This window comes from Ascaphus truei, chromosome 1 (genome assembly GCF_040206685.1).
Source record: "Ascaphus truei isolate aAscTru1 chromosome 1, aAscTru1.hap1, whole genome shotgun sequence".
Taxonomy (NCBI): domain Eukaryota; kingdom Metazoa; phylum Chordata; class Amphibia; order Anura; family Ascaphidae; genus Ascaphus; species Ascaphus truei.
In genome coordinates, this window is record NC_134483.1 from 522,578,558 (window position 1) to 522,650,646 (window position 72,089).

The window sequence follows — 72,089 nt, forward strand, 5'->3', positions numbered from 1 at the left end:
ACTGGCGACACGAGACTCCGCTCCGCCGCGACACAGGTGAGTGATGCTGTAGTGGTCCACCGGTAGGCGCGTCACCACTGTTGTCGGGGTCGCCTGCTCCTCGTCCGAGGAGTCGAACTCCGATACAGGGAGTGGCACTCCCGCAGGGGACCGCTGGTGAGGTTCTCGGCTCTCACCTCGCGTACAGATCCCTTTCTCCTCCGGCTCCGTTTTGATCATAAGGAGCGACCCCCAAGCTCCAGGATCCACTGGTTCTTTCCAGGCCGCATGCGGGGCTTCAGCCGTCAGCATGGCTGTGTCCGCTCCCGCCTCCACGGTCTGTCTGGGCACAAACGATTGCACTGCCCATAAGTAATGTATGCCGCATTGAGTGCACCTGGACGTGGTACTGACAGGACCACCCGGCAGCCAGCACTGCATGCTCAGGCATTTGACAGTCTCTTACCCGCCTTGAGCACCAGGAAGCCTCCTGGAGCCGAATAGGGGTGGGCGGAGATGTCCATATCTTCCTCACTTTTGCAGGCCATATTAATCACAGGAGACACTTTTTGCAGTGGTCTTCCCTGTTTGTCAGCTCCTCGCAACTGAAGGGCAGGGGCTGGTTTGTTAACTCTCCCTCCTCTAGCTCCATCCTCATTTGACAAAGCTGGAAACCACTCCCCCTGGTTGATATTAGGGGAGGGTCCCATAAGTTCACAGGGTGACCCAGCACTGGGGCTGTGCCTGTCACTGTCCATGGGGGCGCGGCCGCAGCTTTCGCGCCATACCTCCCAGCAGGGTGGGGTTTTCCTTTTGGCCCCAATCCCGGCCAACTATCAGCAATTTTAGCATTTGCAGCATTTTCTGCACTCGGCCCACGCGGTCTCCCAGGGAAGCGGGAGCCGCCATCTTTGTTCGCCTGGCCACTCACAATAGCAACTGAGGTAGATTTTTGTATAGCACTCGCCGTCTGGCGATTAGATTCTCCATCTCCATTACACCCCACCACAATGTCCTCCATACTGTCCTCCAGGGTATCACCCCGTGGTCCTAGGCAGGACCAAAACGGTGCGGCCACAGCCTTGGCGCCACTCCACAGCATGCTGGCAAAAGTCCCTCCTGCCACTTGCTCTTCTGTGGAACGCACACCACGTGCGCTCCCTCCATCTGCCTCCGTCTGCCATCTTGGACCTTCCGCGCCGCGCGGATCCTCCATTCTTGCGGTCGCCATCTTTATCTTGTTACTGTATATGCTGTTATTGCACATGGAGCTCCTCTCTGCGGGGCAGCTGCCATACCGATGCAATAAAGAATGCCACGATGCACCACCTTGTGTACCTAATGAAGGTCTAACTCGTGTTGCACTACCTCAGGCTAGGCTCACTCTCTCTGTGTATGCTGTGTCTCTCCTTCCCCCAGTCTGTGCTCCCTACGGTAAGTGGTCTGGAATGGCTAGAGTACTCTGGCTCCTCCATGCAGTACTGGGGCGTCTACCTACTGTTGGCTAGCCTAGCGCAGACCCTCTCCAGGATTCCTGACCACGTTAACATGCTATCCCTTTAGGTATCCTATCAACTAGCGCTGCCTCAAGGCGACTAGGACAGCTATAGCCCTGTCCCCAGACCCACTTAACTCCTCTCAGGCCCCTAGGTCGTCCCTGCGAGCTGACAAATCCATCAGTCCCCTGACTACCCCTAGGCTCTGTCCCAACACAGCACTGACTGGCAGCATACACTCTCCTTGTTCCCAGTGTGCCTAGAAAAAGCCTGTCCTGTTGACAGGTATCTCAGCAGCGCCTCCAAATGTAACGGATTTTCTGGACCCTCCTGACCCACCCAATCTCACATTGGCCCATGTGGTCTAACCGGTCCCCATTACATGGTAGTGTCTGGTGGTGCACCTGTTGGCAACAGGACTCCTGAGTCTCCCGCATGATGGTGTTTGGGGAAATGTCAATCCAGACAGGCAGCTGAGGTAGTGTGCATGCAAGTCCTACCTACATACAGTGCAGCGCCTCCACCTCATCAGGATCCCTGCGTCCGCATGGAGATGGTTCTGATGAGGTCCTCCTCTGTGGCGCCTTCCTCTGCGGAGTAACTTCACACTCACACATGAGGGTTCTTGTGAATAAGGGCATCTTTATTGATGGTTCAGGCAGACTGCCCCTCACAGCGGTCAGCTCAGCCGCTCATCTTCTTACAGCACCTCTTTCAGAAGATCTGCCCTCCCAATGGAGTTGGATCACCTCTCCCCTCAGGAGATCACCACCTGTGCCAGGTCCCTGGACACAGTGTAGGCTCTCTCTGAGCCTATCAGCTTTACTGCTTGCTATAGAACCACTGTGATCACACACTTGAACTTGAACAACTAACTTTGGGCAGTGCTGTGTCTTATATAACTTAGGGAATAGCCACACCTCTTCTGTCACTAACAATGGACTCAGAGTATGTTACCACTCCCCTTGAATACATATGACACCTCACCAGGGTGTGAGGGCAAACCTCCATGATTGATGCTGGCAATCCTGTGTACTTACCAGGCTTACTGCCAGCATGGGAAAGAACTGTATGCCATTTTACAACATGGCTACATTGTATATGAGTAAAAACTGTGAACTTAACCTTGAACATGCCGCCATTGGCTCGTAAAACTTGAATAAACAATGGAGCAGATACATCAAGCGACAGTACCAGATTCGTTGTTAACTTTAATTCAAGTTGTCACGAACACACTTTGCATGTGTACGTGTGTGTGTCTGTGTAAGGGGTTAACAACAACTCGCTGCCCATTTGCCTCACTCGCCTCCCTGCAGGCCACTAAGAAGGAGCACTTGCAACCCCAAAACGGTCACACAACACCCCAATGCGTTGTCACCACCGGGATTCATTTAAAAACTTGCCCCTCGGGTCGCCTGTCTACCAGAAAAATATACAGATTAAACAGAAAGACCAATTTTGCAAAACGTGTCTGAGAATTAGGGCAATCTCTTCAAAAGTTACTAGGTTCAATTAGAGCTCAAAGACAAAACTCAGAAAATGTTTGACTTCGTGTTACAAAAGCATACAGTGCTTGTCACTGAAAAATATCACAAAGGTACATACAGTGTAGGAGCACACAGCTTCTACAATAAAAGGGTGTAAAATATTACAAATTACTGGTGAAAGTCTTCTAATAAGCCCTTCAAGGGGTCAAGAAGAGAAAATATGAGTTCCACGCACAGGCTGTGCATCCCTAAGCAGATCTGATTTGTACGTTTCAGATCAGATACTTTGGGGCTTATGCAGAGAGGATCGTGATGTACTGGGAAAACGGCAATAAAATAGCCAAAGAATTGGCATAAATTATGGCCGTATGCTGAAAGCGCCTTTACCTTGTTTTAGCAGATGTTAGTCAAATTTCCAAGTTTTTCTGGCGACCTGGAACACGCCATATTATAGGGCAGAATGGCGCGTTCCAGCGCTTCGGTCCTTCTGGAATCGCACGCTATAATAGTATGGCGAGTTCCAGGTTCTCGCCACGTGTTTGGCGACTTTTACTCTGCTGAAAACTTTTCTGCCGGTTTTTAAAAAACGCGCCATTTTCTCCCGAGTTAAAGGTTTTCTGGCGAGTTTTTGGGCCAGAAGATGGCGCAATTCCCTTTTAGATCCTCTCTGCATAAGCCCCTAAATCAAAAACATTTAGTTGGTGAAAAAGGTACCAGATGTCTGACAAGTCTGGTGAAGGTGGCCTATCTCCTATTTGTCACCCTCTCCCCCGAGGGACGACTTTACAACAAGCAGAGAAGACAGCATCCCAGATTCTTTAGAATTATTTCATTTCTAATTAAAGCAGAAAGTATAAAATATTCCATAACTCTCCCCATAATCGCCAGATTAATGGCACCCACATCCTTGCAGACGTGGGATGGTGACAAATGCCAACGTATCACGGGTGATGATCCTCTCCTGATTTTTTTAAAGACATAGGAATGTATGTATAAACGCAGAGAAAAGTGTTTTTGACCACACTGCTCTGTTTTATGGAGCAGAGATGTGCCGTTGATGCCAAAGTTTAGACTAACGCCACTTCAGAAAGGGAAATAGAATGGTGCGCTTTATAAAGAGCGGTCTGTCGCGTGAAATGCGTGGATCTTCTGCTGTGATGTGCCATTAAATAGTTTTGTACTGATTTGAAAGAGTCCGGTCTGCATGTTTTCCCTAAGGCTAAGGCCCCGGTATCTCCACTGTAACGCGCGCCCGCGATATTGGCGGCGCGTTCAGCCAATTCCCCGGTCTGCAGCTCACTGCAGGAAGAGAGACCGGGGCGGGGGAGTGACGGGGGCGCGGCCATGACGTCACCCGGCAGGTTCGCCCTCATTGGCTGAACCGCCGGGGGGCGTGCCTAATCGCTCGACGCGAGTCCTGCTCTCAATTCTCTTGAGAGCAGGAGCAACTCTCGCCCCAGCGCTGCGGCCCCCCCTCGCAGCGGGCCCGGCGCCATTGAGGGGAGGGCTCTCGTCCGTGCAGCGTCCGCTGTAGGCAGCGGGGGCAAGGCCTAAGGCAGCTGCACCGCCTCACCAATCCGTTCGTTTACTAAGGTGTTAATACTGTGTAACGGGTATTACCCCCCCCCCCCAATCGCAGATCTAGTGTGGGTGCGGAGAACATACGGTGTTACCCGGTGTGGTGCTTTACCTGTTGGCTCGCAGGAGGGCTGAGCTTCCGCCACGGGGAACCTGGGGCAATTATATTAAGAGTAACACGGTACTCGGTGCAGCGCCTCCACTTGCGATGGTTCCTAGCAGAGCAGGAATTCTTGCCTCGCAGGACACATACAATACTCACACACCTTAAGTATGATAACCAATACTGTTTACTTAAGGAAACATAACACTCCATAAACATGCACAGAATGACGGGTGTCCCTCTGGGGAGGAGACACTAACTAATGCGTCTCACAGGACGCTTCCCCAACACAGGATGATCCCACCCCATGTCCATAGGATCCACACCCAATGTCCCGCACTCTTGTAGAGAGATAGGATATGGGTGACTGCGCAGTCACTATTAAACTAAGGGCCCGTTGGTGCACTTGTTGACATAAAGTACCTGCCCGAGCAATCCTGTGCTTGGATCAGCAACTGGCTTCACAAAGGATCCGGCGGCCGAAGAACACCGGAACCACCTCCAGGACGATCCCACCCGGAGGACTGCGGCAGCCGCAACGATGAACTGCGCCCACCTCGCTGCACGGAGGCGCAGCGCCCGCTGAGTCCCTAACTGACTCTTATAATTACAGGGATAATACTGTAATATAGGCCGTCCCTACAGCACAGCAACCTTGATGGCTTAGGGGGAAACTCCTAGGGGCCTACAGGGGTTAATAGCCTGCCCCACTCCCCTAACTCTTCCCAGTCCTGACTAACTAAGAACTAGCACTCGCAGCCACGCACCTGCGGAGTGCGTACAGCAAACTTGCTGCACGCTAACACTATGCCTTCTTGTCAGGCCTCACAGCACTGCCAGCCGTGACCCTGACAAGACAGCACTCACACGCACTAAAGGGAGCGTCCCTATCTTGGGCCGTCCCTCAGCACTTACCCACTAACCTGGTGGGGAGTTGGGGCCTTACTTGGGATGTGGGGGACCTTACTCGATGCAGGAGCTGCACTTGCTCCCTGCACCCTTCCTTCCCCTTCAGCTCCCCAGCTCCAACTAACTAGCATGGGCTCAGCGCGCGAAATGTATCCACTTGCCTGCAGGGTGATCTTAAGCCCTATTGGCTCCCTGGTATCACGTGGGGCATACAGAGGCTCATGGGACTCGTAGTCCCTGCTCAGAGCCTTCCCTGGTAGGCTAGGGTTTCATGGGCTTTCTTGGCTCTGTCCTGCGCATGCGTGACCTATCTGGGACTGCTGTGACTCTCTCACTGCTATCCTCCCCCTCGCGCTACTTCTCCCTGGCTCTGGGGTAACTTCTGCGCATGCGCGAGCCACTAAGAACTGACGGCACACTCGCCGCCCGGCTTTGGGAGCGCCGGGAGCCCTGTGACCCGCACGCGTCCCCGGCAACCCCCGAGCCGGGGCCTGACCGCCGGAACTCCAGGGACGCCGAGTGCTCCCTGCACTGGCCCCCACCCTCGCGTTATGCCGGCGGGTCCGCCACTGCCTCCGGCGGCACCCGCAACCGCACGGCACCTCGGGAGGGGGATCTCCGGAGCATGGAGGGCACCGGGGCTACAACTGTATGTACTGCAATGTACATAAATATATGTTATCATCTACTGTAGGTTGGTTTTGCTTATCTTGCCTATGTATATAATGGCTAGTATATTGGCCATTTATACTGCTGCGGCACAGTTTATTCGAGCATTTGCCCGTTCTGTGCCGCAGCAGTAGCCTGGCGCGCGCCCGAGTGTGACGGGCGCGCGCCGAAGCAGCGGAAGAGCGCCCTCCGATCGGGGCGCTCTCCCTACCGCTGCCGGGTCCGCCGGGTCCCCCGGAACCCCCTGCCGCTGTCCCGCGATCGCGGGACACCAGGGCTCCCTCGGGGAGCCCCTGGACACGCGTGCAGGGGGCGCACGCTCCCGATGACGCGTGACCGCGCGTCTATGACGCGCGGCACGCCGAGGGGCGGCCACTAGCAAGCCGGGAGATTTCCCGGCTTGCGGTACCGACCACACTTCAATAAAGTGTGTCGGTAGTGTATACATAGGAAAGACAGGGCTAACTCCAGCCTGGAGTAGGTGATAAATTATTTGCGGTATTTCTGCCAGTTATCCCGGTTCAATAAATATCTGAACTTGATGTATGGCAGTTTTTACCTAAAAATGCGGTATTATCCCTCTTTCCCTCTCAGGTCCGATGCTTTTAACAGGTCCGAAAAAAAGTGCTTTCTTTTTGGCCGTGCAACTTTAATGTATTGAATGATGAAAATAAGGCACTTTTTGGGGCGCTAATACCTCACTTTTCGGTTACTGCAGCTTGATGTATACGGCCCAGATACTCTAAACAAATATCAATGAAACCTTTGAATCACTGCAGATTGTTTCAAAATTAAGGTGCGATTTCTTACCTGCACATTAAACACTCTGGTATTTTTCATTGTGATTTTTGAAATCAGTATTTTTATTCTAAATTCTGAAGGATTTTAGACATATTTTGAAGTATGAAACACTGTGGGGCTTATGCAGAGAGGTACTGCTTAAATTCGCCACAGGATTGGAATTTATAGTTGTGGTATGCAGGGAACTCCGGTAGCGCGGTGTGCAGGAAATGGCTAATTAGTTAATTAATTCTGAGCCGCGCGGTATTAGCCCATAATACAGCAAACTTTTGTTGGCGGGCAAAATTTCCATTAAACGCGCCATTTAGTAGCTCCGATTGGCGCGTTCATGCGCATCGGAGCTACTGGAATCTTGCGTTTTTCGCAGTGGCGAGATCACGCTTCTCGCCACACGTCTGGCGAATTTGAATAGCCCCGCCAAATTCTCGCCACTATCTCTTTCAATGCAGACATTTTTGGCGCAAACCTGACGATTTTGACCTTAACGTGCCTCTCTGCATAAGCCCCTGTAAGCGCTATATAAAAAAAATATTATTATTATTATTAGTTGTACTCTGGGGTTGTAAGTTAAAAAGTATAAGTAGTATGTACGCCCCCCTACTTTGAACCCTCATGAGAAAATACAGTGATTCTAGACCTGTTATAGTAAACGTATCTGCTATTGAAAAGACTGCATGGAAAAGTAATTGTGACCTGATCAGCAGAGACTAAAGGCTCACTGTCTCTTTAATGTATTCCCCTCCCATAACAGTCACAGCTCTCCCCGCCCATAAAAGTGATGTCACTGTGCCCCACTGCATTACTGGGAAGGGACCATGCAGCACAGAGTATAGACACATTGGGGGAAGTTGCAGAGACAGTCACAGTGAGTATGAATGGTTTGTTTGCTAGTGCAGTTGTTGGGTTTCGTTACTGATATACAGATGTAGCAGGTGGTATTGCCCTTGTTAATGTCTTTTGTTAATGCTACAGTGATATTTAACTCCAATGCAGTGGCTCAATTGAAAACAATGGCCATACATCTTTAAAACGCCTGTATTTCTGTGTTATTTTCTGCGGTAATAATGTCTGCTACATCTGTGAATTGTGTTTAAGCAAATAAAACCATTTTTTTTAATATATAAATTTGAACCTGCAGTGCTTCTCGCTCTTTTATAAGGACAATTAATTTGTAAGCACAGTTTAATGGTATCCCTATCATCTGATTCCCAGGTGCACCCTGCTGCACAAATCCATTAGTACACAGTGATGCACATATTGCAAACACAACAAACTGACTCATGCTGTTCTAGTGATGAACACAGATTTGTTAATGCAAAATCATGTGTACAAATATACACACAGATGCACATAAGCTTGCTGTTATACTACTACAATTGTAAGGCTGTATTTTGCTTTTATATGTATAACTATTTAATTATGCCCTGTGTTTCTGAAGAGGGCAGTAATGCATTGCAGAGCAATAACCTACACACTTAATTGTGTATGTGCATATCTTCAGTATATATCTATTGTTTATAGTTGCAACTCTTTTTTGGTAGTATGTCAGTTTAAATCCTATTTACTAAAGGAGCCTGCAACATATGACCATATACATTCTTTACAGTTTACAATGTCTCCACGTATCTTTTTATATAGTGCCATTAATTTACATAGTGCTTGTCAGTAGTAATACATGTGACATATCTAGATCTATCTTAATGTTAATAAGTGCTTCAGGCAAAACTAACATTTAGGAAAAGGAGTCTGTTCCCTGGAGAGCCTACAAATTTAATTGGTAAGGAGGCAGAAAGTACAGAGACACTAGGGTGTTCTGGTAAGTGTCTCTGCAAGGGGCCAGGGTTGATGTATGATGTGTATAGTATTGGCCATGGAGCTACCCATAGGTAGCTCTGTTAAGGAGCTGGATTTTAAGATTGGTCTTAAAGGTGGATAGAGAGGGTGCTAGTATGATATATTGAGGGGAGGCATTCCAGGGTTGTGAAGTTTAAGGCGGGGGAGGGCTTTAGATACAAAAGGGGTAGAAAGAAGCCATCCTTGAGCAGAACACGTCTGGATGGTGTATAGCAAGAAATTAGAGCTGAGGGGCAGAAGAGTCAAATGTGACCCAAGGCAGCATGCTTGTGATACTGGGTATATGGTAGTGCTTACAACAGTAATGTAGAAGGAGGTAGTAGAACCAGGTTTGGGAAGAAATGAGGAGCTCTGTTTTTGACATGGTAAGTTTGATTTGGTGGAGGGCCATCCAGGATGATATAGCAGAGAGGAGCATTCAGTATAGTAAGTGTAAGGTTGGGTTGAAAAGTAAATGTCATCAGCATAGAGGTAATATTTGAACCCAAGAGATGTTATAAGGTCACCTAGAGGGAGTGTAAAGAGAAGAGGTCCCCTGTGGTACCCCCACAGTGATTTGGAGGAGGTGTTGATAAAGTAGACACTGAAAGTACGATGGGAGAGTTAAGAGGAGATACAGAATAGAACTTTGTTACAGATACCAAGAGTATGGAGAAGAGGGTGGTCCACGGTATCAAAGGCTGCAGAAAGGTCGAGCAATATGAGTAGTGTAGTGACCTTTTTGTCAGCATAGAGGTCATTAGTTATTTTACTGAGGACTTTTTCAGTGGAGTGAGCAGTGCAGAAGCCACATTGTAAAGCATCTAGATGTGAGAATACAAGGTGTTCATGGAGTTTAGAGGCAAAATGCAAGAGGGAGACAGGGCAATACTTTTAGTGACGGGTAGAATAAAGCTTGCTGTTTTTGAGTAGTGGTATAACTGTTGACTTTTTTTTTTTTTTTTAAGGAGGAGTTAAAAGTGCCAGAGTAGAAGGAGGAGTTGAAAATGTAAGTGTAGAGTAGCAGCAAGAGGTTTTAGGCGATGGGAGGGAATTGGGTCAAGAGGGCAAGTGGTACAGGGAGAAGAGATCAGCAGCAACACGTCCTCTGGCAGCTGAAAAAAAAGTCGGCAGGCAGGAGCAGAGTTAGGAATATGTGTTGGATGGGAGGAGGAAACAGAGCAGATAACTTAATGTATGGCTTCCCTTTTTTATTTTTTTTTCTTGACTATAGTCCTCAAAGTCGTGAGATGGAGGAATAAAAATGGGTAGCAGATGGTGGACTGAGTAGAGTCAGACAGGGAAAAGTCGGCGTCGGTTAGATTTGTGCATGTTGATTAGTGAAGAAAAGTAGTTTTGTTTGGCTTGGCAGAGGGCAGTGTTGAAACGGGATAGGATAAATTTGTAGTGAAGGAAGTCTGCAAGAGTGTAAGATTTCTTCCAGGGGCATTCAGATGAGTGGAGGAACGTTGTATGTGTAGCCCTGATTGGTTTTGGGCTATAGGTCTGCCCTCCTCCTGGCATAATTCCTAGTAAGGGTAGGTTTGCCAGTAGTAATCATGGGTTTCCCCCACTCATTGCAGTGCAGTTATTCAAAGAAGGTAGTGTCATCAGGCCTTGTCTGATCATAGGCACAGGGGTGGTGCTTACTGGATCTGTACTTTATGCATTGTACTTCCTGATTTAGTGCACTCTGCCTCTACCGTGAGAGGGGCTGGTTTACCCTAATCAAGCTGTCGGGGCTCTGGCAGTTTGGGGCCCTCCCTTAGGGGAGTGGTGGGAAACCGTTACCTCTTATCCCACCAGGGGATAAGGGAAAAGCAAGGACTGCTCCTGTTGCCCTTTGGCTGGTAGTGAGTCCAGGGACATCCTGAGGGTGGACACCCTACAAGCTACAAGTTCACTGGCTGCTGAATACAGAGCCCACTTTTTTATTATACCTCCTGCCTGAGAGTGAAGTCTATTGGGAGGAGGGGGAACGAGATTCTTCTGCAGAGACTTCTCCCCATACACTGGGGGCTGTACGAGATGGAGGCGCTGCACCTGCGAGGACTATTCGGGCAAGACTCGAGAAGCCTGTCCTGTCCTTCCCCTATACCACCATGCGGGAGACCCAGGGCCCCCTGTTACCAGCATGTTTGCACCACACTATACCATGGGGGGGGGGGGACTGGACAGAGCCTCAAAGGAGGGAGGAATAGCAAGGGTTCGGTAACGGGAAATCAACTCCACACATGCCATCAGGGCATGTCGTGTGGGAGAGGCCAGCTTCCAGTGCAGTGTCAGACTGAGTGAGCCAAGTCTCAGTTATAGCAAAAAGGAGCAAAAGAAGTGCACAGAGATGAATTTATTGGAAAGGGAGCGAGCATTCCAAAGAGCACAGGAGAGAGGGTGATGGGTATGAAGTTAGGGGGGTTGCCACCAAAAGGAGTAAAAGTTGTTTGTGGGAGGTGAGGATGAGCCCATGTAGAAATAAGGCAGGGACCAGGATTGGTGGAGATCCCCAGAAGCATGGAAAGAAAATGTATTGGGAGGATTTATAAGGGTGTTTTAGTGCAGTGGGTATAGTTGAGTATTGTCAGAGGGTCCAGATAGGAGTGGAATTCATGTTAACTGAGGTGAAGGAAGGAGAGATGGAGATAAATGAATAGTTAGATGAATAACGAGGCTGGTAGAAAGAAACCTGTTTTGAAAAGACGTGAGGTCAGAGCATATAGAGATAGATGTATGTAGTATGTGAGGCATGGCAGTGATAGTCTAGTGTTGAGGTGAGCGAGGACTGGGCAGTGAGTTGAGATGAAGTTGTGAGATGCGATATATGAATGGAGGTGCTCCTAGAGTGAAGAGCTGAATCTTGAGTATTGAAAGAAAATGTCGTCCTTTCCGAAGCAGTTCATATTAAGTCTTCAGGGCCAACAGGTGTTGTCACGAGGGAGCAGAATGTTTAACACCGAAACCACCGGAATCACTATCACCAGACAAGACACAATAGTTGAATAAACTAAAATTTATTTTGGCAAGCCAGCAGACACACAAAATACAATAAAAATGAAACACTCTCCAACTGGGGGCAAGAATCTAGCCTCAACTAGGAGCAGGGACCTGCTTCAATAGGCTTGCCTTGAACGTCGTCTTACCCGGCTTCTCTGTGCTATTCGAGCAATAGCACTTTTGAAAATCCCACCAGCTGTGTCTCCAACTCCCAAACTCTTCTAGTTTTGATTGTCCACTCTTCTTGCATAGTCCTCAGTCTGCTATACTTTTCATGGAGCAGGAGCCGACAGCCAATCAGAACCTGGATCGTGAGGCTGCGGACAAGTGCTCGTTTGGCTGCGCCAATCAGAGGAGCAGGCTGGTTTAGGTACTCTGGACTGCCCCTTGAGGAGGGAGCTGCTGGCGAGCAGGAAATTCAAACTAGCCAATGGGAATCACGCCTACAGGGCTGAGTCCCGGCAATGGTTCCCTTGGCCAGCCCCATACCACCTCCTGGGTAGACCCCTCAGTTTCTAGCCCTTCCCCGCTCACCATTATCCTGGTACTTGGCCACTCCCAGCCTTTGTCATGACCTGGCATTTATCTGCCACTTTTTTTTTTTCTTCCCCCCCTCTTCCAGACATCATACAGTGATTAGCTCTTTTCTGGAAGGGCTTACACAACATTACATCCAGACCAAAATGAGCCTCACAGCGGCGGCCATTACACAGGGTATTGGGGCAGCCAATCATTGTGAGGCTGGCTACCCCTACCCTCACAGGTGTTGTCTTCTAGTTCCACGTATATTAAACTCCACAGTGCATGCCACTTAAAGGGCCACTTTAATGATAGTCTTCTTTACATGTAGACTCCGGCCCCCTTGCAGTGAGGGGTTGCATTACTGCATTTTGAGGACCTGTCTATATTTTAGCCTCAATAATACGTTCTAGTCCCTGTATGCTGGTGTTGCAGGCTCTGTAATAAATGTACCTTCTGTGCTGTGTTGTAGGCCACTTCAGCACTGGTAAGGAGGATGTGGAAAGTCATGCTCCAGAATGACTTGGTGCATCGGTGGTGCGCAAACTGGGTGGCATGAATTTTTCAGGGGGGGGGGGGGTCCCGGGCTCTTCCTCACAACATTTAAATTAAATGCCGGTGGAGTGCGTGATGTCTCAAGTAACTTACTGTACCTTGTCTTGATGGCTTCTGGTGATGCTTTGTGAAATGATGCCGCAGGTTCACCTGATGTCAGAAAACGCCGGCGGGGGGGAGGGGGTGCAGACAAAGTTTGCGCACCCTGACTTGGAGAACCAAAAGGACCCCCCCCTACTTAATTTCAAGAGTAGTAAAGCAAAATTTGGGGACCACCCTTTCCCCCCCCCCCCCCCACCCCTCTGTATTTTTAAGTCCTATTTATTAACTCCAGGAATGTGTATCCCAGGGAAACGCTTCTTATCATATGCATTAAATATGCATGTTCAAACCATTTTGGTCATCTGATTCTCTGTGCAAATCCATGTGGTACGCTAATTATGTATGCAATTCAAAGAGCCTTACAAATGTAAGAGTTCACGTGTTATTGAAGCAGTTGATACTGCATTTTGCATGGTAATACTTGCCCAGGGGGGCCTCCTCCAGCAGGAAAGCGAGACGGTGGATTTGAGCATTCCTCAGTGTTGGATCTCTTTCCTTGCTTACCATCAAAATACTTAACCTATTTTACTTGGTCTGAGCATTTATTTTTTTCCTTCTCTGCATTAGATTGCATTCCTATTTCAGAAAGAATGTACAATTGATGGTAACTGGCTCTGTTTTTTATACGGCTAATATGAGAAACTAGCCTGCTCACATGTAGGGAGTTATCAGTATAATGGCAAGCAATTCTGTGCAGAGGCACAGGATTTGAGAAAGGGGAACAGACACGGTAGTGATTGGTTCATCTCAACCCCATAGCTGCCGGGAGCCCTGTGTATGGACGAGGTAAGATACTGTAATTGTTTCTTGGAGCAGTAAGATTCTGCTTCACAAGCCTCCTCTGTGAAATATCTTCTCTTTAAAAGCTATCTGAACTACAATAGCGGTGATACTATTATCCCTGGTAATGGAACCATGCCTGCTGCAGACGTTCCTCTGACTTGCATTGTGTTAGGGGGAAGTTCTATTCAAGGTACAGTCCTTCTTTTACATGATAACATTCTTTACATGCAATGATCAAGGAATCTGTGACTTATTGCGCCAACGCTTTTTAAGATCTTTAAATAACGAGAATTTATGATCTTTAACCAATTCAGTGCCAGTGTTGTCCAAGACACTGTTGCAAGCCTCTCAGGAACTGAAGAGGTTAGAAAACAGCAGCTGAGTACTTGTCGTCTAACAACTTGCCTGAATAAACAGTACAGACTTAACGTGTGTGGGTGGTGTGTGTGGTCACTCGGTACATGCATGTCGTAACAAATAAGAGTTCGTATCAGGCAGAGTATAAAGTGTGGTAGGAGAGGTACTGTAGATAAGCACACGCACCATATTATAACCATCAGGTATCTTTATAGCCGATGATGGTAGTTTATTTCTAGTTGCGAAAGATGACGCTGATATTAACACTTTAATTCTGTAATGTTAATGTGCTTAAGTAGAACACAGGAATGTGAAAACAGTAGAGGGGGCGGCTGTGTACAGAGGTGGGGGGCTCTTCACTGTCAGGATAGGTGAGAGGGAGTACAATGGACCAACTTTAGGACCGGAAATACAGTTGTCAGTGTCCCAGGACTGAATGTATTGGTGATTAGGATGTGTGGCCTGTATGCCTCATGTGATTTTGAATCACGTAGTAATGAATAGTGTGTACGTTTGTTTACATGCGTTTCCTTGTAACAGTCTTTTCATGCCGCTGTACTAGGTGTGTTGCCATACAGATTGCAATTGGCTGCTAATGGCAAGAGTATCTCTCATACTTACAATGCGTAAGACCTTTAGTAAAAACATTTCTTTCTTTTGAACAGGTCTAGCTACTTTGCGTCAGATCCCTTTTTTGGACACTGTATGATCCAGCGTAGGCTGCTCACCACCATCCGCAGAATGACGGAAGAGGCAAAGAGACTTGCAGGCTATGCAGCTGTGGATAACCATGTGAAGGTGAAGAGGTCTCACGTTATGTACTCGGGGTGTTGCCCTAGATTGTAATGTAACCGTACTTGTTTGTGTATGTTCAGGGCTATTGGGTTTTGGCAGGTTTTTATTTAGCTACACGATCATGGAAAGCATACATGCCCAGATGGGGTTCTACTTTTCAAAAAATACCCAGTATTGTCTAGAATGTTGTGTCTTTATATTGCATTAATGTGCTGCCAGACGGGGCTGGAATGCTGTGAAGGGATTCCATTTGGTTCATTGTGTTGCAGCCTTTAGTCGGCATCGGACAAGGCAAAATTGGGAAAATATCGTACATTACCATTTCTTTTGCGCAAGTCTGCTTTGTCACCTCCTAGGGACTTCCTATGATCATATATATATATATAATTATTATTATTATTATTATTATTATTATTATTATTATTATTATTATTATTATTATTATTATTATTATTATTATTATTATTATTATTATTATTATTATTATTATTCCACAGGGTGAGTGCATGCTCCAGAAATCTGTAATTGGAAAAAGGTGTGGTGCGCTGTAAGACAGCTGGGTATCTACCACCGCTAAATAACCTGGGTAGTCAGAACAAGTGATGTTCAAAACATGAAAAATGCAGCAAGTAAAAAAGATGGCTCAAGACATCAAAGGGCAAGATTAAAGAAAAACTACTAGCGCAAAGGACATGTTTGAATAAAGGATTTATAATATCAGTAGGATAAAGAGAGCACAAATAAGTGCCATATATAAAATACACTTTATAGTACTATAGAGAAAATTGAACAGTGGAGGTGTAGAGGAGCACAGCAGCGTTTCTTGGCAGCATACCAGCTAGTGGATCGCCAAAATAAGGGTAACTCCAAGCAGGGATTAAGTATTAAAAGAGTACTTTAATGGTCAGTGCAAAACAAAACAAAGTTTTTACACCTTGAGAAAGTCCTTTACGGACGAAACGCGTAGGTGCGCTCCTACCATTGTTTTGTTTTGTTTTGCACTGACCATTAAAGTACTCTTTTAATACTTAATCCCTGCTTGGAGTTACCCTTATTTTGGCGATCCACTAGCTGGTATGCTGCCAAGAAACGCTGCTGTGCTCCTCTACACCTCCACTGTTTATGCTTACCCTGAGAGGACTGCACGCAAGAACGGATCCACGCATCAAGGACACCACCAAGGGAGGTAAAGGGCTTATGCCCATTATTATTTTACCCTCCAATACTGGACTAACTGAGTTGTTTCCCCAGGGTGTTGTATACCATCAATAAGAGACCTATTTTGGGGTACCCGCGTGGGAACCACCAGGCCTCTGGTTTCACACCCTGGGAGGTTATGAACTATACCTTATGTCCCTAAACCTGGATCCAACTATGGTATAAAGGATTATCAATACAATTATGAGCTATCTATGGTGATGCACCATAAACACCACTTACCTATAGAGAAAATTGAACAATAGAGTTTTTAAAATTGGAACGATACAAGATTAACAGAGGCTCCTTATGCTGCAAATGTAACCGTTAGAGGGCAACAGTGTAGCCGTCCCCATTGAGGAAGGTAGAGGCAACGCTGATGGGGAAGGCACCCGCTCTCAGATCACGTTCCAGAGATGGGAGATTGAGTCAGCTCGCTTGAGTAAGTATCCACTCCATGTCTGGTTCCACGTGATGCCGGAGAGGTAATGCACCCGCTCCCGGTCTGTTTTCAGCAGTCACGTGATTTCACGGTGAAAAGTTCAAAAACTCACACTGGAGCTGCAAGTTGCAGGCATAGAATATAACACCACTCCACCTTGTCCTCCAAGTGGTTAATGAAAAATAACACCAAAAGGAGTGTTGCCAAAAGTGTGTTTTTTTTTTTTTTTTTGAAGTGAAACTTCTTTAGTGGCACCTAGTTCTGATAGGGCAAAACTGGAGAGATGGAGACGAACTGTGAAACGGAAGTGACGTCACGGCTCCCCCCCCCTGCTTCCCCCACACGACTGCTGTCACATATCGCTGCCGGCGCCACTCCTAACGGCCGCCGTTCCCCCCACACGTTCGCTGCCATGCCGCGCATGCGCACTACTAATGGCGATGCTTACGGACTTCTGTGCATGCGCAGCAGCGGCACCGTTCCCCCAACATGTCTGCTGCCATGCCGCGCATGCGCAGTAGTCATGGGAACGCAGAGGAAAGCCACGCATGCGCAGAAGCGGCTGGCAGCGGCGCCGTTCCCTGCCCGCAGACATGCCGATGGACAGGAAGATAGGAGGTATGGGGAGAAGGGGGGCGGGAGGACCGATTTTTAAGTGTGAGTGATGAGATCGGACCTGGCAACGATGTCCACATTAAAGGACACCAAAGGAAGAATAGGCTGGGGAGAGGGACATCACATTGAAAACATCGAGTGAGATTAACTGTGTTAGGGGGGATTGACAGCGAGACAGATACGGGCAACAGAAAAAAGGTGAACAGGAGACAGAGTTGGGAAGATAGATATGTATGGTAACAGACTGCGAGAGATGGATGGCTATAAATAAGGACCTGGTCGATAGCTGTCTCTTCTCACACGCTTCCCTCGGTCTCTAGTTGAAGTGAAAGGGACGTTGCATGCACAAACAAGCGAGAGGAACATGTGGAAATTGTGAGCTACAGAGGTCTCCCCGCATAGTCCTAGTGATTCTGTGTGTGCAGCGAGTAGCAGGACAGGGCAGAAGTGGATGTGCATTCCCTGCCCTTGCAGCCAGCCGTTCAGTGCCTGTGTGTGTGTATGAATAAGGTACTGTCTGTGTCAAATGCTGCTGATGCTGCTTCTGATGGTGACATATAGCTGCATGCAGCTCCTGGTGTCCTGTGCTCTCTGCTAATATGCACTGAAGGAACCATCCAGACTGGCATGAGCCTTCAGCAGAACAATGAAAGACTGTCAAAACAGAACACACTGAAAAGCTGACTCACACTAAACACTGGAAATCTCAGTGCTAGTAAATACTCAGGGTTAAGGAAATAGCAAGGTATCTGTATGACAAATCTCAACCCAAATGAAATATAACATTATTCTGTGTACTGGAAATATCTGATCTATACAAAGTCAGCAATATATCCGATTGTAAAATGCAGTGGTCACAGTACTAATACAACCTCAGTGGTGCTGTGCTTGAGTGCAGGAGCGAGCACAGTTATTTGAGCAAAGGACACTATAATAATGGTACTAATTTTACAAACATGGTGTATTCATGCAGAATATAAAGGGTGAGACTATTTGTAAAACACATCTTTCACCTGCACGCACCGTCACCTGCACACGAGTAATTCACACTTAGTGCAAATAGCTAATACAGGGAATGTGTGCCGAGCACGCACAGTCAAATTTATTTGTGTTTTGTCAAGGAATTGTATTTTGATTTTTAATTAAAACATCACCAACACAAATACAATTTCTGTGACAAAAGTCAAAGAAGTTTCACTTGCTATGCGCGTGCACAGCACACACAGCTTTTTTTTTTTTTTTAAACTTTTCTCCCATCTCTGGAACGTGAGCTGCCTAAAGCGATCTGTGAGCGGATGCCTTCCCCATCAGCTTTGCCTCTACCTTCCTCAATGGGGACGGCTACGTTGTTGAACCTCTAACGGTTACATTTGCAGCATAAGGAGCCTCTGGTAATCTTGTATCGTTCCAATTTTAAACTCTATTGTTACATTTTCTCTCTAGTACTAAAGTGTATTTTATTTATATATATATATATATCACTTATTTGTGCTTTCTTTATCCTATTATCCTTTATCATTGAAACATGTCCTTTGTGCTAGTATTTCTTTAATACAGAAATCTGTGTTAAATGACCAACAAATTACTTTGTAAAGAGCATTTCATTTTTGCTTAACTAGACCAACACGTGCAGAGAGTGAACATGCTGCATGGGGTGGGACCTGCAGGGAGTGAACATGCTGCATGGGGTGGGACCTGCAGGGAGTGAACATGCTGCATGGGGTGGGACCTGCAGGGAGTGAACATGCTGCATGGGGTGGGACCTGCGCTCCAGTTTTATGTTTTCCAAACGCAAACTAATGAGCTTTGGTTTTCTGTGCAGGATAATCAGGCGCTTGGCATTGGAAGTGGCTCCACAATAGTCCATGCTGTGAATCGTCTAGGTAGGATTTTTTTTGTGTGATGTCTAATTGTAAGAATTTGTGTACAAAATGCAAGGTAGTTTTTTTTTCCCCCCATTACAAAGATCTTGACAATCTAAAGTCGGATGCTGTGCGGGCAAACAGGAATTTGTTAAAATGTTGAGTAGAATTTAACAAAGTAAAGAACGAAAAATAGATGTAGGAGAAGGATAAGTGTTGGAACAAGTTTTGTCATACTCTAAACCTGGAGGGTGGCAGGGTCCAGGGAAATGGGAAGTAGTTCTTCATGGGGAGGGATTTGTGGAACAGCCTCTCATAGAGTAAAGCTAAAAATGCTTGGGATAGATGAGACTATCCTACGGATGTATCAGGCATTATTCTTCCTGTAACACATGTTCAGGAGTAGTGACCATTAAAACGTGCGTTGAGAAGATGACGCACAAAGTTTAATGTGTTGAGCGCCGTAGCGTTGACACAATGCGTCATGTTCACTGAAGCCGTAATCCTGCTACATCTGAAAGTCGGGGGTCAAAATGGGTCTGAAACTAGGTGTTAGATTTGGCAGATTAGGTGGCACAAGAGGTTCTTATGTGCTTGTGTGTTTAACCCTTTTACTCCCTTTCACTTCACCTTTTCACTCCTGACTTTATTATATTGCCTTTCCATTAGAACTTTTTCTTGTCATTGGACTTCACAATATTAAGAGACTGTTTATTCAGTACATGCATTTTGCTCTGTTGCCAAACACTTGTGTTGACAATCCTCTCTTCCTGTATTAGAACATACTTCTCTTTTAATTAGTTCCACTTGTTTCTTTCCCTTGTGCCACAACACCCAGCATTCATCTCCCTGCTTGTCTATCTCGCTGTTCTGGAATCGGGAGGACGTAATGTCCCGCGGTGTTACAGAATTCCCCTCTCCCATCGCTGTAAAGTGGCAAGGGGGGTGGGGGTGTTACTCATTTTAATTTTGTATTTGGGGAAACTATTTCGGGTTCTGCAGGTGGTATTGGAGCGATGTGCAAAACACTAGTCACGGTGGGATTTGTTTGCAGAAAGGTTTAAAAAGAAAATGCCAACTTTTTATATAAGGGAACAATTGCAGCACTGAGATTTCGCAATACACTTGCGAAAGTTGCTGTTTGTTAAACTGCCAGTGAAATCTGCTAAATTGTGGGTGACATTTGATCCCCAGGCAATGTATTGGTTTTTTTTGTGAGGTTTGCTATTTATTCAACTTTTTTCTAAAATCACAAATTTTCTAAATTCACTGGTGTACAAATGTATTGCAGTAAACAGGAGCACAAGCACTGGTGCAACATGGGTAAACCAATCACAGATCGCAAAGAAGATCCTGTGTACCATCGACTCTTATGGGTCTAATAAATATATTATATAAAATGACATTGTTTTAAAGCAAGATTTCCTTAATGTGAAAGGGCTTGAATACAGCCATCCTAACGTATCTAATGGACCTCATAGCCTTATGTGAAATTAGTGTTTTATTTTTTTTCTTTCTCCATCCTACAGCTGAAAGAGTGAAACAGGACAATTTGAATGTTGTGTGTGTTCCCACATCCTTTCAGGTAAAAAAAAAAAAACCAATTCATCATTCTTTGTGGAAAATTAACTAACCTTCAATACAACTTATCGCATAGGCATCCCGTGTTTACTGCCATTCCAGTCCATGTGATAACTTGTATTGAAGCCTAATGAGTCTCGATGGTCCATGTTTAACTCTTTAGCTGCCAGCTTCACCACATCTGTCATTTAATGCTGCTTAAACTGCTGCAATTATTTTATCATTTCTAAATTCCATTCAACATGCTGCATAAAGCCTGTGCACGATCATTGATTCTTTTCATATTCGTTCAAAAGAACCAAAAAGGTTGTTAAAGTGCATATTTTGGCAAAAATAACAAGGCAGACAGCTTTGCCAAGGCAAACCGAGAGACAGGTCCAGCACGCACTAAAAGTCTTTACCTCAGAACCTGAACTTCCTATAGGAAGGAATGCTAGAGGTGGGAATGGTTTTCTTTTTGCCCATAAAATCATACCATACAGGAGTGAGACCCCTATTTTAATAGTCTCAATTATTACATATATCTTCCCTCCAAATAACATATGGAGGGATGGCTGTGCGAAAAAAGAGCACACCTTAAATACCACACAAATTATTTCAATAAGACCTATATGGACGAGCCTAAAGCACCAAGTGATGAAGTGGGTACTGGTGTCTGGCCCAGCAGGATCAGAACCCACAACCTCTGCTCTTTAGGGCAGCAGCTCCGGCTTTAATCTGTTGGACTATATTCCCTGCAGTTCATATTCAACTACATTTGTTCTTTGCAGCTCGCGCATGCTCATGTAGTATTTGAACGCAATTTGTTAAACTATGCAGTTGCATTACACAAAGTTAATGCTGATTGTTTTGCCTGAAGCTGAAATGTGAATATGATTATCAACCATTTAGAAACAAGACACATTTCATTCTACTAAAGACGTTTATTCACTGCAATATGCTTTTGGTTTTCTCATGAACCATCCAGCTGAAAGTGCTGGGGGAGGAGGAGGGAATAAGTTGTTGTCTTTTTTTAATTTCAATCTTTATTTTTAAGAATTAAGGTTGCTGCTTTAAAGTACAGTATGTGTCAATAGAACAATTACTGAAGACCATGTTCAATTCCATTTTTCTCATGTAATTTTAAAATTAAAACCAAACTGAACACAAAGTGCAAACAAATTAGTTCTTTCTACTGGACTATACAGAAGAAAAAAATGAGTTGGAATGTGGGTACAAGAGGATGACTGTGGTTCGGTTTTCTCCTAATGTCTTATTCTCTGCAGGCCCGGCAGCTGATCCTGCAGCATGGATTAACTCTCACTGATTTAGACAGACATCCTGAGGTGAGCGCAGCACAGCTTCCTAGCATGGGCAGAGCTTAGTTTAATTGCTTCCGAGCAGAGAAATAGGACTCTGTACTACAATGTTTAATACAGCATTCTGACCACTGAATGCCAAATACCACAAGGTCAGTGGTTACCAACTACAGTCCTCAAGTACCGCCAACGGGTCAGGTTTTATGGGTATCTTCACATTCGCACAGATGGCTCAATCATTTTGCGTGATCTACCTGTGCTCAAGCAGGGATATCCTTAACCTGGCCTGTTGGCGGTCCTTGAGGACTGGAGTTCGGAAACTGCTTTAGGCTGCGATTATACATGCGTGTGCGGTGCCACTGGAACAAATTGATGCAGACCAATGAAGGCACACATAGTGCGTGCGATCAAGCGCTACAGAGCGACAGATGGAATGGTTTTTGCTTGGCAGCCGTGTCACGTGACCACTCCTCCCTGTCGCTTCCTATTCGCCTAGTGCATGGTTCGTGCCGCGTGTGACATAACACGCTCGCAACACATGTATAATCGCAGCCTTAGGTTACTTGATAAAGCCTCCTTACCTACAGTAAGCATTTTGGGTTTGTTCTCTGGGCAGGTACTAACCAACCAGGAATAGGAGTTTCTAAAGATTTGGGTCTCACTGGGCCCTTTGTTCCTGACACTTCACTTGTTAGTATGTCATGGTTTAACCCAGTCCTGTTTTCTATGGGCTCAGTTGTGTATTACAAGTGCTTGTTACATATCATGTGGTGTTCCTCCTATATACAGCTTGATGTTGCCATTGATGGAGCCGACGAAGTGGATTCTGATCTCAACCTTATCAAAGGGGGAGGGTAAAGTATTTTGTTATGTTAGAGTAAGTAACTGCTGGTGTGCATGCCCCGTGGTTAAATATGGATAAAGCAGCAAAACATGTGAAAATATATTTATATATCTTAATTTATTTTTAGTCCATTCTGTAGTATTGGATAATACTCACAATTTCCCTCCGCCCGCCCCCCCCCCTTTGGTACTGCATCTGTGGTAACACGACCGTGGCGGTCGTGGCACCAAAGGCTTTACACTCAAGGGGGTCTCCTTCACAAGCATGGACCCTCCCCCGCAGCGCGATGGCGGCAGACGCTGTCTCCAGTGCCGCAGGCTTTTGCTTGTTCTTCCCTGGCGCTGGGGACAGTAGGTCTTGCTACATCTGTATGTGGGAAGCAGGTTTTGGGGAGCTGAATTGTTAATTTCAGCTCTGGGGCGTCCTTGGATACTCCTCTCTAAGTCCTGCAGGTAGCGGCCCTGGCTGGGCGAGCAATATGGCGGTTTAAAGGTCCCTCAGACTAATACAAAGTTGCGACGTTCGTCGCAGCTCCCTGTTGACCTGCGTGATCTGGAACCATTAAACCGGCAGGAATTTCTCCGGTAAGTATCTCAGGAATCAGGGGGTCCCCTCCAAGCGGAAACTAATGGGGTTCCCACATTTAAAAATAAAAAATAAAAATATATAATGCTCAATTTTGAGTATTTAAGTGTGACTGCAATAATGTTATCACAACCAGAAAGCGCCATTTCACTGTACTGTACTTGATTTATTTTTTCCCCAAAAGTAAAAACCTCCTAGAAACCTTTTTTGTTTATAGAGACCTTGTTGGTGGGGTGTATTCCCCCCCCCACAAAAAATAATTGTGACATGCAGAATTGTATCAATATTATAATGTAGGCTCATTGTGGGATAGTGGAATAACTGTCCAATCTGCAATTAATTACAAGTTGACTTAATCGTGCACTTGTAAAGTACAAAACGCTTATTACGGATTTCAAAAAATTATAATTTACTAAACATTAAAATTTAGTATTTTCTCGGCTTTTTTTTTTTTTTTTTTTTAGTGGCTGCTTGACACAGGAAAAGATAGTTGCTGGCTGTGCAAAGTCTTTTATTGTTATCGCTGATTACAGGTAAGAGGAAAAAGGTACCTTTTTTTATTGGTTCCATACAGAATTGCGGGTACATGCATAAGGGACGTTTTTATTCCGTTGTGTATAACATCAGGTTATCTAGGGGAATAAAGGAGCGGAGGGCATTGAGATGTATGAAAAAGATACAAAAAAATAGACCATACAGACTATATGTAAAAAGGCAGAGTTCTACTCACATTTGAGTGGATATATAAAGGCGTCACAATCTGGGGTAATGGCTGCTGTGATGTGGGTTACCTCAAAAGAAAGGAAAACGCCATCTCGCAATAACGTACCATAAACTTTATGAAGGAACACACAAGCCCCTAATGGCACACTTGCATTTGGGCAGTTCTTTCCAGCACATGTGAAATGAAAAACCGTAATCTGGATCAAGCCGAGTTCTCACCGCTTCAGTGTTGCCGGTACGATCAGCTGTTCGGCACAGACGGGGGTTACTTCCGGTAGCGGCCGCCCAGAACCTCATGTAGCTGGCCAAGCGTTCCTATCTCCGGTCTGTGTTTCCTATCACAGGGCTCAGAGCTCTGTGTTTCGCTGTATGATGGGACTCCCAGTCACTGAGGATAACATCTCCCAAAGGTTCTCATCCCAGTCTTCACTGTAGAGTCCTGGATAAGTACAAAAGTGATGAATGGTCACTACTCCCTTGCATTAAACCAAGCTTCTGGAGTATAAAATCAGCTTTATTAGGAAAGAATGCTGGACATCACAGATAAGAACACCGACTCGTTTCATCCCGACATGGGACTTTATCAAAGAGTCCTGGATAGGCTGCACTGAGAACCGAAGAACTCTTTTCATATAAGTTGAGTGGAGGACTTTATCCGCACTTGTATATCATTACTGAATGTATTCACATCAAGTCACTGCTTTTTATACGTGTATAAATACTTTTTCACCACTGTGTGGCACTATTTGATCATATTTAAGGTCACTTACTTTTTGCACTTTTTTTTTTCCTTCCCTATAACATCTGGTTATATCAGCAATCTTGCATGAGAATAAGGCAAAGCTTTCTAAATCAGCAATTATTACCAGCGACATGTCCTGCTTTTGCATTACTTGTAGTATTCCATGAACATGCACAATACTAAACCAAAGTGAATTAATACTAGTGGGGTGTTTAATGGGTAAATGTAGGCGAGTGGTGCATTTAAAAACAGAAGTATATAAAAAATAAATAAAAAAACTTGAATTGACTGTTTCCACAGTAACTACATTTTTAAAAATGTTTTACCAAATGTCTAATAGCAGAGGGAAATACAGCAGACATGCATATGATGTAAAGTATAGATTCCTCAGTCAATTTTATAATGGTGGTACAAAACAAAGGCTGGTACAAACACATAAGTTCCTTGTGCCTCTGATTACTCTTATTTTGCACTGTTCTGAGACTGTTATCACTGATATACCGCATTAGTATTATTGAAATACATGGATAATGTTGCAGTTGAATTTGCATGTCTGTGTGTTATATAAATATATATATTTTTCTTTTTCTCCCCCAAGGGATTATGTTATTTGGCTGGGACTTATTATAGATGTGTACAGTGAACACTTTTGTCCCATAGTCCAAGGTCTCTCAAACGTGCTTGCATCAGATGGGAGTTATTTAATTGGATATTGTGGGTCACATTTTATTGAAATATATTGAACACCCCCCCCCCCCCAGCCATACAATATTAACAATGGTAACAGTCGCTGCTTTTTTAAAGAAGTAACAGCCCTCTGTTCTGCTGTTCAAGGAGATCCAAAGTATAATTATGTTGCATGTTCATTTTGTTTCCCAGTAATCAATAAATTTCTCAAACTTTGAGACACCGTGGGGGGGGGGGGAGGGGGGTGCCGTAAGAACTCATGTGGCCCATTTGCTTGGAAAATGTGTGCATAGCACAGCTTAGTAAATGGGGCCCAATATGACACAAGCCCATCTGTCAGCATTTCAAGGTGATTGACAACTTATTCAAAGTGCACATTCTATTCCTGCGCTCATTCTGTTTGATTTACTCGCTCTGTGCAGGAAAGATTCCAAGAATTTCGGGGAGCAGTGGAAGAAAGGCGTTCCTATCGAAGTTATCCCTATGGCATATGTCCCAGTGACCAAAGCATTACAAAGGCAATTTGGTGGTATTGCTGAGCTGCGCATGGCTGTTAGTAAGGCTGTAAGTAGAACCCATATTATGGATATGGTATCAAGCTCTGCATTTTATGCAGGTTCTGGGGGTACGGTCTTAAGCAGCACAAGTAGTATGTCAAAGCAATTCAAATTGTTGGCTAGAAGTTACACCGGACTTGCATATTTGGAGAATGGCCATGACTATTCCTGATCATTTTAAATAACCTGTCTCAATTGGATAATGCCAAGTTTATGGCCAACTCCATTGTTCCTTCTCTATTCATAATTTCAGTCTAGAAAGAGTGAAGTAACCAGAATTTACTTGAGCTTCAAATAACACAATCTGTTAATTTTCTGCTTTGCTCTTTGTACATAGCGTTCCTAAATGCAGTGCTGCATGCTCCGAAATTACAGGGCAGAGTAATCCAAGTACCACATCTGGACTGGAAGACTTGTTGTAAATGTCAGACTGACCTTTCATATTTACTGCTCAGGTGTGAAAATTCAAGGAAAGCGTTGCTGTAATAGCATATATTTACACACATGAGAACCATCAATACGTGTATATCTATATCCTGTCTAGATGGCTGTGCTTGCTTTTGACATTACTGTGCAGTACAGGAGTGCCACTCTGAACACATGTGGAGTCTGCAGCTGTTGCACATTTCAGTGCTCAGTTTTTGGGTAGATTGAAGTTGACCTTTACTTTGATCTGACACTGTACACACAGAAGGATTATGGTCTTAACCAAATGTAAGGCCTCGTTACACTGTCCTTCGTGAGTTAGACTTTTCTAGTGTTGGCCCCACGGTATCATCAAGAGGTTTAAGTCATTCAGGGATTCTACTTGTGATCTGGGTTTCTACCAGTGTAAGCATAGCCTAGAAATGCTGACGCAGGTAAAAGCTTGTGTTGGGCAGTATACTGAGATCATAAAATATTAGTATCACGCTACTACTCGGTCACCCATGCAAGTCATTGACTTGTTATGGATAATGTGATTTGTGAGATGGCAGCCTCCTGGAACAGACATGGGCTCAACATCTGCATGCACAAATCAAATTTTATTGGGTGTTCACAGTATGCAAAAAATAATTTTGCCTTCACATTGGCCTTTGCTAGGCCCTGTGTTCAAGAATTTGCACAGACAAAACTCCTCTTGCCTATCTTTTTTGGCTCTTTGCTCTGGGCAGGATGGGGGAACGGGTCGGGTTAACACTTTATTGACAAACTCCCCACATTCAGAAAAGTGCCAAATTTCCGAAGAAACAAAAGCTGCCCAATACCTTTGATAAAACAGTCGGCATTTGTTTTGAGGAAACCAACTGGAATGTTGACTTATTTACAAAATGTTTCTGTTGGGGATTGCATATTTAAAAATCCAGCTCTTACAACTGGGTGTCTGGTATGGTTGTACAAATTCAAATTCATTTATTTAAAAGCGATATTCGAATTCATTTATTTAAAAGCGATAAGAGTGCAAAATCTCTGGATATAAATTAAAAAGAATGTTGCACAGTGTCTAAATCACAAGATGCTAAATAATGACCAATACACTTATAGATCAAGCATTTTCAGTAAATATATGGTGTGAAACAGCCTCAGGTCTTTGTCTTCAAAGACAAAGGAATACGTACAGTATAGTGCAAAAAGGTATTTACACCCATCTAAAAATAGAAGGGGAACACTCCCCAACGGATCCTATAGTACAGGCAAAAAGAACAGCATGCGGACGATGTCCCCCAGATGGAAACTGCTCAGTGTTGTACCCTCACTGCCTTAGATTTATTTATTTGCGTCATTTATTTATAAAATATTTTACCAGGAAGTAATACATTGAGAGTTACCTCTCATTTTCAAGTATGTCCTGGGCACAGAGTTAAGACAATCAGTGGTTGACAAATCACCAAAAAATCTACTCGCCACACAAAAAAATCTACTCGCCACCTAGTACCAAACGTGTGCTGCTTGGGCCAATATTTACTCGTCCGGGGGTTAAATCCACTCGCCCGGGCAAATGTATAGGTTTGTCGAACACTGCAAATAATACATGGTTACAAGTACAGTTACATAAATGAACAGGGTATACATTATATACAATACATTGCATGCACAGTTAAAGATAATTTGTATTATGGGCGTATGAAACAATTACAGACCACATTAAAATGTGTGACAGCCTTAGATTTGAAAGACCTTAGACTGGTGGTGGATGTGAGAGTCTCCGGTAGATTGTTCCAGTTTTGGGGTGCACGGTAAGAGGAGGAGCGGCCGGATACTTTGTTGAGCCTTGGGACCATGAACAGTCTTTTTTGAGTCTGATCTCAGGTGATAAGTGCTACAAGTGGTAGGGGTGAGGAGCGTGTTCAGATAGATGGGTAGCTTGCCCATAAAGAATTTGAAGGCAAGACAGGAAAGGTGAACTTTGCGCCTAGACTCGAGTGATGACCAATCTAGTTCTTTGAGCATTTCGCAGTGATGTGTGTTGTAGTTGCATTGGAGAACAAAACGACAAATTGAGTTGTAGAGGGTGTTAAGTTTGCTAAGGTGGGTTTGAGGTGCCGAGCCATATACTATGTCTCCATAGTCAATAATTGGCATTAGCATTGGTTTGGCTGCATAACGTCCCAAGTCGTTATGGGAGTCCTCACGTGTTCACCTCTGCAGTTCCTGCCCTACGTGTTTCACTCTACTTTGCCTCCTTAACTGTACATAATGGTCCCAGTGACCATCTTTTATAGGCCCTTACTGACCTTTTACAATTATTAGTTATTTTTTTTTTTTTTCAAAAAGCTATACAAGTGCATTCTTATTACAGACCACTAGATCGAGCATTTTAACAAAGTACAATACCCTTTCAAAGTTTGACATATCGCACTTACAAACTAATAAAATACAATCTATTAAATTTCAATTTTTTATCAATCTCTATTTGAAACTTTAAAATATCTAAACGTATTTTTTTTTTTAATAAATTAAGGAAGTGGTGTCTGACAGACATTTTTCAAAAGATTTTATTTAAGCCTCGGCAAGCAATTAGGATTAATAGTACAGGTGTCATGTGATGGTCGGGCACCTTTTTGGTGCTTGGACAAAAGACTATTCCGGGTTATACTTTCTCTAAAACTTGTCGCACTGCATCATTGTGCAGAGAATGCAGAAAGTAACATGCTCTGCACATGTTCTGTCTTATTTTCTGTACCTGTCTCTTCATTTAATAAACATACTGTTATTGGGCCAAATACAGCATAAATGTGTAATGAATCTGACGCCCCAAGGTTGCTGAATTTGCTCTTCACTATTTCATGCTGCCTTGGAATATTAACCCATTCCTTGTAGGTTCCATTAGTCCAGCTATTCAGTCTTTTCTTGTAAACAGTTATTTTTTTATTTTTTTATTTTATTATATCCTGGAATCCTCCTTGGGGTTAAGTCCAGAGGCTTCAGGTTAACAACAATAAAGGGCTTGCATGATTCCAGTTATATAGAAAAACCTAATCGATATACCCAATTGGAAGTTTAATGTATGTTTTTTTTTTTTATGTCTACATCTATCTTTATCTTTCAAATGTCCCTTTGCTGGGGACAATCTTTATTAATTGAACTCCAAAGAGAACATATGAAAAATTGGTGAAAAAAAGCAAGAGCATATAGAACGAACATATAATAATCAAAATATGTTGTCTGATTTTTTGAGGCTCCTAAGTGTAGAGACTCAGGTATACCAAAAATTATACCTGGATGTCTGGTAGAAACAGACCTTCAGCAGGAAACTGAGACCTAAATATACTACATTTCTGATGATTTTTTTTTTTTTCCCATCCCATGAAACCATTGAGGTTGATGCCTACGTTCAGGCCACTGGGGTGGAGAATCTTTTACTTGAAGATCCAGGGTTTCTTTTGGGAGCGCGCTTTAATTCTCTCTCCACCCCTCTTACTCTATTTACTGTAGTTTATACCAATATATGTTGGGCCCACCAGGTTTGTTATGATAATCCTTCGTGTCGGGATTCACTGTTGCAAATCCTCTTGCAATGTTTTGAATGTCACTTCGTTCCCAAAGTACTTGTGCTGTTGAATGCAACAAGTGCTACTTGCATCTGCAAATTGGGTGCTTTCGTAAAAAAAATATATATATTTTTTTCTCAGGCAATAACTATATTACCGGTATTATTTTTTATTTTAAGTGTATTGCCCTGTTGTAGCAAATTCCTGTGTTAATATTCCTAATCCCAAAGGCGTCCCTATTGTACCGCGTGGCGTAGACACTGTCCCTGATACTGCACAACACCGGAAACTTCTGAGGGTGATGGCATTCTCTTAAGTTCATAGTCACTATATAATATATGTATATTTTTCTTTTCCCCTTTGATTTATATCCCAATAGAATGTGTGCTCCTGTTTTGGGCTGCTTTGCAGGTCCTTTAAAGAGCAGAGTTTCCTTTTGGACAGTATGTAAATGTGTATCTTATCACTTGGTGTGTACTATTTATTGTAATGTGAGCATTGTGTTTAGGCTTTCTGCTCATTTACCCATCTTTGTGCATGTATATTATAATCTCTATAAACTGCTGGAATAGAGAGTCGGAGCAGAGCGCATTCTGATAGGAAAGGTTATGTCACATTTCTGCGGGGGCATATTTAACCTCTCTACGTTTTTTTCTATTTTCCTCCTTTTTATTTGGGGTGACTATTTGCTGGTGACTTTTTTTTTTTTTTTTTGTTTCTCTAGGGCCCAGTGGTGACGGACAATGGGAATTTTCTTTTGGATTGGAAGTTCGACAAGGTGCACGACTGGAATACTGTGAATACAGCAATTAAGATGATACCAGGTGATGAGCAAAGACTATGACTCCATTTCTGTAATGTTACCCTTTCTGAGAAGCTAACCCGCAGAACAGGCGTATGGGTGGTAATGATGGCCATAACACACCTTACAGTGCTGTCAAGACCCCTTATGGCCCATTCAAATATCTAATTTCCCACCCATCAGGGAAATCTTGTGGCACTAAATGGGCCTTAAGGTATTTTGGGGTTTTGCACCACTTGGTAAATGGGGCCTAGTGCGTTGTCCCGCTTAGTCGTAACATTATCGCTTCACAGGGTCGTCACTGAGAGATGCTTAGTGCAGAAAGCTTGAAATGCATTTGTCCAATAATACTATGCTCCCAGGTACTGTAGAACTAGGAATACTGTGATGCTCCCGGGTATCCCTGGGAATACTGTGATGCTCCGGGTATCACTGGGAATACTGTGATGCTCCCGGGTATCCCTGGGAATACTGTGATGCTCACGGTGATTATGATGCCTAAGTTAGAAGTGCAGAGTCCAACTTGGGATTTTATAAGTTGCATTAAAGTGAAAAAACAGACCTGCAATTTTTTTTTATTTCTAATGGTGTCCACCAGATAGCAGCAATATTCTATGTCTAGAAAAGGAGCAGAATCTACTACTGTATGTAATCTAAGTGAGCAAAGAACCTGAATTTTATACATAAAGCAGCCATGCGGGTGGCATTGCTGGTTTTTAATGTGTGGTTTGAAGCAGGGGGTCTCTGGCGCTGAACCTCATTAATTTCAGCTCCCGGGTAAGCCCGGCTTCTCAAGATGTTTACCTCTGTAGCGGTGCTGGTATCTCTGCAAACGGGAGGTACCTGGAGCTGAAATTAAGGGTTCTCCGCTTAGGAGACCCCTTGTTTCAACCCTATAACAAAAAAAGCAAGAAATGCAGCCAGGATTGCTGCTCTAAGCCATGTGTGGGCCTGTAGCTCATGTCTGAACTGTATCCTTACCGGCCCGTGCACTGTGTGCAGGGGAATTCTGCATTACATTTCTGTTAACACTTCTTTTTTTTTTTTGTTTGCTCTCGGATTTAAGTACGTAATTGAACCATATCCATTACACATGATAGTGAGCGCACGCTGTTTCTTTTAAGGGTCCTACTGTATGTTCCTGTTTAAAACCCATGTACAGTAATTGTAGTTCAGGGTTCTAGTATCTGTATTGCTCCTGGCGACAGGTTGGCTGTGATGCATTTTATGGGACTCTTTACAGTTCATAGATCCATTTTATTTTGGAAAACCAGCATTCAATTTCTTAATGGATCTCATCTATAAAGAGCTGTAATGTCTATCCCAGGCCTGCACAACATGCGGGCCTCATGCGGCCCGCCTGGCCTCTCTGTGCGGCCCGCCTGGCCTCTGTGCGGCCCGCCTGGCCTCTGTGCGGCCCGCCTGGCCTCATGCGGCCCGCCTGGCCTCTGTGCGGCCCGCGATGTGTCCGGCCGGGCGCCAGTTTAATAAATAAATAAAAAAAGTTTAAAATAAAAAAATGGCGGTGAGTCTCGGCACGCATGCGCAGGGCCCCCCTGCTCGCAACGTGGGACGGAGGGAGAAGTTGCAGCCAGCTGAGCTCTTCTGCGGCCGCTCCCTCCCCCCCCTGCTCCCAACGAGGTGATGTGCAGGGGGGGAGGTGATGTGCAGGGGGGGGGGGGAGGTGATGTGAGGTGCAGGGGGGTATTATGTGTGTGGGTGAGGGGGAGAGATAGATGGGGAGTATCGCAAAAGTTGATAGTGAGGGTGCTGGGGGAGATGGATGAGGATGAGGATGATTTTACCCGTGCGGCCCAAATTTATTTATTTTTTTTCCTTGGAGCAGTTCGGCCCTTCTAGCTTTACGAGTTGTGCAGGCCTGGTCTATCCTATGGAAGATATCGCAACCTACAACAAATCTACATAACACATCATTGCAGCTTGTCATTTAAATATTTGTATAGTATTTCTTAACTCTCATTGACACATAAGAGAATAGCAGGACAGAGGCTGCACAATGGCTTTTGTTTTTATCTCATAGCTGCTTTGCCTGGCACCTTTAGTCGTAAATACTTCCAAAATCTCCGAGGATAGTATATTGTGTAGGTGCTACAGTATATTGGCTCAGTTCATGGAAGTCTGCAGCATAATGGTGACTTTTTTTCACCAGGACTGTGCAGCTTGGCAGCAGCCCTGCTTGTGTGTACTAGGATGGAAAGTGGGGTCCCCGGTGTGGTGTTAATGTCATTTCTGGATAACCCTCCCCTCCCCCCCACACTTCTTACCAAGAGCCTGGCATTTAAATCCCCATGCATCATGCGGGCCAATAGGAAACGGTTGATAGTAGGAGATTCCTGTTGACGTGGGAGATTTAACCACCATTTTGTTTCTCCTGGAGGGGACCGGTATGCGTGAATGTTATCAGTAAGGAAATGGCAAGTTTTGGGTCCTGGTGAAAGAAAAAGGGCCAAAACATATTTGCCCGAGAAGGGACAGCTGCTCTTCAAAACTTAATACAAATATACACAAACATCCTATTTGTGCTGAGCTTTTATTTTTTTTATTAACATTCATATTTATGGCTACAGCATATCAAGTAACACACTAGTTACGGCACTGTCTCTTTTAACTCATGACCCACCTGCAAACATGGACAATAGGGTGAGTTGTCCCTTCTGCATGCCATAAGCAAAAGACCTGTCATTTCATGACCAGTATCTGCATTAGGACACCTCGTATTGTTGAAGTGACGGCACAGTTACCCCAGCTGCTCTGTGCTGACAGGAAATCTATATCAGTAGTCCAGGTGCTGCACAGCAGATGGCTGGCAGTGATTTTCCTCAGCACTGATCTCCTCCCATGTGAAACCATCTCTAGTTTCTCTTGTTCCGTAACTTGTACTTTATCTGCGCATCATGGAAAATATTGTGAAAGTTTCACACAATGATCATCCACGTATCGCAAAAACCATCTCTATTCAATTAAGCGTGGACATATCTGTTGAGTATCTGTTTTTTCATTCATTCTCTCCCAAGCATACTAAATGGCTTTTTAAATGGCCTCCCATATTATTGACGAATATATTTATTTACTTGCGCGAATGTCGGATCGCCACGGCGGATTTTGTGGTCCTTCCTTTCAGTCTTCACTCCATGCCGATGTAGCCAATGTTCTAGCAACCCATGGCACACTGCAGCGGGATATACACAACGCACCTGTGGGAGTAGCAGCCATTGTATTAAATCGGCCACCCTTGGACAAGTGCCATTACCTGCGGGAGCGCGCCACGGGTCACAATAACGTGATGGCTACATCTGCACTTCATATTTTGCTTACAGAAACGTGCAGTAACCGGCAAGTTGTAGTTTTTAATGTGTGCTAGTAATGAGTGGGAAACCCCATCCAGGCAAGATTGAAGGGGAATTACTTAAGCACAGGTGTCGGAACTTGTTAAATGTGAATGTGTGAATAGCTGGTTATCCCTAAGCCCTTGTCTGGCTGGAGGGGATATAGGGGCAATTACTCCTATGGACTGGTCAGGTTAAAAATGTTCACAATATTTGAGCCAATAGCCAGGAATAGATCTAGGTGCAGACTGCCAGTTGCTTGCGGTGCCACGGAAACTCTGGCACACGTGATTATGTCCGTCACGAATAAGAGAACAAGTGGCGTGCTCCTCTTTTGTTCGTGTCAGATTTGCATATGGCGTTCAGAAAGATCAACCCTACAAAAATCAGCAACTAGATTATGACCACTACTACTACATCAAGTGGCCCCTGGAGCGCCAGGACCGATTAACTAGTTTCAATGACAAATGGCACACAAAGTGTTAAATTGGAAATTGTCACTTTTATTAAGCCACAGAGGTGGTCACAGTAGGTGTAGAGGGGGTTCTGATCAGTGTTTGGTTATATGGGATGAAGTGCTGGTCTGTTTATGCCTGAGGATTGGTCAGTCGGTGGGTGGTAGTCTTGGGAATCTAGATGTAACTCTTATGTGAATTTAATGCGTATATGAAGTGTTTGGGACTATGTGTCGTGAGAATAATGGACTCTACGATCTGGACATCAGAGGGCACATTGGCTAAAATGACGAGTGGGAACCGCGGATGATCTAGGGATAAACTAACTCCTGTAATATGTGACGTGTATACGTGACCATAATGTCTATTTATCTAATTTCACGTTTCACTGCACTTTATATCGAAACATACTGATGCTTCTGTGTTTTTTCTTAGGTGTGGTGGACACCGGTCTCTTCATCAACATGGCTGAGAGAGTCTACTTTGGTATGGAGGATGGGACCGTTGGTGTTCGTGACAAACCTGTGCATTAATTCCTGCAAATACTAGCCTTGGTTTTGGTAGCTAACGTGTCTGTGCCAACTAGACAATTTTTGCCATACAATTTTCTTGTGCTTGGACTGCAATGGACACTATTTCCATATGTGACAAGTTACCCTTTTTCATTAAAGTGCATTTCAGATATTTTCACATAAGCGGGTTCACTTCATTTTATAAATACTTTTTGAGCAGTGGGATTGATGATGGCCCTTTGCCAGGTCATCATACCAATGGCGTTCCTCTTTCCTCCACTCACACCTAAGGCCAGTTGGAGACTTCCCACCGTGGGGCTTTTGGCCTAATATAACATAGTTGAGTCGGTTTGACACCTAGAAAAGTCTTTACGTTGACCTGCTGTCGTTGGTAAAATACCTGGTTTATTGCCACCTTCTCAAACACACATACAAATATTACCAACTGCCTTCTCCACCACCATATTGTATCTGGTAACTTGCTGCCAAAACATCTTTGTTTTTCCCTGTTATTTGACAGTGGCCAAGTATTGTGTTTGTGTGATATACATTATGATAGAGATGATTCTCGGTTTCTTCATTTTATAGCTCCTGGTTTTTTTTTTTTTTTTTTTTTTTTTTTACTTTAATTTTGCTCACTGATGCCATATACTGTACAAGTTTCAGGTCTGTTAAATTTACAAAAGGCTTAACAGTGCAAGCTAGACATGTGCAGTAAAAATTATTTGTATATAATAACATGTTTTTTGTTACTCACCTGTAAACCAGTTAGTCTGTCAAGTAGCTATACAACAATAAGAAAATCCTCTCTGCAAATGTTATGCCGGAAGACCTCAAATCCGGCACAAATCGGTTGGTTAAAGGCAATTTAGAATGTGTACATTGTTGCTATTGTACATTGCTGCTTGTCCTTTAATCGAATGCACTTCTGTCTGTGTAAGGCCATTAACATCATACTTTGGAATGTTATGACTGTTCTGTTAGACGCCCCTCTTATCGTAATTCTACCAATGCAATGTAAAGATGGTTGCGATCTATAATAAAAGTTTGAACTTTGTTTTCCATTGTCTGTTGAATATTTCACTGAAGGGAAACGTATTTACAGTAATTGTATACAACATTTCAGAGACCGTTTAATGGTTTAGACAAGTTTGTAAATGAAACTACAGGCGGTCCTCTATCCGTCGTTTCACTTTACGACGGACCGCATACCTGCCGCGTCACAATGCAATCCTATGGGGGCGTTTTCTGACTCGGAATGCATTATCCCAGGGGTGCACGAACTTGCTGCGCTCTCCTACTCGGTCACGGCCCCCCCTTACCTCCAATGAAGCATCAAATTATGCTGCGTGTTCATATGACATCACGTGAACCGCGGTGTAATTTGACGTCACGTCTCCATGGTAACGGGCGTCATTTGCCACCGCTTTGCCATGGAGACGTGTGGACTGAAGCCGGTAAGTACATTTACAGAGACCTAGCGCTTTCAGCGTGGGGCCTCTGTAACCGCCATGTACCCCCAATAAAGGCTCGCATGCCCCAGTTTGCGCACATGCATTATCCGCCGCTGATTAACATGGAACTCGTTTTCCAACACTTTCACTATCCAATGTACATTCCAGAACTAATTCCGTTGGATAAACGAGCACCGCCTACAACTTTGGCTGAAACTCCATTTTGTCTTTGACGCAGAATCGCTCCTTTTTGAGTGGTAAAATATACCATTCTATCTTTGTTACATTTTACATTGGTGTTGGTAATGGAGGTTTGTGTTAGCCTGCACTTTGTGTTAGTCCGCACTGTGTGTTATACCGCACTTTGGTCTTCTGTAGCTAACCTACATGTTTGCAACATGTCTATTTCCTTTACATTGTTAACATTTCTTTGAAAATCTAAGCTGCTGGCATTCCGTTTCTTTCATTATATTTCCTTTTAATCTTTTAAGATTAAAAGTTTCACGTTATTCTCACTAGGTTTTGTATAAAGTAATGACGTTTCCCCGTAGCCCAGCAGATCATGTTTCTCCGACGCACCTGCTTGTTTCAGTTCTGTCATGCAAATTTCTCAATGTCCGGGGATATTTTTATGTGGTTCTCAAACTGTTTTTATAATAAACTTTTTTTTTACTATTGCCCTAAAATGGTGTGTGTGTCCCTATATTATAAATCTGCTAATTATTGTCAATTTAATTAATTGCTCTGCATTTGGATTAATCTGAAATGTCATTTTTCAACCTCCCCCACCCCCTTTCAAATGCAAGTCCATTTTAAGCAGTTTCTAAACCAAACTAGTTAGGGGTACAGTGACTCTTAGGAGATGACATTTGCTGAGAATTTGTTTAGTCTTTATAGCTGTATTAGGTTGTTGAGGTAATAACCAAAGAGCCCAGTGTGCCTTACACTTTAATCCCAATTTTCTGACTCCTGCTTTTTAAAGAACTTTCAACATCTTTCTCCAACAAATGCCACTCATTTAATGGTTTGGTAAATAGAGCTGTGAGCCAAGGACTGTAGTAAGTGATGGGATGGAAGGTGTCTTCCAGCGCTGGAAAGTGCCTTTGTGGCAGAAACATGCTTGGTAAATATGGCCCTATGTCTGCTATTGTTGGGATGCATGATCTCCTGACCTTGCCCACCACTGATTTAAACCATGGCGTACAAACCTAGTCTATCGTTAAGTAAAATGAGTGAAACTTACTGAGCAGAGAACCCTGTAACTCTGAGAAGCGTTGTGCAATGTGAACAAAGCATTCTGGAATGTATTGAACACCTATTGGCATTTGCAGTACCCTGGAACCTGGCTTCTGCCCAGTCCTTTGTTCTAACAAATACAGTACATTCTGATTAGTGATTATCCTGTACCAGTGTCGGTAATGGGGACCAGTACTGGATGCCAGTGGGATGACTACCTAGAAAGGCAGCCTGCCTGTGACTGCTTCTAACACTACACTCAGTGAATGGTCTGCTTACTGATCACATTTTTGTAATCGCACATCCAATTAATGCCCCATACTGCCCAGCAGGAAACGGGTTTAGTTCAAAGTCCATTCTTTTCGATTGGTACACAATCTATATTAAATATTCAAATAATTGGGGAAAAATAGCCTGGATATAGGAGCACTCAAAGATCACCTTTTCTCCCTCTGCCTACCTATTAAAGTGCATTTGGTCCCAAATCGCCTGCCTGCCAAAGTACTAATATTCAGAATCTGCATGCAGAAAATATACAATCGGGATTGCCACGGCCGGCTTGATGAGCCCTGCGGTTCCACACAACATACGCTGCACACAGGAAAAGCATCTTTGGAAACACCCCCCCCCCCCCCTCCCCACAACATTAAAACAAGATAAAATACAGATATGCAACACATTGGAGATCACATACAAACTTACGCATGCTAACAGTGTAAACCAATCAATGAGCCCCTAAGGCTGTATATTCTAGAAAGTACTGTAAAAAAAAATCCATCTTTTTCCCTCTTGCAAAGGGTGTCCATAGACGGGCGATGCCTTTTCCATATGTCCTCCCAGCTTGCCAAGTCTCGCTCTCTAAATCCCATAAACATCACCCACCAGTGATCGGCATTATGTCTTGCCTGGTAATGTCTTTTTGACCAAATATTTTTTGGAATGCACTTTAATAGAGGATTTTATATTGTGCTTTGGGACTTGTGCATTACTATGAACATTACACAGGTCACCACTTTAATTTTTTTTTATTTTTATTTTTCCTGTTCCCCTCTTAGGCCTAATCTGTTACCCGCACAATGTCACTTTTGTTGTGCAGATCTCGGAGAGACCCTACTGTATATCTGGCAATCTAGGTATATGAATACTTGTGGTTTTACCTCTGGCATATTGTCTGTAAATATTGTCATATAATATATTAATGGATCCAGTTTTAGATTTGCTGTAGTACTCCTCTATATACACAATCTCCCTACTGAAGCCTGACTCGTTGCTCTCAGTATATCTTGCTCTCCTTATTTATGAAACGTGTTCTCCTTGCTTGCAGTATCCCCATCATTCGCAGTAATTGCCTTAATGCAGGGGGTGGCCAGCTCCGGTCCTCAAGGACCACCAACAGGTCAGGTTTACAGAATATCAGTGGCTCAGTCAGTGATTGAGCCACCTGTGCTGAAGCAAAGATTTCCTTAGCCAGCCTGTTGGTGGCCCTTGATGACTAGTTGGCCAGCCCTACATTGGTAAATAGTTTGCTATGAGCAATCCCACCCTATACTCAGTTGGCCACCATCCGCTATGTTTGAACCTTACCCTGATCTTGTGTATGTTGTAAATCACACCTTTCAGGAATACATTTAACCCCTTAGGCTTATAGTGCCGGTGATGCGACGGCTACGGTTGCTGGGAAAAATCAAATTGAGATGACTTTCAGCGATCGCGACCAAGGCATTGTGCTTACTATAAGCACACACAGGGCTGCTAACAGGGGGGGTCTGCTGGGCTCAGCCAACTGGGCCTCCCTGCGCGGCCACTCCTAGTTTATTAAAAAAAACTAAATATAAAATTAAAAAAAAAATGGCGATGATTACCCATGCGCACAGCAGAGATCCCGACGCACATGCGCAGGGAAAGCAGGGTGTTCGGCCTGTGCCTGTGCGCCCGCTCCCAACGTGGGATGGAGGGGAAGAGCCATGGCGAGCCCGCACCCACCAACCCAGCTTCCCCCGCGTGCCCGCCCCCAGCTGCGGAATTACTTCGCCAGTCTCTGCCCCCCTAACCGCCCACTGCCTGCGCCCCCTGAGCCTACCTCCCGCCCCGGGCAGCAGCCGCGGGGATATCTGGAGTAGGGGGGAAGCGTCTGGTGGGCAAGGAAAAAGCACCCACCCAACTCATCCACCCACCCAGTCACACCCAGTCACTCACCCACCCACTCACTTGCCCACCCAGTCACTCATGAACCCACTGAGTCACCACCCAGTCACTCAGTCACCCACTCACCCAGTCAACCACCCCCCCCCCAGTCATCAAGGCAGCCAGTCACCCACCCAGGCAGACAGTCACCCACCCACCCACCCAGGCAGTCAGCCACCCACCCAGTCAGTCACCCGCCCAGGCAGTCAGCCACCCACCCAGTCAGTCACCCACCCAGGCAGACAGTCACCCACCCAGGCAGACAGTCACCCAGGCAGTCAGTCAGTCACCCACCCAGGCAGACAATGGCAGACAGTCAACCACCCACCCACCCAAACCCACCCACCCACCCAGGCAGTCAGTCAGTCACCCACCCACCCAGGCAGTCAGTCAGCCACCCAGGCAGTCAGTCAGCCACCCAGGCAGTCAGTCACCTGTCTTTTGTTGAAAATGTAAAAATTAACAGATTGCATTGTAATGTTTTTTTCCGTATTACAATAAGAAGAAAACAGTTAAGTAAAAGTTGAGCGCTAAAAAATATTTTTTCGTGGTAGGTGTGCTATGGGTTTGGGGCGTGGGGGGGACTGCTCCTTTCATTTGTCCTGGGCCCCATGATTTCTGTTGGCGACCCTGAGCACACGCGACAGCGGCAATACATTTGTTTTGATGCGAAATTGTGTCGCTGTCGCCGGCACTATAAGCGCAGCCTTACTCTCTGCGAGTAAGTACAGATGCAGCGGCCGTTATTCAAACATATCACGGAGCTGTTTTCGTGTTCGCTGCTGAACTCCACGTGGCCAATCACGCGGTTGATTTCTTTGCATTTCATGGATCCCGATTTCTTCAGGCGCAATTCTTCGCGTTTCCGTGACAGAAATGAGTGAATTGTAATCAGTACAGTGCTGTGTCAATTTCAGGTGTTTAAAAACCAGAACACTAAAATGCCATTTTCTGCACTCGATAAAACACGAGTCAACACGTGGTAATAACGCGCCATGACATGGGTATTCCGAGGTATACAACACGCGGTAATGATGCGCCATGACATGGGTATTCCGAGGTATACAACACGCGGTAATGACGCGCCATGACATGGGTATTCCGAGGTATACAACACGCGGTAATGATGCGCCATGACATGGGTATTCCGAGGTATACAACACGCGGTAATGACGCGCCATGACATGGGTATTCCGAGGTATACAACACGCGGTAATGATGCGCCATGACATGGATATTCCGAGGTATACAACACGCGGTAATGACGCGCCATGACATGGGTATTCCGAGGTATACAACACACGGTAATGACGCGCCATGACATGGGTATTCCGAGGTATACAACACGTGGTAATGACGCGCCATGACATGGGTATTCCGAGGTATACAACACGCGGTAATGACGCGCCATGACATGGGTATTCTGAGGTATACAACACGCAGTAATGACGCGCCATGACATGGGTATTCTGAGGTATACAACACGCGGTAATGACGCGCCATGACGTGGGTATTCTGAGGTATACAACACGCAGTAATGACGCGCCATGACGTGGGTATTCTGAGGTATACAACACGCAGTAATGACGCGCCATGACATGGGTATTCTGAGGTATACAACACGCAGTAATGACGCGCCATGACGTGGGTATTCTGAGGTATACAACACGCAGTAATGACGCGCCATGACGTGGGTATTCTGAGGTATACAACACGCAGTAATGACGCGCCATGACGTGGGTATTCTGAGGTATACAACACGCAGTAATGACGCGCCATGACGTGGGTATTCTGAGGTATACAACACGCAGTAATGACGCGCCATGACGTGGGTATTCCGAGGTACACAACGCGTAAAATGTTCGAATAACGGCTGCTGCATCTGTAGTATACCAGATAGCTTCCCATGTGTTTTTTTGTCTCTCATAGTAAGTTGTTAAATTACAACTTCTGACATACAAATAATTTCCATTGCTTCCCATATCTGGATACTGACCGCTTCAGTGATGGAGAGTATGTGGCGGCATAATACAGATAGTAATACAATATTAATGGGCTGTAGGACTGGCTCAGTAGTGACTTTAAAGCAGAGGAGGCTGGTTTGAATCCCATAGTCCACTTCTGATCTCTGGCACGTCAGCTTATCTCCCTATGGGGCAGGAACGTGTGTGTGTGTGTGTGTGTGTGTGTGTGTGTGTGTGTGTGTGTGTGTGTGTGTGTGTGTGTGTGTGTGTGTGTGTGTGTGTGTGTGTGTGTATATACATGTATATATGTATTACACAAGCCAATCCTCAAGCCAATGCATGCTGTTTTAAACACAGCTTTTAGACAGAGGCTGGGATAAGATGCAAAGCCATTAAACCCACTCACAGACATGTTTCAACCTTGATGGGTATCATCAGTGTGAGGTTGGTCTTAATGGCAAAGCAGGTTTGAGACTAGACAAGGTAGTCTCAAGATTGGCTTGTGTAATACGAGCTTGAGACAAAAGGTGGCACTGAGTGCTCATTTGCATGTCATTTCCCAGAATCCCTTGCTGCAGTGGAAGCGCTGTATGCTGGGTGACAATGGGGAAAGACAGGGTTGCAGACCTGTCTAAGACGTGCAAATGAACATACAGTAATATTTATAGTTGCTATATATATATATATATATATATATATATATATATATATATATATATATATATATATATAGGCAGTGTTCGACAAACCTATACATTTGCACGCCCCGGGCGAGTGAATTTAACATCGTGGCGAGCTCCTATTTGCCCAAGCAGCACACGTGTGGTACTAGGTGGCGAGTATATTTTTTTTGTTCGGCGACTAGATTTTTTGGTGATTTGTAGACCACTGTATATAGGCATACATTACCATGAAGTGGCAAAGAGGCGACAGCACTCAGACAGTTTGAAGCAGTATTATGTATTACAGGAGTGCCAGTGACCTTCTATCAAATATATATAGGGTTTCTGGATGTATTTTTGCTATCACTAATACACTTTGATTTTCAACATTGAGTGCTGTCTCTTGTTTACCAATCCTTGGAACGGTAACGTATAACTATAACTATATATATATATATATATATATATATATATATATATATATATGAACACACAAAAAAGACAGAAATCCCAAATTAAGCACTCTGATCAAGAAAAAATATAAATATAGGTACAAAAGGGTTTATTAATCATGGACTAGAAAAACAAATGAAACACAATAAAAAAAACATACATATAAAAACAATACCAAACGGGGACACTCACATGGTGATATGAACTCTGATTCTCTTCTAGCATTTCTTTACCATGCCTGCTTTCCGTTATTAACGGTTTCGCTATCAGCTTATCGTCTACATCAGTGGGAGAAGCCCTCTGGTCTAGGCTCTTCCTTGCCACAGCAAACCCATCCTGGTCACCCCAGTATTCCCTCACTCAGTAGCATCATTTTGTGATTTCTGTGGGATTTCTGTGTATTTGTGTGGATTGACTTTCATGTTTCTCCTATCCCTTTGTGTGGGCAGTCAGTTTCTCACACTCCATTATAGGGAGGCACATTTATATATATACTTTTTGTGCCTTCATTACCCTATGTGTGGTTCTTTCTGCCCCCATTTGTTGACTATTTTTCATTTATATCCTTTTGCTTTGTACAGGTTTTATTTTTGTTGGACATTTCTTTTTCATTTAAAATGCCCTTATATTAGGTCTCTTTAGCTGGTATATATATATTTATATTATAACACATGTTTTCCAGCTTATGTTTGTCACACCTGCTTCCTTTAATGGTTATATGTGGGGACTGGCCCGTCATCATTTTCAGTGGGATCTTGTGATTCCCTCTGTCTATGCTAGGATCCTCCTCCCCTGCCCCCCTTTTTTTTATATCTGGGCTCCCATTTTAGAGGCACTGTACATTTAGCATTAGTGGGATTGGAGTTTCGACTGTATCTTCCCCGTTTGGTATTGTTTTTATATGTATGTTTTTTTTATTGTGTTTCATTTGTTTTTCTAGCCCATGATTAATAAACCCTTTTGTACCTATATTTATATTTTTTCTTGATCAGAGTGCTTAATTTGGGATTTCTGTCTTTTTTGTGTGTTCATCTATTTCTTTCCCATAGCACCGCCACTTGCCTTTATTTTTGGTTATTTGTGGCATAATTATAGTTTTTAGGTTTTTGATGCGGTTATATATGTGGTTATATATATAATAGCTTAGATAAAATGCATGTTTACAATGCTATACTTTGAGTGAAACAGTTAGTAAATAAATAAATATGGAATGGTTTACTAACAGAATGTGTTCCCAAGAAATGCTTTGCTATACTGTATATTCGTTGTCCTTCCAGCAGTAACGTGGTTACAATGTATCTACAGCTGTTCAGTGTTGGCACCCCACCCTGCTTCCTTTGAGTTACTGAGCCTTTACAATCCTGCTGTCACCCTCAAGCATGCACACTGAATTTTACACTTTACTGCTCTGTTTCTCTCCAATGAACAGTGACGTCTGTGGGAGAGACGTCGGAGGGGTTACCCAAAGCTCTGATAGTGGGTATCCGAGCTGAATCAGCGTTAACAGCCATTGATTTGAATGACCCTTAGCTTTATCAGTTATGTCCCATGTTATCAGAGCTTAGTGAATACCTCCCTATTGTGTTTCAGGAAAAGAAGTGTGCGTTTTGCTTCGGGACCAATTAAATACATTAATTAGCACTTTAACATTTTTAATTGAAAATTGTATTTTTCCATTGGAAAATCTAGTGGTCTTTTTCACTAATTCGCTGGAGCAAACTTTCTTGCTTCTGAGTTAACTGCCTTTGATAGTTATCATGATAAACCAGCAGAGGGTGCTAAGGCGCTATTACTTACACAGTGATACAATTGCATACCATCATATAGTATGCTATGGTATATATGTATATCTATTACCTAAAGACAGATACAGTAGGAATGTATGTATGCTGTATTACCTAAAGACTTACCTTTTTTGCAACTAAAATAAGTCGAGACAAACAAATGGCAAAACATGCTAAATACAGCTAAAGATAATATTTTTCAACCTTTTCTTGAGATTAAGCTTCCAAATATAAAGTTTTATATTTGCAATATATTGCATTGCTGGCAAAAGAAAGCGTTAAATAAAAGCGGAGGCACCGATGTATCAGACGTTATTGCACCCTAACAAACCTAACAAACACAAATCACTAAATACACATGTCTAGTGGAGCTTTTGGTTCACCTTCTATCTGCGATATGTGTTCTGTCTTAATGTCCAGAGGATGAACAAATTGAACGGCTCTCGCAAAGTTTATTGAATCACACTTTAGTGTCATGGCAAATTAGGAAAAACACAGAGCGCCTCGAGGTACAGTAAGTATAAAGCTGTATTAAAGGGCAGGTAAAGCATATATACACTTACAACAAGGTACTGTGGAGTAGACAAGTCATAGCTTTATAGTCGCTGAGCCAGTTAAACGTCCGACACTTTGAGCTCGCTGCACCAATTTCATCCCAGCGCGAGGGACATGAAATTTCTTGGTGCTGGACGTTTAGCTGGCTCGGCGACTATCGAGTTGTGACTTGTCTACTACAACAGGGGAGCGCAGGGGGAGGGGTGAGGCCTCTCTAGCTCCCTTCCCTGATCTCTGCCAGCTCTTGAGCGACATGTCGCCATGGCAACACGGCATTATTTGACGGGGGGGGCGCGAACAATGCGGCTGCCAAGGTCAGGAAGGTCGCACACCCATATATTACACAGTACTTCATTGTAAGCATATATACAATAAATATTGTTTGTTCTTGTATAGCGCTGCTAGTTTCACGTAGCGCTTTACAGAGACATTTTGCAGACACAGTCTCTGCCCCATGGAGCTTACAATCTATGGTGGGTTTTTTTTATGCCTGAGGCACAGGGAGATAAAGTGACTTGCCCAAGGGCACAAGGAGCCGACACCAGGAATTGAACCAGGATCCCCTGCTGCAAGTCAGTGTCTTTACTCACTGACCCGCTCCTTCTCCCTTATATGCTCTTTAATACAGCTGTATACTTGCCTCCGGAGCGCTCTGCGTTCTTTTTCCTATTTCTGGAGATTGCATCTGGCGATACCTCGAGGTGCTTGGTGGGATCCTACACAGCAGCAGCAAGGAGTTAAAGTTGCACGCAATTTCCCTACCTCCAAGATTTCGGAAGCACGAACGTGGTTTCGTCTTTTCTTCAGTCATGGCAAACTAGGTTGCCTTATTTTCCCTGGCTGTTTAATATAACGTGATCTAGACTACCTGGAGTGGTGCAAACACGGGCTCATGCTAAGCTGAGCAGTGCAACAATGATATGTGAAATGTACCGTGTATCTGAGAACAGATTATAACTGACATGATGACCCCTTATACATTATGTACAATATTTGAAAGTGTATACCAGACCAATGTGGCAGAGAGTAAGGCATTGCTGGCCCATTGATTAAATAAACGTTCCTCAGAGTGTAATTGCTTTGGATGCAGTATCAATACAATTCTGATTTTCTTAATGGGGCTCTCTGCAGCTCACTAAATCACAGTGAGAACTTACAGGCTGTCTCCCATACACATACTGTAAGCCTAAAGGAGACAGCTTAATACTGTATGTATAATTAATCATAATAAGAAATACAAAAATACATTTCACTAAGTGTATGAATATCTTCCACTTATCAAAATTATGCTTTCAAATATTAGAATATTTGGGATAAAATAGTAAATTATTGCAGCAATGCAATAAAAAAAAAAAGCATTTTAAACGTGTATTTCCAATAATAACCCCATTTTGTGAATCTGTTAAGAATTGAGTAAGAATGAAAAGAGAACTGTGTTTGTGATATTAAGGGCGAAACCACAGAAAGGTAACTGAATAATTACACAACCTTGTAGTCAGACACGTGTTTAAGTTACGGGAACTGAAGGCTAAAAATAAAGCCAGCAGATGCAGCCAAGAGAATGCAAAAGAAAAAGCATTGAGGTTATTTTTACTCAGTTTATTTCTCTATTTCATTATTTTATTGTACAAAAAATAGAAAATACATTAAGAAACAGATGATTGGTGCACAGATTAATGAATATTTTAAGCGGTGTAGCTTGATGTGGAGGAAAACTTGCATGTTATAGAGCAAGAGTGCTGAACTTAAGTCCTCAAGACACCCCAACAGGCAGGTCTTCAGGATATCCCTGCTTCTGCACAGATGGCTCAGAGTCCCTACAGCCAGAGTAAAAGGGAATGGAACAACTGACCCCTTCCATATATGAAATAGGACGAGGCAAGGATGTCCATTGCCACCATTGATTTTCACGCTGATAATAAAACCATTGGCAAAGAGTATTAGATTAAATCCAAATATATCAGATGTGCTCCTTGTTACATATCATCATAAAATTGCATTATATACAGATGATGTACTCTTATTTGTATCTAAACCACATATATGCATGCCCAATATTATGCAGGCAATGAACATGTTTAGTTAGGTCTCAAACTGTAAAGGTAATATTGCTAAATCTGAAGCGCTTAATATTTCGCTGCCAGGTAAACGATTGAAGTAAATGCAAATAAATGTTCAATTTAAGTGGAATCCATCTTCTATCAAATACCTATTGAAAAATATATTTAAAAGAAGACCTTGAAACATGGCGTAAATACACTATATCATGATCAGATGGAAAATACTGTAAAAGATATATATATACTGTATGACCTCGAATACTGTACTTTTTCCTAACTGTACCCATTAACTGGTATCTTCAAAATGAATAAACTAGTGTATAACTAATTGGTTTTGTATGACAAAAAAAAAATGCTGAGTAAATACCAACACCACGATTAGACACAAGCTAGATGGGGGTCGTGGACTTCCTTCCATGCATAATTATTTTTATTTTATTTATAAAAATGGTTTACCAGGAAGTAATACATTGAGAGTTACCTCCCGTTTTCAAGTATGTTCTGGGCACACAGTTATAACAATACAGTACATGGTTACATTAAAAGAACAGAGGTTATACAGTGAATTCACAGACATTTCATGGACAGTTGGAGTTGGAAAATTGGGTACAGGGGATAAAAGGGCTGGTGAGTTTCAGATTGAAATAGAGCAGCTTTAACATCACTTTAACATCTCCAAACATCAGCGAATGGCAGCAAAAGGCTGTCCGCATTTGGGGTGAGACAGATGTAGACTGAAGGCGTTCAGATTATTACCTGGGGGTGCAAATCAATATTCTATTTGACTGGCAAGTAAATTATAAAAATAAACAATTGGTGCAGATGGACAGTAAGTGAAAACTTAGAGCTGATCTCAATATGTTGGCATGTGAGAGATAATAGTCCAGGAAATATGTATGCCCATCCATTAATAGAAAATGCTCTAAATGTTTAGAACTAAATAGCATCCCAGAAAAAAATATATACTACATTGACATTCCTGCTTTTCTCCCAGGAACAGATAAGGGATCTTTCTGAAGTGGAAACAGGCCAGTATAAAGCAAAGAGCACACATGTTATTTTTATTTAGATAAAATGCAAGCCTTTAGTTATTTCCAAGAAAAATGGAATTAGACAAATGTAGAACAATGGAGGTATTATCAAATAATACAAATCTTGACATCTTCACATAATTGCTCATTAGCTGTGTAGCCATGACCCCTGATTGACCCCAAAGTATGGGAGGTTGCGCTTGCAAAGAGTAGTTGCAAGAGCCCGCGAAGGAGGAGAGTGCATTTGGCGGGAGAAAGAGCAGTCCCTTGACCCAGCAGCCTGCGGGGAGGGTCAGGTGAGCGTGTCTAGCCTATGGGTAGAGGAGTTGCCAGAGATATAGGCAGTGTTTGCGCGCACGTGGAGTCAGAGCTGATTGGAGAGGAGAGGAGACGGAGAGACTGTGAGGGGAGGTTAACCCACCCCGGTGCAGGCCAGGTGCCCCCGGCCCAGCTAGCCCTGAGTCACCTTAGGGACAAGCGGAGCTAGGGATCGCCTTAGTCAGGTTCCTGCCCCCTAAGTACTGTTGGTTTGACCGGGACTATTCTGTCGAGAGGGAGGTCTGGGATCCTAGACCCCGGACCCTAGAGAGAGAGAGACATAGAGCGGTGTCGACGCCCAGAGATCCTTTGTGAAGATCTTGGCAGTTCCGAGCCCCAGAGGGGTCGGCAGGTATTTCATCAAGTGCACCAACTGTATCTTTCCTTCAACCGAGACATAGTGACTGCGCAGTCACCCATACACACACATAGGGCCTGCTGTGAGCGGGAGGGCTAAGTAGTACGGATTGGACACGGGGTGGGATCACCCGGTGGCGGGTGTGGGGATTATTGTTGGCGTCCGCCGAGGCGCAAGTTGTGGTGCGTCCGCCGTGGCGCCAGGAGATGGTGACGTCCGCCGAGGCGTGTTATATACTGTGTACCTGTATATTGGAATGTTATGGCCTGTAATGTATCGTGGGTTTAATCTGCCAGTAAACGAGATTGGTTTAGAACGTGATTGTATAAGTGTATTTCTTGCATATACGTCCTGCGAAGACTCACTCCCCCTTTGGCGGGATCTGTCGCAGGTGGAGGCGCTGCACCCGTTAGAGATATTGCGCGCACCCCAGGCTCTCCGTGGCAGAGACTTAGACCCTTGTGAGCCAGCAGGTAACACAGCACATAGTAGCAGCTTGCTAGGGATAGGAAATAGGGCTGCAGCTGTAAGACAAAAAAAAAAACACAATTTAAAACAATAATTCTATAATTGCCTGGATGTGATCCTAACATGTTATGCTTGTATAAGCTGTTCAGAGACAGACCCATTAGTCAATCCACAACATGCATGGGAAAAAGAAATGGGAAGTGACATTAAGTTCTAGGATTGGGAACAGATTTGGAGGATAACAAACTCTCGGCCATCTCTGTGAAATCCTTGAAAATGCTTATAAAATGTTGTACAAATGGTACATAGCGCTATACACTGGTAAGACTGCATGCCATTTCCCCAGAGGCGTTAGATGCTTGCTGGAGGAAGTGAGGACATAGAGGCTTCATAATCTAAATCATAGGAGTATATGTGCCTGAGGATCCATGGATGTTAGTATTAAGTAAGACATTGTATAAGTTATGTTGAGTAACAAAGTGACAAAAACCCTCCACCGTGCAGTGTACAGTAAATAAAAATATCACTTGTGAGCACATTCATGCATGTCTCAGAGAGACCTGCAACCCTGCCTTTCCCCATTATCTCTTAGCATACAGTTCTTCCACTACATCCAGGGATTGTGGGAAATGACATGCAAATGAGCACATAGTGTCACCTTTTGCTTCGTATCCATTTTAACATGTAGCATACATTTGAGGTAAATGGTCACCTTGGCTTCATTACTAATTACTATGAACTAATATGAATAAAACTTATTGTTAGACGTTCTGTTACTGGAAGATAAACAGAATGTACACAAATCTGTGTATGTAATATTGTTTTACTATTTTAATAGCCCTTTTGAATTAAATTGACATAAATGGCCAAATAAAATGAATGGGTAAAGTTAGAATTCTTCAGAACACGTTAAAAACAGCTGTTCTAAAATCTCTCTCTCTTTAGTGCTGTTTATAAAAAATATACTACTAACTTTTTTTTATTGCATTAAGGACTCTTTACATATGTGTATGCCAGTGCAGCTTCAGTTTGGGGACTGCAAAGCGCTTGTTACATATGGTTTAAGGACAAAAACTCCTTTGCTCTGTTAGAATATCCAAAGTCTTGTACGACATTAAAAAATAAAGGTGTGATTTGATGATAAATTCAATGGGGATATAACTTTTTGCACATCATTTTAACATAGTTAAAAGTGGGAAAAATAGCTTACTTTTCTCGGTCTGTCCAGTTAAATGTATTAAATTAACCTGAAACCCTTTTTTCAGTCCATTTACACTGCTATGCCATATAAGTTTTCTTATTTGTAATCATTTTTTATCTGCTTATCTCAATATAGAGCTTAAATTATAAGATCTACCCGTAGGGACGTCCCTGTGATACTATTTCCACTAATGCCTGTACCATTTACATCATGGATCTATCTATCTATCTATCTATCTATCTATCTATCTATCTATCTATCTATCTATCTATCTATCTATCTATCTATCTATCTATATTGCAGCAAGATTTAGCAGCCAGTTTCTTTACTCATTTTGATGCTACTTCAAGTGTAGCATGTTATGTTAAACTGTTAATATGTTAAACTCTTCATGTTTTTATACATAATAACCATGTATTTGTAATCATGTATTTGTCATCATAACTCTGAGCCCAGGACATACTTGAAACGAGAGGTAACTCAATGTATTACTTCCTCGTAAAACATTTTATAAATATGTAACGGGTGTATCCCCCCAGCCTGACCCACCCAATCTCACATTGGCCCGTGTGGTCTAACCAGGTCCCCATTACATGATCGTGTGTGGTGGTGCACCTGCCAGTAACAGGACTCTTGAGTCTCCCGCTTGGTGGTGTTAGGGGATGTCATCAGGACAGGTAGCTGAGGTAGTGGGTACGAGTCCAACTTACTTCACGTGCAGCGCCTCCACCTCATCAGGATCTATGCTTCCGCAGGGAGATGGTCCTGGTGAGGAACTCCTTCTCGGTGGTGACCGCCACTGTAGAGTAATCTCACACTCACACAGTGGGGATATCTTTAACAAGGCCATCTTTATTGTGGATATGGATATAGCAGACTGCCCCATGCAGCTGCCGGCTCTAGCCGCACATTTCTCCGTGCTGTCCCTTTGCCAGGTACGCCCTCCCGTATTGAAGTGGGATTCCCTCTTCTCCTAGGGAGATCACCTCTGCGCCAGGTCCCTGGACACAAAGTGGCCTAGACAGACTTGATTGGTCAACCTGTACCGCTAGTTACTGCACTAGGGTCACAAAGTGTTCCTACAATCCCTTATGCAGGATCCATACACTTTACCAACAACCTTCACAACAACTACTAACTGACAGTGTTGTGCCTTATATACTTCAGGAGGCAGGCACATCTCTGATGTCACTATCCAGGGACTCAGAGCATACGGCCACTCCCCTCCATACATAGGGCACCTCACCAGGGTGTGAGGGAAAACCTCCATAATTACTGCTGGCAGGCCTGTACTTACCAGGGCTTACTGCCCACAGGGAAGAGGTCTGCAGTCCATTATTATGCATGGCTACATACTCCCCCTGGTGAATGCCCACCGTCCCAGCTGGGACCTAAATTTGGTGTACCTTGCAGCAGGAAACACTGCAAAAGAACTTACAAATTAAACGTCAAACATTATCACATTTTCATAATAATGTAAGAACATCTCGCTCACTGACCAGCAGGGAGCGCTAAAGAAAAAGGCAGACCACTCTATCTCGGGACCTAATAATAGTGTCGAGGGTCTGGTTTCTTCACCTCCCATCCCACTGTATCGTTGAACTCCCCTGGAGCCCACCAATGGTCAACTATCCCATCCCTCTCTTAAACGAAACGGGTGCAATCTATCCATGCTACATACCCCTCATATAAGGGCGCCCACCATCTAGTCTCCCGTATCTCTTCTTGTCTGGATTCTTGTGGCTCTTCCTCTTCAGGCCCACCCGAAGATACCCCCGAAGTACCCTCAGAAGGTGCAACAATTCCCCGGTACTGTGATTTGTTCCCCACTGTAATACTTAACACACTAGGACAATCACTAGATACCGACACTCGTCGGGAAATCCTCCCTCCTCCCACCGATCCATCATCCGAAGTTCCCCAGTCCAGGCTTTCAGTTCGATCCTCGGAAGGACCCCGGGAATCCCCTGACATCCCTAGACTAGAAGTGGACCCAAATGAAAAAGTGACATGGACAGGGGCTTTAACTAGGGCCTTGGGGCTAATTTTGCGAGTGGACGGGGTTTGGGGACGGGACCATAGGTATAGGCAGGGTTACGACCTGCTCCTCGGCAATACCTGACTCGATTCCGCCACAAAGTCTCTCCTTTTCTCCGGTAGCTGGACTTCTTGCTCTCCGACTCAAGCGCCCATTCCTTCTGGCAGTAGGTGATCGACTTCCGCTGCTCAACCACAGAGGCGCGATCATCTCCCACTCGATGCCACTCTGGTCATCAGGAATCTCCTCCTTGCGTGCACGTGCCTCGGCGCCATCTTGGGTTGGGTCCCCAATCGGGACCTCTCCCTCCACGAGGACATCCGGCAATGCCCGTCTGCTACGCGATCCAGTCTGGCCCTGGATCCGCTCTTCTTTTACCACCACCACCCCCTGGGTCTGCGACGAACACTGCGTTAGTTTACTGTTTCGCAGTGTCGGGGTGGATCGACCTCCTTCCGAACCGCTAGTCACCACGGCAGTGGGACTCCGCCGCTTGGGTTGTCTCGGCACTGGTGACACTCGACTCCGTGTCTCCACACAACGAGGGATAGTATCTCGCCAAGGTGTACCACTGGTATGGTACTATGTCAATAAGTCCTGTGTATCCGCTAGCCTGGCACACTCCTCGTCCGAGGACTCCAGCTTGGCGTTCGGCGGGGTATCCCAGTAGGAGACCGGCGATGGGCTCCTTTTCGGTCACCCCTCCTTCTTCGGGACCGGCATCCTCCTGCCACAATGCACCCGGAAGCTCCGCGGCCAACATTGGGGCATCTTCTTTGGCTTCCACGGCCTGTACCAGCACAAAAGTCGGCATGGGCCACAGGTACTGCAGTCCACAATGTGGGCATCGGGCCACAGTGCCCACAGCTCCACCCGGCAGTCTGCACTGCAGGCAGAGACACATCACCGTCTCCACACCCTCTACCCGGAGGATTAGGAAGCCTCCTGGAGCCGAGTAAGGATGTGTTGTGATCAAGGGACTCTGTTCCATTTTCTCAGAGACCCCAGCCATATTCACCAGAGGAGGTACTTGTTTCAGAGGTCTGTACTGGTCAATGGCTCTTCGCAACTGGAGTGCAGGGGCTGGTTTGGCAACCCCTCCTCCTACTTTCTCCGTCAGCATCCAGCGGAACTGCAAACCACTCCCCCTGGTTGAAACTAGGGGGATGTCTCGTAGACTTGTAGGCTGACCCAGCACAGGGGCGGAGTGAGTCATAGTCCATGAGGGCGCGGCTCCAGCTTTCGCGCCAAACTCCCCAACAGGGTGGGGTTTTCTCGTTGGCGCCAATCCTGGCCAACCATCAGCAAACTGCAAAGTTGCAAGACTTTCTGCAGCTGGCCCACGCGGTGTCCCGGGAACGCGGGAACCGCCATTTTGGTTAATACTGTCTTTCTGCATCACATTTGAGGTAGCGTTTGGCTGTTTGTATATTGAGTGATAACAAAGTCCATTTCGTTCCTCCCATCTAGCAACACTGTCGTCCTCACTAGCCTCGAGGTTACTTTCCCGAGAACATAGACAGGACAAACACGGCGCAGCCACGGCTTTCACGCCGTTCCACAACAGGCTCACAATAGTCTCTTCTGTAGCTTGTTCTTCTTCCACGCACAGGTCATATGCGTGATCTTCCTCGGGCCGCCATCCTGGACCTTCTGCTCTGTGCAGATCCTCCATTCTGACGGTTCTCTCTCGATCACCATATACTGGATTCGTGTACATGGAGCTCCTCTCTGCGGGGCAGCTACCACATCGGTACAATAAAAATGCCTTGTGCACCACCTTGTGTACCTAACTTAAGTCTGACTCGTGTTTGCACTACCTCAGGCTAGGCTCACTCTTTCTGTGTCTACTGTAACGCTTTCCTCCAGTCTGTGCTCCTTGGTCAATTGATCTGGAATGGAGACTAGAGTACTCTGGCTCTTCCATGCAGTACTTTGGGCGTCTACCTACTGTTGGCTAGCCTAGTGCAGACCCTTCCAGAATTCCTGCCCTAAGTTACCAGTTTACCCCTTCAGGCATCCCCCGCTAGCGCTACCTCAAGGTGACTAGAACAGCAATAGCCTCCCGCTCCAGATCTACTAACCCCTAGCAGGATCCCAAGGCGTCTGGGTGGCCTGCAGCTCCAGCAGCTCCCCAACTACCCCTGGTTCCATCCCACGCAGCACAAAGTGGCAGCAGACACTCTCCCTGTTTCCTATTGTGTGCCTAGCAAAAGCCTGTCCTGTTAACAGGTCTTTCAATCTCAGCAGCGCCTCCAAATGTAACGGGTGTATCCCCCCAGCCTGACCCACCCAATCTCACATTGGCCCGTGTGGTCTAACCAGGTCCCCATTACGTGATCGTGTGTGGTGGTGCACCTGCCAGTAACATGACTCTTGAGTCTCCCGCTTGGTGGTGTTAGGGGATGTCATCAGGACAGGTAGCTGAGGTAGTGGGTACGAGTCCAACTTACTTCACGTGCAGCGCCTCCACCTCATCAGGATCTATGCTTCCGCAGGGAGATGGTCCTGGTGAGGAACTCCTTCTCGGTGGTGACCGCCACTGTAGAATAATCTCACACTCACACAGTGGGGATATCTTTAACAAGGCCATCTTTATTGTGGATATGGATATAGCAGACTGCCCCATGCAGCTGCCGGCTCTAGCCGCACATTTCTCCGTGCTGTCCCTTTGCCAGGTACGCCCTCCCGTATTGAAGTGGGATTCCCTCTTCTCCTAGGGAGATCACCTCTGCGCCAGGTCCCTGGACACAGAGTGGCCTAGACAGACTTAATTGGTCAACCTGTACCGCTAGTTACTGCACAAGGGTCACAAAGTGTTCCTACAATCCCTTATGCAGGATCCATACACTTTACCAACAACCTTCATAACAACTACTAACTGACAGTGTTGTGCCTTATATACTTCAGGAGGCAGGCACATCTCTGATGTCACTATCCAGGGACTCAGAGCATACGGCCACTCCCCTCCATACATAGGGCACCTCACCAGGGTGTGAGGGAAAACCTCCATAACTACTGCTGGCAGGCCTGTACTTACCAGGGCTTACTGCCAACAGGGAAGAGGTCTGCAGTCCATTATTATGCATGGCTACAAATAAATTAAATAAGTAAATACTGTAAGTGTAGTAAACTGGTTTATACTTGATATGCGATTTATTCCCTTTTTCCAATGAGTTCTTCGTACATTAAACCATAGACTACAGAGCTTTGGAGACCTCACAGCACTAGAACGCTGAACTTGTCTCTGATTTAAATGGAGTCTGACACCAAGACGTTTGTCAAAGTAGATTTAGTTTAATTTAAGCACAGTACATAATTAAAGGGTTAGTAGTGCCATGCTCCGTGTGATGAGGACATGAATCTCCGCGTCTAGACAAAGAATCTCTCCCAAGGCACCAGTATATATACTGTACTTGTAATAAAACATTAGCCCTATTTAATTATCGCATCATTCTGCTCAATTTCCCATTCATTCTTTATCTTCTGCATTCCTTTATGATAATGTGTATAAGGAGAATTCTTCTTTCTTTTGTATTCAGTGTCTACAGCTAGTACCTACAGTAAATCATGTACAGTATTTGGCATCTAAGGAGGGGCAGTTGAGCGATGAAGATATACTTCCATTCTGTATTTTACAGCCTTCGTGACCTCTGTTGCCTGTCAGCCTCAGATTGAACTTCAACTTCCTATTGTGCAGGAATACAACACACCAGGTCATACTTAGTCTCTGTTATGGGGGTTCCACAGTCCAACAGTGTCTGTGGTGTTCTTTATATCAAATCTATTCTTTCTAATGGTTCTTGCCATACAGTATAAATATGCAATGCAAAATGTCACAAAGTCACCAGAGTGATCTGAAAGATTTCTTCCATTTAACAAGGATTGGGAATAAAAAAATATGTGTAATCATGAATGTTGTTTTATTTTAATTCATTTGACAATCATGTTGGTGCAAAGGTGTTATTCAAATGTCTCACTTTGTGTGTGTGTATATATATATATATATATATAAAAGACAGAAATACAATAAGCGCAACCACACTGAAATTAGTAAATAAAATAATTACCACGTGTACTGGAGGGTATAAACCCTTACAATCTAACTTTCCCTGACTCGGTCTGCAGCCAAAAGGTCTACCGCTCCACGGGCTGGTAACGAAAATTTCCAAAGAGAATGACCTAGGCGCAAGTGGAGACAAGAAAAAACAAACATAGGGTAGTATGTTCTAACAAATAAACCGCCAGAAGGTATAATATGCACTCACAGCGTATAGGATAAAATCAAGCCTTGTATCCACTCTGGGATCTGGAACAAATTACGATGAATCTGGAACAGCTGGTCATCCACAGTAAATGCAATCTCGTGCATAAAATCACATGCAGGAAGAGAGGTAAAACACAAATATAGCGTAACACAGTTTATTAAAATTGTTAATAAAAATAACTATAAGTAAAAGACTCACACTCTGTGAGATATCATAAAACTTTTGAGAATTCTGAGCATCTCACACTCATTAGGAAATAGTAACACTTTGCAGATTTTCTCAACAGTCCTTGGTATGTTGATTAGTAACCAATGAGGAAATAAGTCCTGGTTGTGATTAGGCGTGGTTTGCAGAGAGTGAACACAGGATACTCAGGAGTAGCAGCAGACAACAGTTGAGAGGTGCGGGTGGCCATTTGCCTTTTGGCGGTTTATTTGTTAGAACGTACTACCCTATGTTTGTTTTTTCTTGTCTCCACTTGCGCCTAAGTCATTCTCTTTGGATATATATATATATATTTGGAAATGTGTGCCCTGTTACTAATACACTTTTTCCTGCTTCAAGACCGAGTGCTGTCTCCTGATTTCGTGGGATCAACACGGTATTGTTCATATATATATATATATATATATATATATATATATATATATATATATATATATATATATACAGCTGCGGCCGCCTTTATCCTAATGCGGCCGTAGCGGCGCAACTCTGATAACCGCGGGCAGATGCAGTATATTTTTTTTTTACGGAATATGTTCCGGTATTTTAGCGCTCGTAATATTAGCATATTATTAGCGCTGTCTGCAATACTGCAATACCGTCTAAAAACGGAGGTGGGCGTTCGCGAGCTGTTGTCTTCAAAGTCTAATACTGTAGTAGTTCAACCTACGTCAGTACACAGTCTGCATGTGCGCGCGCAGTAATGGTAAATTTGCATATTTATACATGCATGTACAGTGCTGTATGTTTCATTTGAACATTGTTGAAACGCATAGGCGTGTACTGTAACAGTATCACATTTTGGCGTGTACAGCGCTCTCCCCTCGCTCGCCCCCCCCCCCACACACACAGGCTAATGTACTGCACTGCAGGGTATTTCAACTTCTTATCTACAGTACACCTCTCCCACATCATTCCTTTGAATGGATGGCTTTCTGTCTTCAATCACATTCCTGTCTTCACATTCCTGCGTGTATAACGTGCAGTGCAGTGCAGAGCCTGGTTTGATTTATTCTTCTGTGTTTATTATTAATGCTCATTGTGGGAAAAAAAGTTCAAGACTGACCAAAAAATGTTTTTTTTATTTTTTCTCGTCATTTTTTATTTTTATTTTATCAACATGTGCCTGCCTAAACCATCTTGATATTACGATATTCAATCGGTGCTCTATCTTGTGTGATTTTTATGTATTTGGGGGTGTTGGGATCAAATTATTATGATGACCTGCCTGTTGAAAATATGTCATGTCTTTGAACTACAGTACAGCTAATCCTTCATGCAGCTTTACCCCCTCCCCCCCGCAGACACACACGAGGCTCGCTCAAGGATTTCAACATCTTATCGACACCTCTCCACAACCATTCATTTTCAAAAGCTTGTCTTTGTGCTTTTAATCGTCCCGAGCCGAGCATCACCTCTCTGCGCCTGCGTGTAATCCTCTCTGGGAAGGGAGCTAGCTGATGATTACTGTGCATGCGCCTATAACTTCACTACTGCTTGCTTGCGAAGTTCAAAAGTGACCAAACAATTTTTTTTTTTTCTCATCATTTTTTATTTTTATTTTCTCAACATGAACATGTGCCTGCCTAAACCATCTTGATATTACGATATTCAATCTGTGCTGTAGCTTTTGACTGCGACACTGTGCGTTTGACTGCACATGATTGATTTGTGTGATTTTTATGTATTTGGGGGTGTGGGGATCAAATTATTATGATGACCTGCCTATTGAAAATATGTCATGTCTTTGAACTACAGTACAGCTAATCCTTAATGCAGCTTTACCCCCGTCCTCCCCGCAGACACACACAAGGCTCGCTCAAGGATTTCAACCTCTTATCGACACCTCTCCAAAACCATTCATTTTCATAAGCTTGTCTTTGTGCTTTTCAACCTCTCTCAGACCATTCATTAATTTTCCTATTGTTAGCTTTCCCTTATGTTAATCTGATTATGTAACCAATTATTTAAAAGGTCACGTGACGAAACGCGTCGGACGTAGTGACACACTGACGTCATCACGCTAGTTAGGAGCTACACCGAGGTTGCCAGTTCAGACGCCACACAAGGTTTAGCAGGGAGGATTTCCGGGCTCAAACAGAGTGCTACAAGCGGAGCAAGCACCGGATGGTGTACCAGTTGCCTGTCATCTGTGAATATCCTCTATTTCCCTGTAGACGCTCTGATTACTCTCCATTCAGCCACGGATAAGTATCTGCAGCTTACAACCTATGTTTACTCACCTTACTATCTGGCGTCTACCTCCTGCAGTGTCCCACGGCATACAGATTGTCTCCAATGAATGTTTTTTAACCCATTGAAGTGAGTGCATGTCCTGGCGGCCACTCTCAATTTTAATAAATTGTCAATTTTACATACAATATTATGCCATGGAGCGGCGCTTCTCTTTGTCTTTTTTTCATATATATATATATATATATATATATATATATATATATATATATATAGCAACTGTATATATTCCTGTATATTCATTTGCATGTCTTAGACAGGTCTGCAATGAATATACAGGAATATTTACAGTTGCTTTATGCTTTACTGTGGAGGGTTTTAGTCACTTTTTTTACCCACCATAACCTTAATAGTCGTGGTATATATATATATATATGAAAACAACAAGAAAGACTCCCTGAGAGAGCACACGGGTATACTAAGTCAAATATGAAAACATTTTATTGATGTACCATGAAAATTATATAAAGAAATGGTCAAATGGAGGGGGACTCCTACCCATGAATTACAATGGACATGCATGGACTGCAAGGACGGTAGTATAACGTGATGCACAGAGGGCAATAGTAATGACCAAGAGATGGCAAAAACTACCTATAGGACACATACTCCTGTAGGAATGTAGGTTGTAGCTAAACAATTACTACACACAGCTATAATGTTGCAAAGAATGACATGCAAGCAAACACATGGTGATGTATAAAGACACAAAAGATGCACCTCAATGATTGCACAAATACAGTCTATCATAGACAATGAGGCACTATAACAGGGATGTCCACAGTGAAAAAAATGCTGCAGTGAGTTTTGGATCCTGTAGTTTCTTGTCTTATACCGTATATAAATGATACAAATAGAAAATGGAAAATATACTTAACAGAGGTTCAGGTGCTCGCAGATAGACAGGGAACACCAGCCCGTCCAGTAGATATACAAAGAACAGAAGTTCCGTAGCACGCTCAGTAGAAAAAGGATAATTTAATAGCACTAAATCATCAGGCATTCAAACATGCTCCAGAGCAACGTACATTTCAGACAATATGGCTTGAGAAAGGACCGTATGGTCTGAAACGTACATTGCTCTGGAGCATGTTTGATTGCCTAATGATTTAGTGCTATTAAATTATCATTTTTCTACTGAGTGTGCTGCGGAACTTCTGTTCTTTGTGTGTGTATATATATATATATATATATATCTATATCTATATATATATATATACATATAAATATATATATATATATATATATATATATATAACGGAAATAGCCGTGTTAGTCCACTGCAGAATAAATGAGTACTTCAGTATTAGGTGATACCTTTTTTATTTGGACCAATAATTTATGTCTCAGGAAAAGCTTTCGAGAGTTCTCCTCTCTTCCTCAGGTCAGCAATACTGATATACAAAGGAATCTATGGCTAAAACAGTTATATATATGTACACATACAATGGTGTATGTCATTTTGATATGCCTGTGATGTCTTTTACAAAACAAGCTTGATCACTAATGCATTGTTTCTTCAGACAGGTAAAAGTCCTTTATTAAACAAACCCTAAAAATGCGGAACGTGACTGAGTGCTTTAACTTAAATCCAACAATGTATTTAAGTGATATACCCCTGCATAGTATGTATTAAGTTTGTCTCCCAGTGTTTTCTCCCTGATCAAGTGTTAAAGCTTTGCCTATTTTTATCTGGAAAATGATCATCAATAGAACCTAATAATGGCTAATAACAACAGGCCAGGCTATTTGTGTGGGAAAACGCATACTGTAGGACTTTTTAAAAAGTATTTTTTTAGAGATCAACAAGAAACTCCATGTGGTTAGCTATCATTAAATTATGTTTCTGGAACACTGACTATGATATTTCATTATTGAGGGATGGATTATGTATTGTACATTAGTAAAAAAAAATAAGATTATTTTTGTTGAAAAAAAATAAGATTATTTTTGTTGAATAGGGTTCTGTAGAGGTTTAGAGACTACATGGTTAAAACAAATACCGGTATTTCAATAAAGCATTAGTGGTTCATGTGAACGCTCAGTAACTGAAGGGTGTATCTTGGAACTAGAGGCTGTGAAGCTGTGTAAGGTGTTAGCAGCTTCATGGTCCATGGATCCCACCTGCAGGTTCTCTCACTTTCAGTTCCTCTGAAATACAGAACTGAACATGTCTTTCAGGACTGTTGCTGTAGAAACTTCTATATCTGAACACGAATTCTACTTACTTTGTATACTTTTTTTTATCCCCCAGTCTGAAACCGTGAATAACAGAAGGTTGCTGAGAATGGTGTTGGGTGCAATTCTCAGATTTTTGAGTCATGAATAATAATAATTGGTGATGAGTAATACCATGATTCTCTATTTAGAAAAAATAATACTGTTTTTATTTAAAAAAATAAATACAACATGACAGTTTGTTGTTGATTTTTATAATGTAATTTAAGCTGTTTACCAAGATTGTCTTTCTTTTTATTGTGTAGGGCTAGATATATCTTTAATGCTTTAATGGCAACTGTTTTCTCCCATATAACTTGTAATGTTCTTGCTGTCTATTAATAAAATGTATGTTACGTGATTTCCAAAAAGGCAGCAGATGCAAAATCAGAATGTGAAGTGAATCTGAAGGTCAGAGAGAGGGACAATATCTCCACAAGTTGCATATGTTTAATATTCTTAAAGCTAATTCAATGTTTTGCCAAATTTGTTGATTTTCACTACAACTTTTTCAGGTTATTCTTAAATCCTAAAGAGCAAATATTTGAAAAAAAAAAAATACACATTATGTATTTTTTTTGCTTGTGAACCTCTCATAAAGTGTACCACATTTTTTTTTATCTTCAGGCAAAATGAATAAAACCTGGGAATTCATACCCTCCTCCGAATTCTTCAGATTTCTCCAGGTTAGACACTATATCCAATCAACTTACAAGCCAAGTAAACCCCATGCTTTAACTTTGTATGAGGACTGGTGTCTACACCAACCCCACACAAAGGGCATAATCTCCAGAATATATCACAGCTTATCCTCTATCAAGAACAACCAAACCCCCGATAACTATATGGTATCCTGGGAAAAGGATCTTAACGTCTGTATAGATCTCGATACCTGGACAGACATCTGGAAAGCTGCTTCCAAAAATTCATCATGTGTTGTAATTAAGGAGAATATTTACAAGTTAATATTCAGATGGTATATGACTCTTGCCAGGTTACACTCCTTTCTCCCAGGCGTTTCCCCTCTGTGTTGGCGCGGTTGTGGTGAAGCGGGGAATATACTGCACATATTCTGGTCATGACCCAAAATCCAACAAACATGGACGCAAGTGTTCACCCTAATACACAAGATACTAGAAATCTCAGTCCCACACGACCCAGTATATATAATACTAGGAAAACCAATTACGAATATCTCCAAAAAAAAGCTAGAGTAATATCCGAATTTTTAAACGCCACACGGTGTACAATTGCCAAAAATTGGAAACAACCGGCCCCCCCATCCTTAAATCAAATAAACAATAAAATTTGGCATATTGTCTATATGGAAAAACTCTCAGCCTATCTGAATGGCTCTACCTCGCAATTCTCTGATATTTGGGCTCCTTGGTTCCGTCATGCAGGTATATCCCCATATATAGACTAGAATGCTTTGAACAGAGTGATACATGTGGTATTTAAATTGTCGAATACAGTGCGATATTGGTACAAAGGCAACCCCTTCCCCCCTCTCCCCTTTCTCCCTCTTCTCTATTGTCCCACAACCAGTTTAGTTGTATTACTGTATCACCCTTTTTCTTTTGTTGTAGTATGTTGTGGTTACCTTATTTTGTATGTTTGAAAATGTTCAATAAAAATGTAAGTAATAATAAAAAAAAAAAAACCTGGCAATTCATTCATCAAACTCAGACAACTTTGGACATCTTTACTATGGGGGCTGCAACCTCATGTGTTTAAGCCAAAAACATTTTGGTGCAATTACACCCTAAGATTTGCAATCCGTGAAGTAGTAAGGTGGCATTTGTAGATGTACAGTATGGCTCATCTCCACATCTCCTTTTAACTTCCTCCTAATATTATTCCCTTCTCTTCTTCCGCTTCTTCCAAGACTGCCATAACAAGCTCCTCCGGATAGGAATCCTGTTGTACCTGCATGTGATCATTTTTTTGTCCAACAATTTTATTTTTATGTCATAGTGTTGTATCTTCCATTGTACTGTGCTGACAAATATATTAATGAAATTATAACGATAATAATAATTTGAGCCTACTATGAAAACCGTGGTATACTGTATAAGCATGAATTTACAGTAAGTGTAAAGCAACGCAAATATGTGTCGCTAATCCATATGGAACAAAAATACATTTCACTAGCGTTACACAAGAAAACTTGTGCTAACATGTTCCATCATTTTTATTACACATCGTACCATCTGTTTCCCTTTCAACATATTTGCCACATGTATCACTACATCATACTGTACTTTCATGGGCATTTCAGACATACTACTCACATGGAGTTCAATGTATGTATCATGTAATGATAAGTATAACAGAACAGACTGCCGGTCAGGCGACGAGCAGAGCTGAGAATACTGCACCGACACACTTTATTCGAGCAAATACCCAGTATGTACCTGGCAGATACCTGGAATGCGCCGCTCCTCACCTCTGACAAGCCCCGTTGCGTTTGCCTTCCCAGCCTGGGTTCATGCCTGGCTGACGGGCGGCTGATCTGTTAAATGATAATGATTAGGATTTAATAGGCTGCAATGCTTCGCGTGTCTACCAGATGGCATAAATTCATGAATTGTAATGCAGTATATATATATATACTGTGCAGTATTGCAGCCAGCAGGAATAAAATGCTTCAATCCCTGCCTGGAAAATAACGCAATGCACTCGGGCAGAAAACAGTCACAAACCTCAATACACCCGGGTATACCCGAATTCGTGGGACTAGCCGAGCTCGAATAAAGTGTGTCGCCAGTGTATGTTGGCACTTTACAAATAAATGATACTACTACTACTACTACCACTACTACTAATAATAGAGCTCTTATTCACATGTACTATATATAATCTGAGAAATTGATAAATGTGCACAGTTTTGTTCAGGACATGTATTTAATGTTTAATGTTATTCCCATTCATAGAAAACAAACATTGTATTCCCCCTCTGCAGAATGTACAGGTTATACATAAACTGATTTACAGTGCAAATAGGTTTCTGCAAAGTATAACTCTTACAGTATTCATAGTGCAGTAAAAGACTAAGGGGTACATGCTATATACTTTACCCTGAAGTGTCTGTTTCTGCATGAAAATCCCCATTGAAGTGAGATATAGAATTACCCCCTGAGCACCGTTTTTACTGAGCAGCGCTACTCAATAAGACACTTTCCAGTACGGCTTCATAAATATGATTCCTTGCAGCCCTTCCAAGTGAAGGGGCAGTAAGGTTTCTTCCAGCACTGAAATGTTCTTATGGATGAATACTGCGTAGCAAATGTGGGCCCTTTATTGCCCATTCCCTTGCAAGGGCCCTAAAGTGTCTTCCAGCATTGAATGTGTTTTATGGAGTAGCACTTCCTAAACACTGTTGCTAGAATCCCTTCACACTCTCCTAAATCTGTCTCAGTGTCTCTCTCCTGTGGAAATCCCTCTCCTGGCTTCCGATTCTCCTTGTCTCCTTTAAGGCTATGCATTCCTCTGCCCCTCCTTACATCTCAGCCCTAATTTCTCGCTATTCGCCTGCCCGACTCTTGCGTTCTGCTCAAGGATGTCTTCTGTCTTCTCCTTTAGTGAAGCCCTCTCCCACCTAAAACCTTTCTCATTCACTGCCCCACTCCTCTGGAATGCCCGTCCCCTCAATATCCGACTAGCACCCTCTCTCTCCACCTTTAAGACCCATCTTAAAAATCCCCTCTTTAATTAAGCATTTGGGTAGCTCCGTTGGCTGATACTATACATTTCATATGGACTAACCAAGTGCCGACGCACTTACCAGAACACCCTCCCACTGTCTCTGAAAGTTCTCCCTACTTAGCAATTAGATTGTAAACTCTTCAGGGCAGGAAATCCTTTTCCTACCGTCTACTTTTATTAATTAAGTGCTTATTCCTATTATTCTATGTGTGTTACTGCTGTAAAGCGCTATGTACATGGATGTCGCTATAGAAAAACGTGATGGAAAACCCTACAGTCATGAAAATTGCAAAGCCAGCAGTACAACCAACTTCACACTGATGATACCCATTAAGGTTGAAACATGTCTGTGAATGGTTTCTCTGGCTTTGCATCTGATTCCCATACTGTGCTTTAAAGCTGTGTTAACAGCGAGCATTAGCTTATATGGGCTCCATGTAAAAATAGTTTTTCAGACAAAAGGTGACACGTGTGCTCATTTGCATGTCGTTTCCCAGAATCCCTTGCTGCAGTGGAAGCACTGTATGCTGGAGATAATGGTGAAAGGCAGGGTTGCAGACCTGCCTAAGACATGTGAATGTGCTCACAAGTTATCTTTTTATTTGCTATATGCAATCCGGTGGAGGTTTCTTGTTGCCTTTTTCACCCACCATAACTTAAAACGTGTATATATATATACATATATACTGTATATATACACATTAGTAAATATAGCTCTAAATGTTTTCAGGTTGTTAGATAAACCATTTATAGAACAAAAAGTAAAAGTATAGATACATTGATTTTGCATATTGTTCCTGTACTGAAATTTGAAGAGCTCCCCAAAAAGAAAACTTAATAAACAACATCTTGGAAAAAATTTAGTTCCATGTACTTAATAGCATTTTCATGTTACTGCTTGGGTATAAGACCACAGATGTCAAACTACAAAGAATGAAATCAGAAAGCTTCAGGGTTGTAGATCAAAATGTATTTTAATGGAAAAGTACTAATTACTTTCAATGAGACTCCATTGAAGTCAGTGAGACTCACGCCAAATCAGTGAGATTCACAGAAAATCAGGGATAGTTGACCGGTCTGAGTTACACGTGATTATGTACAATAATATACTGTATGTGCCTCATCAATCATGTTTGTTCTAACAATATAGGGGCCATAATCTGTAAACCATCCAATCTCAGAGGTAGATCCACAGAGCTCCGTTAAATCTGGGACACTGAATAGGTAACGTGCGTTAGTTTTCTCCAGTTTAACGAGTTTCCACAAAGCTAAGGATGTGCAAAAACAACGTCTGCTCGCAAAAGCGCATGGTTACGTTAGCTGTATTAACAGGGTTGCTCATTGCGCAGAGACGCGTTAACCAATACACGGCACATGCGCATTGGCAAAACTATAACGTATGTTCCAATTAACGCGTTCCAATTAACGCGCATGCGCTTCAGACCGTTTTGCCACAAAAAAGAGTTAAGGATTTTCAGTAAATATTGTTCTTGTTATTTGACCTGTACATTGTTTCTCTCTTTATTGTTCGCACCCAGTGGAATAATTGTGTGGGAATAAAAGTTGTGTTCACTACTTTTGTCTCTTGGTAATTATTGTTTTAATATGTATACAACATATATAGACACATTATTGTTCACCCATACTTAATATAGTCAAGATTATATACCATGTTTGGTCACACCAACATATCCTACATTCACTTTAATCACTAAAAAGTATAATATAGTTTATTACATGAGCTTCATGAGACAATATCAGATGCATCTCTTAATGTGTTTCAGACATTTACTGTATATGATCCATAATATATATCTTTGTATGACACGTAACTGTTTGTAATTAAAGGGTTAAGTCCTATAATCGTTAGGGTACCACTTAAGATGGGCCCTTTTTGCTTGTAGGCTATTCCAAGAAATAATTCTATGATAATCATGATCTGGATGTGAGTAATAGCAGGTGACCTAATTATCATAGTGTTATTTCCATGAGCTAATATTAACGGAAGTTTGTGGATATGCGATATTATGCTAATTAATAATTTGCATATGATTTGCATATGACTAAGCCAGGCGTCCGTTAAAAGTTAGCGATCCGATATTTCTCTGGTTAACGCAAGGGCATTGTAACGCTAATCACCTCTGTGGATACACGTTACGGATATCGATTCGTTAAATGGGGGTAATGTCACGACAAAAGATTTAACAGACCTCTGTGTTTCTACCTCTATAGGTCAATGCCTTCTGCTGTTTGAGAAAATGACATACAAGAATTCTTAGCTATCACTATCATTACATCCCCCTAAAGCATTACCATGCAGGTTTAAATAACAGCAAAAGCTCTATTTCCAGTGAGAGCAAAGAGCATTCATCCTATACTCCCCCAAATCACCTTCAGATTAGTTCAAATGAAAATAATTTTTTTAATGAATTAATTAAATTAATTAATTTTAATTAAAATAACTTTAAAAAAAAGACATTTCTAGCTCTGAAAACCTTTCTTCTATTTCCTTTGATCTGCTCACTGATTTCTCTTCCTCTCTAGATGAGAGAATGTGCTGCTAGTTAATATGACTATTGAATCTTAGGCCTGAATTAGCATTCACTTAACAGCTCTCAGCATTCTAGATCTAGAATAGCCTGATATTAACAGTATCTATAATTGATACAAACTCCCTTGTTATGTTGAAAGAAGTTTGTCATTTTGCTACATAATGGTGTGTGAGAGAGAGAGAGAGAGAGAGAGAGGGGGGGAGAAAAAAACACAACGAAAACAGGACCTCCTCCCAGCTGTCCAGCATGGTGTTGGGTGTGGTATGGGGCTGCCTCGGGACCTGGGCGGCTTGCCACCATTGATACAACAGACGACAGAGAAGCCCAATGCTACATCCAACATGACAAAAATACACAGCAAAATACCCATATATTCTCTTGAAAAAGGGTCATCTAGTTCAACCCTTTGGCCAAAGCATTGTAAGCTTGCGAGCCACATCAAGGCAGACCCTGTTCGCAAGTCCCAACACTACCAGATAAAATACTAATATACCTCTATTAGGATTAAAATTCTCATCTACCTCTATTAGGAGGGAGAAAGAACACATTGGATCTATATCCAGTAGAATGAAAGGACCTACTAACTTGGGAAGTGGGAGGGGCGGGCTTAAAACCTGGGAAGGAGGAGCCACTAACCTCCAACAGTTGAAACAGCTGAGAATAGGTTAACAAAACACAAAACCCCAGCAAGCTCTTTTTGGGAACCCCTGAGCCCCCACAATATATATATATGCATATAAGTGTCAAAAAGGAGTGCTATTGAGCATGGCATACTGTATGTATACAACAGACGACAGAGAAGCCCAATGCTACATCCAACATGACAAAAAAAATGATTCCCATCTGTTATATATATGCCAAGCTCAATAGCACTCCTTTTTGGCACTTATATGCATATATATATATATATTTTGTGGGGGCTCAGGAGTTCCCAAAAAGAGCTTTCTGGGGTTTTGTGTTTTGTTCATCATTGATACAACCAGGAATTCTGCATTGTATCAGAAGATTCAGAGGAGAATGCCAGGCCATCCATCTGTGAGCTGAAGCTGAACTAAAAGTGGATCATTAGTTGAAGCAGTTCTGTAAGGAGAATAGGCCAACATGCCTCACAACTAATGTGAGAGACTGACCAGCAGTTGCTCAAGGGGGCACCACCAGGTACTGAAACAAAAGGTTCACATACTTTTCCACACATGGACCACCACTGTAAATAGTTATTATAATAATAATAATAATAATAATTATTATTATTATTACAGTATTAGTAGTAGTTGTATTATATTATTATTGTTTATTGTATGACATGACAACTGGGCAAAGCAGATTTTGGAGATGTGTGGGATACATGTAATTGAACTCATGAGCTTCTTGTCTTTGCTGTCAAACTTAACAGAAAGTGTGCCAAATTTGCTTAATACTTTGGAGTAGTAGGCACAGTTTTATTCACCTCCTGTTCCTATAGTAAAGATTTAGAGGAATATATATAAAATATAAATAAATCATTTTTAAATAAGAAATATGCTGAAGCGTTTCAGGTTAGTGGCAAACATTCTTATGTTTGTTCTTCTTCACAAAGACATGTTCTACCTCTGAAAGCCTCTCTTCTATTTCCTTGGCTCTGCTCACTGCTTTCACTTCCTCTTTAGAATGCAGAATGTGCTGTTAGGTGTTATGACTATTGAATCTTACTGTAGGCCTGACTTAGATTTAGGTGACTGTCACTCAACAGCTCTCAGCATTATACTGTAGATCTAGAATAGCCTGATATGAACAGAATCTATATTGAAACAAACATCCTCAGGGCCGCCGACAGATATTTTGAGGACCAGGCTAGAGTTCCGACATGGCGCCCCACCCATGTTGGCGGACTTGCGAGTCCCCCCATTTCACACCTCTATTTCCCCCCACTTCTTATGTATTTCCCTCCCCTGTCTCACTCTGACTCCATCTCCTTCACTCTCTCCCCCCTTACCCCTCTCTTCCTCAATCTCTCTTACACCCCCTGGAACTCTCCCCCCCTCCATAAATCAACCCCTCTCACTCAATCCAGCTCCCTTAATTGCCCCTCTTCACACATTCCCCCCCCGCTCAAACACACATAATCCCCTCACAAAAATTAACCCCCCCACAAAATACATACAAAGCCCCCACACGCCCCCAATTAAAAACAATCCCCCCACCCCACAAATACACAAAAAGCCCCCACCCCCAAATACAAAAAAATCCCACTACCCCCAAATACATAAAAAGCCTCCCACCCCCCAAATACATAAAAATCCCCCCACCCCCCCAAATACATAAAAAGCCCTCCACCCCTAAATATAAAAATTCCTCCCACCAGCCAATTACATATATGGGACAGTGAGGGAGAGAACCACAGGGGAAAGCGGGGGCCCAGCGGCTGGACAAAGCAGTTGGGCATGACCACTGGCCAGACCCAACTTTTTGCCCAGCTTCCGGTCCTCTCGTTGTCGCCGGGCCCCTGGTGTTCAGAGAGGACCAGCAGCCAGGCAAAGAAGTTGAGCCTGACATCTGGCCAGGCCCAAATTCGAGCATCAGCCTGCTGGGCCCCCTGCAGCCACTGGACCTGGGACACTTGTCCCGGCTCTCCCCCCCTTATTGGTGGCCCTGAGCACCCATGTTATGGTGGAGGACGGTTATGTAATTTGGCTACGTAATACCATGTAACATATCTTGTTTTCTATATTTTCACTGTATATTGAGAAAAATTAACACATTTATGACAACTGTACCACACATGATTTTGCTGAGGATCATCACATTTAGTATTTATGAAACATCCAAAAATACAGAAAGATGTTACATATTCAAATGCCAGACATTGCATATGTGTTCTAATTTATTGTGGGGCCTTAAAGACATAATTGCTATAATAACATTAAATAGACCCACAAAACTGATATCTTTGCTAAATATTTCGCCAAGTTTTTAAAAACATGTCAAAACAAATTGTCAACACAGTTGGGACACTTTCACACATCTTATTCAAATCCCACTCACTCGTCTCCATGGTTCTTTGTTGGTATTGAGAGGAATACTGAGACTGTCAGGGAGTGGTAATAAAGAAACAAACTTTTAACAAACAGGAGCGTCACCCTTTTTCTGCTATATGGGCCTGTAGTTCTGGGTCAAAAATACAACTTTTTATTTTAGAAATGAAGTTTATGGGCCTTATTCTACTGTATATGGTCCGAAGTGGCCGTTCGGGAAGTTTTCAGATGTAAATCCTCATAGAAGGTAATGAGGATTTTTGGCCAAGAATGGTCTGATCGCTCCCTTCAGACCATAAAGAATTACCCACTATTTGTGGGAATAACATGTGAAGGGATTTGTACAGTATATGATGGGTATATGTACAGTATTGTACAGTATATGACGGGTTCTGAAATCTATACCAGATTTGGAACCTGAAGAGCTAACACCACCGCCATGACATATTTTCAGAGAGGAACACACTCTTCTAAATTGCTGTAGATAGTACAAAACAAGCACAACTTCTCGTGATCGACTTATCGAAATAGACCCTATTAAAGTAGTACTACTCTGCTCCCCATACCTACCTGTAAATTCCTTCTGTAAATCAGTATACATATTTAATTCATTTTTGGATCATTCAACATTTATTGGATAATTGAATAATTTAATTTGATTCTTTCATTTTCATTTTATGTCAAGAGAACTCTTTATCCATTACATGTATTATACTTTCCTAGGAAATTTCAAACGTACACATGAAAGTTAACGAGGTGCAATACCCAGTCTATTTTCTAAAGACTGTGATGCAGAATGGAGATAATTTTCCTTTCAAAAGATTGGTCCCACTGCTGGACATGATTATTACTATTGGACTTTTCTGTTTATTTTGTGTTTGTAGAAGGAGTTTCACAGCTTTTGACCCTTAT

The 72,089-nt window shown here is 43.2% G+C and overlaps 1 protein-coding gene across 3 annotated transcripts; it reads left to right on the plus strand.

Annotated features, from left to right (window-relative positions):
• Positions 1-7,783: 7,783 nt before the first annotated feature.
• RPIA (ribose 5-phosphate isomerase A) lies at positions 7,784-36,236 on the plus strand. Of its 3 annotated transcripts, none has more exons than XM_075572004.1 (10): positions 7,784-7,887; positions 14,828-14,960; positions 19,034-19,094; positions 20,603-20,658; positions 21,920-21,979; positions 22,742-22,806; positions 23,846-23,914; positions 25,956-26,097; positions 30,786-30,885; positions 35,101-36,236. In XM_075572004.1, exons 2-10 carry the CDS (start codon positions 14,868-14,870, stop codon positions 35,196-35,198), a joined length of 744 nt encoding a protein of 247 aa, XP_075428119.1. In that variant the 5' UTR covers positions 7,784-7,887; positions 14,828-14,867; the 3' UTR covers positions 35,199-36,236. The 3 variants fall into 3 exon arrangements, with proteins under 3 accessions (XP_075428119.1, XP_075428136.1, XP_075428128.1); XM_075572021.1 differs by lacking the exon at positions 7,784-7,887 and adding an exon at positions 13,709-13,808; XM_075572013.1 differs by lacking the exon at positions 7,784-7,887 and adding an exon at positions 13,862-13,995.
• The last annotated feature ends 35,853 nt before the right edge of the window (positions 36,237-72,089 follow it).

Excerpts from the sequence above, each read along its gene's own strand:
- RPIA (XM_075572004.1), top strand. The coding sequence starts at position 14,868 with ATGATCCAGCGTAGGCTGCTCACCACCATCCGCAGAATGACGGAAGAG. Across the intron at positions 22,807-23,845 it reads AACCTTATCAAAGGGGGAGG|TGGCTGCTTGACACAGGAAA; the intron begins GTAAAGTATTTT and ends TTTTTTTTTTAG. Across the intron at positions 23,915-25,955 it reads ATTGTTATCGCTGATTACAG|GAAAGATTCCAAGAATTTCG; the intron begins GTAAGAGGAAAA and ends CGCTCTGTGCAG.